General features: G+C 43.7%; 3 protein-coding genes across 11 annotated transcripts; all 3 read left to right on the forward strand.

Moving 5' to 3' along the window:
- The first annotated feature begins 3415 nt into the window (after positions 1-3415).
- On the forward strand, positions 3416-20289 carry FCGR2B (Fc gamma receptor IIb). 5 transcript variants are annotated; one of them, XR_450134.2, is made up of 8 exons: positions 3416-3612; positions 7879-7899; positions 9683-9940; positions 14247-14501; positions 15143-15265; positions 18828-18965; positions 19519-19556; positions 19679-19729. XR_450134.2 is itself a non-coding variant. In XM_007171694.2 (8 exons), the coding sequence occupies exons 1-8, from the start codon at positions 3501-3503 to the stop codon at positions 19766-19768; spliced, it is 954 nt and encodes a 317-aa protein (XP_007171756.1). In that variant the 5' UTR covers positions 3416-3500; the 3' UTR covers positions 19769-20289. The 5 variants fall into 5 exon arrangements, 3 of the variants coding, with proteins under 3 accessions (XP_007171756.1, XP_007171755.1, XP_007171754.1); XR_003622396.1 differs by having other exon boundaries at positions 18831-18965; XM_007171694.2 differs by lacking the exon at positions 18828-18965 and adding an exon at positions 17503-17559 and having other exon boundaries at positions 19679-20289.
- An 18380-nt stretch (positions 20290-38669) lies between these two features.
- Positions 38670-45451, forward strand: FCRLA (Fc receptor like A). Its single transcript, XM_057556690.1, has 6 exons — positions 38670-38748; positions 42536-42550; positions 42820-42972; positions 43293-43559; positions 44032-44316; positions 45150-45451. The coding sequence occupies exons 1-6, from the start codon at positions 38670-38672 to the stop codon at positions 45449-45451; spliced, it is 1101 nt and encodes a 366-aa protein (XP_057412673.1).
- Positions 45452-54044: 8593 nt separating this feature from the next.
- On the forward strand, positions 54045-60400 carry FCRLB (Fc receptor like B). 5 transcript variants are annotated; one of them, XM_007171689.2, is made up of 6 exons: positions 54045-54075; positions 54397-54417; positions 54753-55007; positions 56589-56855; positions 57513-57803; positions 58107-60400. In XM_007171689.2, the coding sequence occupies exons 1-6, from the start codon at positions 54045-54047 to the stop codon at positions 58520-58522; spliced, it is 1281 nt and encodes a 426-aa protein (XP_007171751.2). In that variant the 3' UTR covers positions 58523-60400. The 5 variants fall into 5 exon arrangements, with proteins under 5 accessions (XP_007171751.2, XP_028019691.2, XP_007171752.2 ...); XM_028163890.2 differs by having other exon boundaries at positions 57658-57803; positions 58107-58453; XM_007171690.3 differs by having other exon boundaries at positions 57617-57803; positions 58107-58268.
- The last annotated feature ends 10295 nt before the right edge of the window (positions 60401-70695 follow it).

The following is a 70695-nucleotide window of genomic DNA, read 5'->3' on the forward strand; positions in this document are numbered from 1 at the left end:
TGGACCGCATTTATCACACATAAAATAGGCAGGTGTGCCAGAAGGTGACAAGCTTAATTCTTTGATATTTGAGGGTCCCACTTCTGTAGCTAAGCCTTGGATCTCTTAGAGCCAAATTAATGCCTAATAGGGATCTGCCACCAGATTATGTGGTTGTTTTTTTTTTTTTTTTAACAAATTTATGTATTTATTTACTTTTGGCTGCGTTGGATCTTCGTTGCTGCGTGCGGGCTTTCTCTAGTTGCGGCAAGCAGGGGCTACTCTTCATTGCGGTGTGTGGGCTTCTCATTGTGGTGGCTTCTCTTGTTGTGGAGCAGGGGCTCTAAGTGCGTGGGTTCCAGTAGTTGTGGCACGTGGGCTCAGTCGTTATGGCTTGTGGGCTCTAGAGCACAGGATTAGTAGTTGTGGCACACAGGCTTAGTTGCTCCGCGGCATGTGAGATCTTCCCCGACCAGGGCTTGAACCTGTGTTCCCTGCATTGGCAGGTGGATTCTTAACCACTGTGCCACCAGGGAAGCCCCGATTATGTGGTATTTAACAGTGTACCTTGTTACATGGAAATTTTCGTGAGGTTGGCATGTGACCTACTTTTCATCTAACCCATGCCTTGACCAACTTATCCTAGCCCAGGAGTCTGAGAGTGAGGTGGTGAGCGCTCAGTACACTCCACATTTATTGTCTTAATTTAATTCCCCAAGTCCCTCAGCAGTTCATGCTGTGGACTTACCTCAAGCTTTGTGAGTTTCCTAATGGATGCCATCAAGCTTTCTTTTGCTTCAAGGGCTCCTATTATTTTCCCTCATTTAAATAATTCTCCCTAGTTCAACCAGACTTACTGTTTCTGACTGCTTGAGCACTGTTCCTGAGATCCATCAGTGCCTCCTGAAGGTGTTTACACTGTAGCTGAGATTGGGCATAAACTCAAATGTTGTGGCCTACTAGATCTCACCATGAAATATCTGAAGTCCCTCACACCCCAAATTTCCACCTAAAAAGATTAGAACAAACAAACTTGAGCTTCAAATGGGAACTTGGTGGAGCTTGGTCTAAGAGAAATTACCAGAGATACTGGAGAGCAGCTGGAGATGTAGCAAACTAAAGTGGCTCTGTAGGAAACTTCACCTTCATCTAGGAGCCAACCCGGGAATCTTCAGTAGCTGTTTTCACATCACACCTCGTTGACAGTAGAGGCTATACCTTGCAAAGATTGCGGGTTTGCTTCCAGACCACTGTAATAAAGACAATATTGCAATAAAATGAGTCACACAAATTTTTTGGCTTCCCAGTGCATGTAAAAGTTACGTTTACACCATAGTCTATGAAGTGTGCAATAGCTTCATGTCTATAAAACAACATACATAGCTTAATTTAAGATGACTTTATTGCTAAAAATACCAAAACAATTTCAATAATAACATCAAAGATCACAGATCATTATAACACATAATAATAATGAAAAAGTTCGAAATATTGTGAGAATTACTAAAATATGACACAGAGACACAAGGTGAGCCAAATGCAGTTGGGAAATAATGGTACTGATAGACTTACTCAACGAGGGTTGCCACAAACCTTCAATTTGTAAAAAATGCAATATCTGCAAAGTGCAGTTAAGTTAGCACAATAAAATGAGATATGCCTGACCTGTCCAATGATAAAACTAAAACAATTTAGTTACAAGATTATTCAAGGGAAAACAAGCCATGGATTGAGGTAGTACAGTTCCTCATAAGCAGTGGAGTACTCTTCCCAAGGGATTTGGGCAAGACCAAGTTTTATAGAGCTTTAGAAGAGGCAATGTGGAGACAGGGCATGACTGGCTAGGAGGTTGGGAATTTCCTTATAAGGCTAACAGGTCCTGATTTCTAGAGGAAGGTGAGCTAGCTAAAGCTGAGTTGGAGGATTGTGATTGGTGTATGTTACGTCTCTGGACAGGTTTTTCCTGTTAAGTGCAGGCTGACTTAGGTTTATATTTGTGATGTGGTCTGGTCCACTGAGTGGTTCCAATGTGTGGGTCCCATTATATAAATTAACCTTTAAAGTGTTGATGTCAGCTCACTGAAGTCTTTTCAGTGGTTAAAGAAATTTTTTCACCTAAAAATCAGATAAGGGCTGGAGGTAGATTGGGGGTGGGAGGTGGGGTAGAACGGGGCCAGTAGAAAAGCCTTGGCCAAAGGAGTGGGGCTATTGAGGTTTCTGAAGACCACAGAGTGTAAGAACAGGTTTTACAATGTCATTTCCTTGAGTATTACAGCTTGCTTCCTGAGAGAGCTTTTGGGAGAGAGGCCCCAGCAGAGGGCCCCAAGAGAGATCACAGAGCAACTCATGTTCTGGGGATGTTGAGGGTGAACAAATATTGATGAGGATGACAACAGAAATCAAAAAAGGGAAACTAGCATTGACTGGATACCCACAACACGCCAGGGACTTTGCTAGCACGCAAATTCTCTTTTAATTTTCAAAAACCTTGAGTGCAGTGGTTCTCAACCAGGGGCAATGTTGTCCCCAAGAGAACATTTGCCAATGTCTAGAGACATTTTTTTTTTTCACAACTAAGGGGTGCCCCTAGAGGTCAGGGATGCTGCTAAACATCCTACAGTGTATAGGACAGGTCCTCACAATGAGAATTATTTGGCCCCAAATGTCAATAGTACTGAGGCTGAGAAACCCTGCTTGAAGGACGGGCACGCTAATCTTCATTTATACAGATGTGGAATCTGTAGTTCTGAGAAGCTACCTGTCATTCAAAATTAGACTTACACAGCTCTAAAGCCCTGCTCTTTGACCATGCCATAGTGATAAGAACAGTGATGGGTAAGAAAGATAAAGAACCAGGGCACTAATTGCTGCTCAAAGATATTTGTTGGAGGAATGAGTACAAGCGTGAACGACAAAGGGGAATAAGAGGATGGGTGTGATCATCCTATTGCCACTCTGACACACGTCTTTGTCCTTGTTCCACAATCCAAAACAGAGTCAGGATTATGATAATAAAGAAAATCAAATGGTGGGGGATGGCCACAAGTCGCTATGCTCGATCTCAGGAGGGGTCTGATGCCAGTGTCTGCGCCTCTAAATAGATCTAGAAGTACGGGGAGTCTTCTGACTCACTCTCCTCCATCGCCTTTTCTAAGCAGAGAGACAGACAGGAGGTTCTGAGCTGAGTTTGGGTGACCATTTATTCCCCTCTTCTCCCAGAGGCTGAGCCCAGCTGTGGCCCCAGAGGAAGAGGAGAATCTGTTTCCCAGTTTCCACATTTTCTGTGAATTTGGAGTGGGACTGAGCCAGATTGATTCTGGGAAACCCTGAACTTCTGGGAGGGAAAAGTTGAGATGAAAGAGGGTGGAAGGGGAGGAGCCAATGACAAAAACAACACTTCTTTTCACTTCCTCTTTTGGACTCCAGAATTTGTTCTCTGGGGTGGAATCTGTCAAGCCTCGAGAGAAGTCTGTGTCTGCCGTGCTGGGCTGTCAGAGCCAACCTGCTCTCTCCAGGAGGTGATGGGGATCCCCTCATTCCTAGCCCTCCCTGCTGCCAGGAGTGACCGAGCTGACTGCACATCCTGCCATCCTTTGGGCCACATGCTACTGTGGACGGCTCTGCTATTCCTGGGTGAGGCAGGGTCCCAGGAGGGGCAGTGGAGCAGGGACAGAAGCAGGCATGCTTTTCTAACTCAGCTGCTGCCACCTCGGTTGGGGCTGAGCTTTGGGCAAGGATGAGGGCTGGCGCGGGAAGCACATCAGGAAAGTCAGAAGGGTGAAGGCAGGCTGATAAAAATCAGATTCTGACAACCTTGCTGGCCTTGGAAAATTATGAAATTGGCAGAGTTCTTTTTTTTTTAAATTAATTTATTTATTTTTAGCTGAGTTGGATCTTTCTTGCTGCATGCGAGCTTTCTCTAGTTGCAGTGAGTGGGGGCTACTCTTTGTTGTGGTGCATGGGCTTCTCATTGCAGTGGCTCCTCTTGTTGCGGAGCACAGGCTCTAGGCGCGCGGGCTCAGTAGTTGTGGCGCGTGGGCTCAGTAGTTGTAGCTCGCGGGCTCCAGAGCGCAGGCTTAGTAGTTGTGGCGCATGGGCTTAGTTGCTCCGCGGCATGTGGGATCTTCCTGGACCAGGGCTCAAACCCGTGTCCCCTGCATTGGCAGGCAGATCCTTAACCACTGCACCACCAGGGAAGCCCAGAAGAGTTCATTTTTTTTAAAGTCTTTTGCCCAATTTCACTCAGCACCAAAGTCCCTGGTGCTCTGCCACCCCCCAGAGCGGAGCCAGCTGTGAGGAAAGTCTAGTGACCTAGACTTGAAGGACTAATGAGTGGCCAAGGTGTTTACCTTCCTTAGAAATTTGTGTTTCACTGGGACCGTATCTTAGGTGGGAGGGCTAATGCTGTCTTAGGCAAATAGGAGGTGGGGGGAACACATTGTGGTTGGGGGCAGTGGCTGTTCTCTGTGCTCCTGAAACCACTTCAGGCAGCAGAAGCGTATTCTCTTTATGTGAAAGGAGATTCCCCTGGGAAAAAGCACAGGAGGGTGTGGGTTATCCAGGGAATGGGGATCAGAGAATACATAAGCCAGGCAATTCTAGAATCACTTGTGGGACCAGAGGAATCATGCATGTCTCTTTGCACTGCACAAACATGGGGATACGTCCTGTCACCATTCGAATAGAAAGACAGGATCTTAGGCTGCAATTGAGCGCTCCTTTCTGACCATATTCTCAGCTGTGAGCTAGGGACCAGGGACTGATAGTGCTGGTGGGTAGAAGAGTCTAGGGAAGGCCGAGTAGGGGAGCCTTATTGCCAGGAATGTCTCCCCAAGCTCAATTTCTAGAGTATCTACCCTCAAATCTGCTTCAGTGTGGTCCCAGAGTACATGCAGCCACTTTCCAAATTATGTACTATGATCGATAGTAAAATCTGTTCAGCTCTGGGAGCCTTGGCCCTCAATGCTGGATGATACTGGGGCAGGAGGTGGAGGTGAGGAAGCGAGAGTATCCTCCCATGAGCAGGATGAAATGGATTGAAGCAGAATAGCATGAAAAAGGAGCACTGAACTACCTCACTTTTCATATGGAGAAGCTCAGGCCTGGAGTAGTGGCATGCTTCCCTACCTCTGCTATAGTGATACCAATGTGATGCCTAGACAAGACTCCTGGGGGAGACTTTTGGAATTTTTATCCATTTGCCCTTTTGCTAAGTCACAAGGATTTACTCCGTCTTTTCCATTCTCATCTGGGCCGCCATATTTAGGTCTTCATTGCTCAGTAACTCCATTATTACACCACCTTCTGATCCAGTCTTGACTGTCCTGTCTCCTGTTCTCCAAATCCATGCTGCACACTGAGGCCATGACTTCTTCAACTACAGCTATGGCTGAGTCACTGTACTTCATAAATGACTTCAGTGCTGCTCCATTGCCTACTTTATAAAGCTCCAATTCTACTCTTAAAAGTAGATTCTCATCTAGAGCCAGGCAGTGTGTACACATATTCTCTGCTTTCCAAGATTCCACAAACTGCCTTGTTTAAACATTAAATAAATGCTATGTGCAGGCTCTGTTCTAGGACTTGGAGATTTATCACTGAACAAGAGAGACAGCCTTCCTGACCTAAAGCACAAGGTCTTTGCCTCCCTCACAGTGACAGTATTATACTGAGTATGAACATATTTAGTATTCACTAATATTTGTTGAATGAATAAATGGAAGGTGACTTCTCTCTACTTTTCTCATCTCTTACTTGTTTCTTCTCTTCCTCCTCCTCTTAGTCCTACTTCTTTACCCGTTCCCTGCACTGCCACATTGTCAGCCCTACACACTCTGCTTTTCAGCTATCACTTCTGTGTCAATGATTTCCAAACCTATCTTTCTTGTTTGTGTCAAGTACAATTTCATATTCCCACCTGCTGGTTGGAGACCTCCAAATTGATTTGTCAGCTCAGAAACAAAACACATTCAAAATCCAACTATCATCTTCCCCTCACAAATGTTCTTCTCCTCCTAACATTTATATTTGTGTGAGCACAACTAATGTTTTTCCTAGTCACCCATTTATAAGGCCCCCATATCTCTTCAAGTGCCACGTTCTCTCTCCCTCTTAAATTTCTCTCATGCCCGTGTCCTCATCTTTACGTTCTATTGTCAACACAATTTTTGGCTCTCTTATCTCCCACCTAGATGGACTCAATGAATGATTTCCAGAGCATTGGCAAATAAAATTAATATGGCCACTGCCCTCTTTGAGCTTACATTCTACTGAGGGATATAAACAGTAAATAAAGGAACACAAATGCATAAATATGAATTGGAAAATGGCTATGAAGCTGTAAACAGGATACTCTGATAAGAGCACTTGTTGCGGGGGACATGAGAGAACAGCCTACATTAACAGGATGATATGGCAAGAGTTTTCTGAGGAAATGACTTTTAAGCTAAGACCTGAAGCATGTTAAGGATTAAGCCATCTGAAGATACAAAGGAAGCAGGTTTAGAGTAGAGGGATCAGCATACAGAAAAGCCCCAAGTTTGAAGAATGTGAAGAGGTCTGGTGTTATTGGAGCTCAATGAGTAGGGGGAGTGTGGCTCGAGATGAGGCTGGAGAGGTGAGCAGGGCTTGTGTCAGGTGTGGCCTTGTAAATATTGACATTTTATTTTCAGAGCAAAGGAAGAGCACTGAAGGCTTGTAAGCAGGAGGGTGATATTATCTGATTTGTTATTTAAAAAATAACTCTAGCTTCTCTATGGGGAATGAATTGTCGGGGGAACAAAATAAGGGAAGAGATAAGTTAGGAGATGGGAGAAAGCTGCTGGTGACCTAAAATAGTGTGGACATGGACTGAAGCTGACACATTCAAGAACTAACTGGAAGCAAGATGATCACGACTTTACTGGTGCAAAGGCCGATGGGGTTTGGGAGAGAGAGAGGAATAAAAGAGGACTTGGAGTTTTCAGGCACGAGTACCTGGGCAGATGGTGAAGATATACACTTACATGGGGGAACCTGGGAGAGAAATAGAATGTGTCCACTTGATTTGACATTGAGATCATTGGTGATTTTGACAAGAAAAGTTTTAGTGGACTGGTGAGGGCAGAGTTCAAATTGCAGAGAATGAAACAGTGATTGGAAAGAGAAGAAATGACGACAGCCTTTGTAGAAAAAGAATTGAGAAATCAGGCTGGGAAAGGGAGCAGAAAACTAATTTTGGAATTATATGTGGTGTCAAGTGAGATTTTTTTCCTTTCAGTGAAAGATCCTGGAATATATTTATGTTGATAGGAAAGGTCCAGCTGAGAAGGAGAAATGGGTGAGGCAGAGGAGAAAGGGAATAACAGAGAGGGGAAAATCCTTGAGCGAGTGAAAGGGAATGTGACCCAGGATAGAGACTGACCACAGATAGGAGGAGAGATGTCCCCAGTGAAAACCAAGAAAGGAAGATGGATAGAGATGCAATAGGTTAGATGATTTAGTTAGGGGAAGATGTGAGACCTCCTGTCTAACTGCGTTTGTTTTCTCTGTGAAGGATAAAGGAAGGCATCATCTTTGAGTGAGATGGGACGGGAGGCAGTTTGAGGAGTGAGGGAAAAATGAGTGTCCCTACCAAGAGCCGCAGAGCAAACGTACTAGAGAAAAAGTGTCAGAACGGCAGTTTAGTGTCCTTTTGAATATGGAGACAGTAAATTTACAGAGATACCAACCTGCCTGCTTATGTGGTAATTTCATTAACACACAGCTGAAGAAGTAAAGGCATGGACAACTCAGGTGGAACGTAATGCAGACAGAGACCGGCAAGAGAGTTAAGGGGATTTGCAAGGAGGTGATTATTTATAATGATGAATCATCATATCTAATGAGAAAGTAGGCTGATCTTTGCTTTCTCTCTTACAGCTCCTGTTGCTGGGAAACCTGGTAAGTGCTCACCACATCCTCTCCCTCCCCCAGCTACTCTCTCTCTCTCTGCTCCCTGCACCCTGTCTGGAGGTACTCTCGATGCACCAGCTACCCAGGACTGAGGTAGAGCCAGGAAAGAGTAATTGTTCCCGCAAGATGCCCTGCCCCCTTCTCCTTCCTCCTTCCCTTCCTCCCAGGGAAGCCAGGGATGGGCAGCCACGGGGCACAGCCTTTCTGTTCCTGTTCCAGTGAGACCTCACAGATTCTGTCACAGAAAATAACTGTCTTCTGTCTCAGTTGCCTTCCTCTCTCCAAACTAAATCATGAACCCAGGCCATTTTAGTTTCAGCCACATGCAAAATCACATGATTTGCTTAGGTTAACCCCATGGGTTGATAAATCCTCTACTTTGCATGTATCTGAAGGCTTCAGGGCCTGTTTCCTTGGACACAAACAGGAGATACCACTGGTTGCAGCTTGGTGGGATGAACACTGCTGGGCACTGCTTTCTCTGCACCACTAACCTCTCCACCTCCCAGGACTGGTAGTGGGGTGGGACTCTACCTGGGCCACTGAACGCAGGGCTCCCTAGACTGGCCTGCCAGCCTTTCTCCTCTTTCTTTTTCTTCTGAGGCCACAGAGACTCCTCTGTGCTTGGGTGTCAGGACAGGTCTATTCTAAAAGATAAAGAATGGGGACTTCCTTCGTGGTCCAGTGGTAAAGAATCTGCCTTACAATGCAAGGGACACAGGTTCGATCCCTGGTCAGGGAACTAAGGTTCCCACAAGCCCTAGGGCAACTAAGCCCACACAACTAGAGCCCACAGGCCACAAACTACAGAGCCCACGCGCCCTGGAGCCTGTCTGCCACAATTAGAGAAGAGAGAACCCACACGCCACAACTAGAAAGAAGCCGGCGCACCACAACTAAAGATCCCACACTGCAACAAATATCCCTCATGCCGCAACTAAGACCCAACACGGCCAAAAAAATAAAATAATAATAAATATATCTTTTTTTGTTGTTCTGACTTCTTCCATTCTTTTTTTTAAAGATGTATTTATTTCTTTTTATTTAGAAATAAATACATCTTAAGGAAAAAAGAAACTAATAATAAGCTGCTGTATAAAAAAATAAATAAAATTCTAAAATTCAAAAAACAATAATAAGCTGTAAGGATATATTGTACAACAGAATATAGCCAATATTTTATAAAAACTATAAATGGAGTATAACCTTTAAAAATTGTGAATCACTTTATTGTATACCTGTAACTTATATAATATTGCACAGCAACTATACGAATAAAAATTTTTATTCCAAAAAAAAAAGAAAGAATAGAAGAACTCAGAACAGAAACGTGATGCCTGACTCTCAGCCTGGCACCTCCACCAGATGTCCCCATTTGTCTTCTTCCAGCTGTGGAGAGAGTTTATCCACTAGTGTCCAAATGCCTCAGCTTACAGGGGAGGAAAGTGATTCCCCAAACGATGTATGTGTAGTGTGTGTGTGTGTGTGTGTGTGTGTGTGTGTGTGTGTGTTTGCCCTCTCTCCCATTCCCCTATCTCTTGTCCTCTCCCCTGAGTAGGAGCCAAGCTCCCTGAGAGAACCTGGGTTCCTGGGGGCCCCGGTGTGGGCTGCATGAGTTGCAGGAATTGCCTTTAGTTGCAGAACAGTTCTGCGTTGGGTTCCTCTCTTGATGTCTCCAGCATGGCCACAGTTTTCCATCACCTGCGATTTGGGGTCTGCTTAGGCCCTTGGGGTCCCTTTCCTCATGCTGCCTTCTCTCTCTGCCCCTCAGCAGGTCTGCCGAAGGCTGTGGTGAACATTCAGCCTGCGTGGATCAATGTGCTCAAGGAGGATGACGTGACGCTGATGTGTCAGGGGACCAACTTGTATGACGGCAACCTCACCCTGTGGTTCCATGATGGGAGCTCCATCCAGAGCCAGAACCAGCCCAGCTATAGCTTTAAGGCCAGCAGCAATGACAGCGGAGACTACAGGTGTCAGAGAGAGCAGACCAGCCTCAGCGACCCTGTGCATCTGGATGTGATTTCCGGTCAGTGGAGGAAGGCCTGGGAGAGTCTGGGACCACAAGGATAGAAGGAATCTGCTTATATGGCAGAGGTTTTTCAGAAAGGGGAATTGCCTGCTTACTGGGAAGCATGGCTGTGAGTTGTTTGAAGGGGTTTTTGTCCACTCATTTCCCTTTTCACGCACCCCATTGCTTTGTATGTATGGTGAGGTGGAAGTTCCTAAGCGATTTCTCAGAATATGTTGGGCTCTTTTGTCTCGGGGCTGATTGAGCAAGAAGGTGACAAGGCCACTGACAGGCAGCTGGGTATGAGAGAAGCAGAAGGAAATCCCTAATTCACAGAAATCCTTCCATTTTTATGGCAGAGTCGAATGCACAGACAGACCACAACTGAATCCTAGCCCTGGAAATTGCTAGCCATGTAAACATGATAATTTCATTTACCTTTGAGCTTCAGTTTCCTCATCTGCTCAGTGGAGATACTACTGCCTCCCCCATCAGGTTCCGGTGAGAATCAGCATTTCCCTGGCCCCCTGCCCTCTGTGCAACTTGAGGTGAAAGTTGTGTCTTAACCACCTTTTATATCCAGCCCCAGGCACAGGACAGGGCTTAATAAATGTTTGCTGAACCGATCAATGATCCTCCAAAGCTCCTGGCAAGAAATACGTTCTCCATAGAGAAAAGCTGCAGTGTGATTATGATGAATATTGTCATTGCTATTCTTCACTTAGTCCCCTTCCCTCACCCAATTCTCAAATTCTCCTCAAAGGTATCTAGGCCCGGTGGGCCTGCAGCTCCAGGCCTGCAGTCTCTACCCTCTGTGCTCAGCAGGAAAAGACAGTCCTGGAGGGAAGCCCCAGAGGCCTGGCAGGGCCTCAACCTCAGTGCTCCTGCCTCTCTAGGAAGGGGTGGAGGTGAGGGATCCCTCCCCCGAGACTGAGCAGGGGCGTTGACAAGGAACCCTGGCCCATGAGGTGGACACCGCCCTGAAGGACCTAGGTGAAGAGCTAGCTGTGAAGGCCTGGAGCCAGAGCACCAGCCATGGGGACCCTGAGCCACTGTCATGGAGACTAGAGCCAACAGAACGCCGACTGCACCGATGGGAGTCCGTACTCAGGTGGTGGCGCTCGTTCCCAGACAGCTCAGGGCCACGGTCTGAACAGCAGGCAGAGCAGGCACTGCAGGGGCAGCTCCGTGGGCCTCAGGATCTCCACCAGTTCGTGTCCAGCAGCAGCTCAGCAGGCCCAGCTGCACAGCCTGGCTGCCATCTAGTGGCCGCAACTGCTGCTAGTCAGCAGGCCAGCTCCCCCAGACACCAGCACAACGCAGCAGCTGAGCGCCACCCCAGCCTCAGTCAATCTGGCCACTGCATCAGCCTCCCAGCTCACCAGCCAATCCCGGAGTGAGCTCTCCCAGTGTTACCACTGTGACCCAATCTGTGCTACTGGGGAACGCCACCTCCTCCCCCTCAACCTGTCCCAGGCCCAGATGCATCTAAGACCACAGCTGGGAAACCTATTCCAGGTAAACCAGACCTTGGCCCAGAATGTGCCTCTAGCTTCTCAACGCATCCTGATGCCTGTTAGGGCAGTGGCAGTCGTCCAGCAGGAGGGGCTGTCTGCTCAGGCTGCTGGAGTCCACGTAGATGCAGTTCAGGTAAAGAACTTGGCACTGAGGGACAACAGGCTCAGCCTGAAGCTCCACCCAGAACGCTGTTCCCCTGTTGAGCCTCCCCCAGGTCCCTGTTGTCTTCTGCATGCAGTCCGTGCACCTGCCGGGCAAACCCAGACGTTGGCTGCCAAATGCAAAGAGGAGGGCGATGGTGTGTCCACATTGGGTTCCGTGCTCCTGCCAGGGCTTCTCTAGTAGCAGAGAACCCCAAGGCCATGGAGGAGGAGAGCAGGCTTGGAGAAGAAGCTGAACTAGTGACCAGTGGGAATGCTAATTCACCAAGCAGTGAATTAGCAGCCGTGGCCCCTGCCCATCAGCACCTCCTCCTACACTAGCCATGGGGTCCAGATAAATGGTGACTCAAACAAACCTCCACAAGCCATTGTGAAGCCCCAGATGCTCACCCACGTGATTGAGGGCTTTGGTATCCAGGACGGAGCAGAACCTGTCCCAGTGTGGTGTCCTCCATTACTGAAAAGCCACTACAGACTGGCCTCCCGACAGGGCTGAATGAGAATCAGTCAGGTGGCCCCTGGGGAGGGGACAGCCCATCTGCTGAGTAGTCAAGAAGACAAATCTCCTGAAGTTCCAGCACTGTGGGAAGTACAGTCCTGGAGAACAGTTTTGTGACTCCAAGAGTTTCTGCTCCATGACTTGTGCTAAAAGGTACAGTGTGAACTGTAGCTGCCAGTTCTGGTTGAAGAGGAGAAACATGAAAGAGTTTCAGGAAGCCCACTATGCTTGTGTTCACCAGTGCGGACCCAGCTGCAGCTCCTCTGCCATCACCCATGCTAAGATCCAGGGCAAGTGCCACAGGGGTCAAGAGGACTCTAGCTGGGGTTCAGAGAATTCCAGTCATGGTAAAGGACTCTCTCCAATGTCCCTGGGCCTTTATCGGTGAGAGCTGGACATGGGGAATGTGACCCAGGGAACCTCCATACAGCTGTGCCTACACCAGGATTCATGGCATCAACCCTGTGTTCCTGTCCAGTAATCTTAGCCACTGGAGTGCAGAGGAGCCACTGGAGTGCAGAGGAGTGCAGAGGAGTTTATTGCTTCTCTACTAGGCTTCCAGGAGATTGCAGAGGAGTTTTGTTCCCAGAGATGGATGGAAAGGCCCTTTTTTAACTTAAAGAACACCTCGTGAGTGCCGTGAACATGAAGCTGGGCCCTGCCCTCAAGATCTGCACCAAGAAATTGTCCTCGAGGAGACCTAAGGTGGCCCTCTTGCACAAAGCAGCCTAAGGCTGGCACTTCCACTGTCCAGGTTACAACCTGGTACCAGTAGAGACTTTGCCGAGAAGAAAGTGCTGTTCATATGATGTGCACCTTCAGTAGAGGGGATTACCCAGACAGGGAGGAGAAGTGCAAGAATTGGTTGCTGGTGCTACATGGAAGCAGCTTTGACATTTTCTCTGGGTTCTACTTCATTTAAAAAAATCTTCACAATTCTCAGCATTCCCACCTACCCCAATCCAACCGTTGTAAAAGAGGCAGTCTAGGGAACCAGGACTGCTCACCTAATCCTGGAGTGGAATGTCTAGCCAGGGCCTGAGTTCCTCAAGAGGAGGAATACACAGGATGGTATGGGAGGAAATGGGTGGCACGCAGGGGTGCCTCCCCAGTGGGAGAGGTGGGGTTTTCTAGCTTGTGTGACCCAAGTCGCAAGATCTGGTGCTCCCCACCTTCCCTCTGGATTGTCCCACTGTAGCCGTGGCCCAGAGTTTTCTCTTCATTGTCACTCCCTCCCTCAGTATTGAACATTTTCACCTGCATTTGTGGCAGGCTCAGCAGCCAGTGTAGAGACTTTTTTGGCATCATTCCGATCTGCTGAAGGGGCTAAGCGTGGTTGACTAGCACACGTGTGGCTGTTGTCGTTTCTTTCTCACGTCCCGGCTCCCTTCCAACATATCTATTGTTTTCTACCCTTTCTTTCCAATTCCAACTCTACTGTGTCCTATGGCTTTAGGAAAAAGGAGTGCGTGGGCTGAGGTCAGATTATAAGTACCCACCTTAGCCTCTATTCCCTATACGACAAAGAAATTAAATATCTCTTTCCTCAGTAAAAGGATGAAAATCGGAGGAAAAGAGTACACAGCAGGCTAATGGCCCACCCATGTCACTGCTGCCTTTAGACAAAGTCCCCACTGAAGTGAAATTCCACTTTTACTAACATGCACCAAATAAGTTAATATTTGTTAGATGTCTGTGACTTTCCCCAAAGACACTTGACTCTGTTGTGTCCCCCTCACATGTTGTCTCCTATGTCAGACTAGATCCTTCCCTCCCTCCCTCCCTCAGGGAAGGGAGTGTACTATTGGGTCTCCTGTATCCTTCCTGCAGAGGCCTGTTGGGCAGGACAGGAACGGGAAGACAAGCATATCCTGAGCACCTCCTATGTGCCAGGAACTACCGTAGATAGCTAATGGGATTATTGTGACTATTTTCACATATGAGGAAACGGAGGCCCAGAAGACTTCAATTATTTGCCCAAGATCACAGAGCTCATACGTGATGGAGCCAGAATTACAGACCAGGGGTGTCTGATTCCAAACTTAAGCTCTTCCCTCCACACACAGTGGCCCACCAGTAAGGATGGTCTGGGTCTCAGATTTGAGTCAAGACCTCCTGGGTCCTGTGGTCCCTTTGTGTCTTTCAGACTGGCTGCTGCTCCAGACCCCTAGCCTCGTGTTCCAGGAAGGGGAGCCCATCGTGCTGAGGTGCCACAGCTGGAAAAACAGCCCTCTGAATAAGGTCGTATTCTTCCAGAATGGAAAATCCAAGACGTTTTCCTATCTGCGTTCCAACTTCTCTATCCCACAAGCAAACCTCAGTCACAGTGGCGAGTACCACTGCACGGGATTTATCGGGCGGGCACTGCACTCATCACAGCCTGTGACCATCACTGTCCAAGGTGGGAACTCTGTGAAGATGAAAGGAGGGGAGAAGAGGGATTAGAGAATTAGGGGTAAGGTCACATGGACCTACAGGGAGATCTGAGAAATGCCCTAGCAGCAAACTTGGGCTCTGGGGCAAAGGACAGGGGCATGGCACCTTGCTAAGTACTGGCCAGAGCTTGGAGCCCTCAGCTTCCAGGTGATAGGTGACAAGGCTCTTGTTCCACTTTGAAATATAGGCCCCATCGCACCAAGCCCAGCAGTGGAACAGAGCTATCTCATTGGTGCAGAAGCTGTCTAAGCTCCTGGACATTCCTAAGAGCTGAGGTTTTCCTAATTTCTTCTCATGTCTCATGATATGTCCATTCACTCTCAAAGGCATGGCGTGTCCTTGGCAGTTCAAGGCTGTGCTGGGTACAGTGGTGGAGGCGTCAGGTCCATCCTCCCTGCCATCCCCGAGGACTAAGAGGAACCCTTCCCTCTGCCTTACACACTCAACAGCGTGCCTTCCTTTGATTAGCAGAGAAATGTGGGTATAGGAGAGGCACAAGCCCAGTTCCAGAAATCCTGTGCAGGCGAGGTTGAGGGGGGAAGTGCGTGTTGCATTGGAGGAAGGACAGGGATGGGTACTGCCTGTTCCGACGCCTGTGTTCCCCAGGGTCCAGCTTGAGCAACTCCCTGTCGGTGACGATAGCGGTGGCTGTGGTCGCTTGGATTGCTGCAGTGGCTATTGCTGGTGCCGTAGTAGCCTGGTTCTGCCTCAGGCGAAAGCAGATTTCAGGTTTGTGCCTCCTCTTGGGCCCTCGTGTCATCAGTCCCTACTTAGCCAAGGCCCTAACCCCAAACATTGCTAGAACCCTTATCTTTGGGCTAGAGAATCCTTAGCATTCAAATACAGTCCCATATTTTATTCATTCATTCATTTGACAGGCCTGAACAAACTTGCTTATGTGTCAAGCACTGTGATAGACTCTGTGGATGATGCCAAGATAAAGAAGTTCCTTCTCTGCCCTCAGGGAATTCATAATATCGTGGGGAAGACTGAAATGCAAATAGATCAGTATAATTAGAGGGGATAAGACCAGTATTAGAGAATGCAAAGGCTATGACGGGGGACAGAAGAGCTGGCGCAACCCAGCATGGGCCGGGGCAGTTAGAGAAGGCTTCACGGGAATGCAGTGTTGTGTCGTGACCGAAGCACACCTGGTGGGGCCAGACTGCCTGAGTTTAAATCCCAGCTCCTCAGGTCACCAGCTGGATAACGTTGGGTGAGTTATGCAATATGTTGAGAAGATGGAGTTGGTGTATTAATTTAAGAATATGCCGATCATGACCTGCTGAAAGAGGAGGCACAAGCCACCCACATGGGCTTGCCAGCTCCCTCAGCATCTGATTTCACTTCCCAGATTGGTGAAAGTGAAAACCCCGGGGTCATTTTGATTGAAAGTACAGTTTCGGTACACTCACGCAAAGGAAGTAGAGTCACAAGACTTGCTACTTACAGATCCCAGAAATGGGAAGGGGGGGTGGCAGTCCTCTGTCCCAGGTCATGGGTGAGCAGGAGAGAGAGAACAGTGTAGCAAGCAGCTATTACTTATAAGGTGATTGGGGTGGAGGACACTATTTTGCGGGCTTAACTCTAAGTGGTTATTTTAAAAGGGGCCCCAGGAAAAGCAAAGCGAGAACTTATGGCGGGAATCCTAAATTCAAGTCCTTATCTTAAATGTTCCGACTCTGGGTGTAAGCAGGTTATCATACTGTAAAATGCCTAGGCAGCAACTCAGGAAAACAAAGTTGTTTTTTCAGGAAAATGAACGTTGTTTTTCTCATCACATTCAACTTCTGTGTGCCTCAGTTTCTTCATCTGAAAAATGAGGCCACGAATAGAACCTACTTCCTAGGGTTATGAGGGTGAATGAGTCGGCAGCTAACAGACAGCAAACATCACATAGTATCACACATAGTATGAGTTATCGTTATGGAGGAGAGTTCCGATGTTTGAGAGTAGCAGTTAACCAGGCAAAGAGGGCTAGAAGAGCATCCCAGGCATGGGGCCAAGACATGGAAATGAGAAACATTGTGGCTAGGATGGGGATCATGGGACGAGTAAGGAGGTTGCTGTGGGCAGTTTGATGCCATTGAAGCCATAAATCACGAGGCAGAAAAAAAGGAGAGATGAAGCAGGGCAGAAGGATGTATTCCAGCTCATGGAATCCACGTAGGCTACCTTTAAAGAACTAAGCTGTATTCCAAAGGGGTTGGCAAGAGCACGGGAGGGCAGTAACCACGTCTCCTTGTTCTGCGCTCCCCCCTCCTCCGCCCCCCCCCCCCCCCCGCCAGCACCTAGCACATGCTTGCCACGCAGCAAGATGGTCGATAAACATTTGTTCACCGACTGATCAGCTGAAGAATTTCAGCTCTTGGAAAGCAGCCTCCTTCCCCCATAGTACTAATGTAAAAGAGCCGAGAGAGAAGGGAAGGGGCCATACAAATCTAATAAGCAAATCGTCACAATTCATAACACTGAAAAGCTAGCTTGCTGGTGGGAGAAAACGCTTAAGGTAGCCAGATACAGAGAAAGTAAAGGGGAAAAAAGACTCAGAGCCATTGACAAAGAGAAAATAATACTACTAATACCTCACAAAGCACTTTGCAATTGGTTTATAGCCAAGACCTCAGTTACTGATGATAAGTAAATGTAGAGATTCAGGGAGAGATACCGAGAGAGAGAAAGAGGTGTTTTTTAAAAGGCAGAGCAAGCTTAAGAAAGATGCAATAGAATGGCCTTTCTGAGAGTCCCAGGAGTCCCTACTGTTAACCTAGGCAACTTACATCTCTCTAGACCAGCCCTTTTACAGGCTAGGGCAGTCCCTGGGGAGTGGGGAGGAGGGGGGGAGGCGTCTGTGTGGGAGAAGGGGGTGTGTTGGTTCTAACCCGATCTTGCCTCTGGTGGTCTTTGGTCCTGAAGACTCGGGTCCTACCCCATAATCCTACTAACCTCCTATGTGCCCCTCCTAGCTCTCCCAGGAACCCCTGAGCACAGGGAAATGGGAGAGACCCTCCCTGAGGAACCAGGTGAGTGCAGCTCCCGCTCTGGGGGCTCAGTGACACCCTGCCTTGTGCATCAAGAAGCTGCTTGTGTGAGTTCTGCTGGGAGCACAGGAGAGGGAGGGGGCAGTGGGAGGAGGGCAGGGGCTCAAATCTCTTGGTCAGTTCTGAGACTAACTCCTGGGCCTAAAGAGGACCTCACTGGAGATAAGGAGAAGATGAACACCTGTCCTAGATAGAGAAGCAAGGGCCTTGTCTGAGTTTCCAGGGTCAGAAATGCTGGGGATATTTCCAGAGCAGGACATCAGAGATACTTAGGTCTTTCTGTGGAGCTTTGGAAGAGCTGACAGAGGACTGGGGTTAGACGTCATAAGACTAAGGCAAATAGAATTAAGGGGATAAAATTCTAGAGGAAAGGAGAAAGAGCCCTAAGGAATAAAACTTAGATTTGCTGCAGAGTCTGTCTCTGTGGAATGATTGGGTAAGGGTAACAGGGCTCAGCTCTTAGTGGAACATTAAGAGGAGATTTTGGCCTGAGAAAGTTCTGGGGTACTAGGTGCATTAGTGGGCTTTACTCTGTGGGCAAAGCTTGGTTCTAATGCCCACTCGTGTAGGTTTATTAAAATGCAGGCCTGGCACTAGCTCTGTCACTATCATAAAATGGAATCTTGAGTGTCATTCCCCCTCTTGGGGTTTAGTCGCCTCATTGAGGAGACGAGTGGGTTAGCCTGGATGATCTCTAAGCCCTTCCAGGTCTGACATTCTGAGAGTCAGTGAGCATCCAACCCCTGGCCCAAGTGGGAACGTGTTAAAGGAGCAGTAATATGCCAGGCGACTTCCTGACTGGAGTTAAAGCCAGAGCACGAAGGAAACTGGAGCTTTCTCTGGGGACTCCCAGACAGCAGAAACGGACAGGAGAAAGAAGCCCTCGAGGACTCCACCTCAGATGGCTGGAGTATGACTCAGAGCAGAGCCAACAGGTTTGAGAGCTTGAGCAAAACGGCACAGCTTTCCGGCTGCGCTTTGAGCAAGGCCCCTGTGTCCTGTGGCCAGGCCAAATGGGGATATGGACCAGAGTCTTCACCAGGACCAAACTGCTGTAGAAAAAAGTCCAAACACAAGTGGATTAGCCATTTTGATGTTTGGTTCTACCTACACTGGCATAAATATATTTCACAAGGCATTTATTTCACAGGAAGGCATTGGGGCTGATGGTTTCCCAAAAGGCACAGCTAGGTTGCCGGGATGGTTGAGGGATGCATTAGAAGGAGAATTCAGGACGTGGTTTGTTCCAGAAGTTGGAGCATGGCACACAGGGACTCATTGTGTCCTGGAGATGAATGAAGACACTAGATGCATTGTCTCAGACTCCCTCCCCACTTCCTGAGGAATGCTGCTTTGCAGTTACTGAGGCTGCTTTTCGCACTGGCAAAGTGAGTTTATTGGCAAAAGCATGAGGACATTTGGATGTGTTTTAGATATTTACCAGGGAGAGTACTGGCTGGGTTGCTTGCTTCCTTCTTTCCTTCCCTCCAGCCTCCCTTGCTCACTCTCACTCTCATGCTTTCTTTCTTTATGAGATCAGGGAGTGTCAGATCCTTCAAAGTTCCAACAAAGATATACTACATCTGGCCAATGTGGAAAGGCCACCATCTGTGGCTGGCAAAAATCTGGATTACTTCACTCTAATACTCAACACCCCCATCTCCTCCCCAGTATATCTCCGATCCCCGGAGCTGCCTGGTTGCTTTGAGGAAAACCCAGTGATCCTCTGAAATGAGTGCAGCACAAATGATCGCCTCCCTCTGCTAGTGTGGCCCGTGCGGGAGCCCGTGTCTGGGATACCAAGGGCGGGTAGGGGATGAAGCTTTTGGCCTGCAGGCCTGAGTTGGGGTTCAGTGGTCCTCGCCTCAAGCCTGGTTTGGGCCTCAAGCAGCAGCGCAGGTAGGCAGTGCCCCCGCTGATCTCTGTTCTTTTTGCCCACAGCCAATCTCACTGATGCTGAAGAGGCTGCCAAACTTGAGGTGAGCCATCCCAGCCACCTGCTCTTCCTTCTCCCTTCTCCTTCTCCCCTGCCGCTGCTTCTGTTGCCTTCATTCTTGTGACCTCTCTGTGGATCCCCATTGCTCCTTTCTGCTTTCTCTAGGCTGAGAATACAGTCACCTATTCACTTCTCTCGTATCCGGAAGTTGCAGAGGAAGAAACAGAGTCGTCGGATTACCAGAACCACATTTAGTTTTCATTGTCTTGCCTGGGACTTGGGGAAGAGAATCAGAGAGGCCAAGATCTGGTGTCTTCTGTCCTGAATTCGTCTTAAGGAGGAGAAGAGGCTGCTGCAGTTCTAAAGGAGAATGACTCTTCCAGAGTTATCTATGTGAATCCTGAAGCTCCCTGTTTTGAAAGCCACAGACGATATGGTCTCAGCTAACTGACTGCTGATTTCTTCTGTGCTTCAGCACTTCTCGCCATCAGGACTCTTCTGTTATACATCCACAAAGCCAGTGAAAATTACCTTTATTAAGAGATTGTAGAAACATGGGAAATGCTTATGTTACAGGTTACACGAGAAAAATTAGATAAGTATGTATGATTTCAAAAATGTTGAGATAGACTAACATATGCCAATATATTAAAAGTGATTGTTTCAGGGTGGTGGAATTATTGGTGCTTTGCATTTCCTCTGTTAATTTTTCTGTACAGATCATGTATTACTTTTATAATAAAATACTACACTAACAACATTACCTTTTAAACGCTGTACCGGTTGGAGTGTAGACTGATTTGGGGTCTGTTTCTTTTCAATGGTAAGAATCTTGGGAGGGTAGTAATGGGTAGGAAGTGAGGGAGAGAAAAGATTTGGAGTGTAGGACAAGTATCCCTCTTCTAAAAACTGAATATCTGTCTTCCAGTGAATTTGTGTTCTTGTTTTCATGTCTTCTTCCCCTTCCTCCCATGACAAATAAACACCAGTTCTCAGGAAGCCAAACTTCAGATGAGTCCTCAGTGGAGACTGCTGACTCTGCCCTGCTCTTCTCCTATTATAGTCACCAGAAGGATGTGAACTTCTCAGAGAAGTTCCCGGTAGGTTTGAAACGTGACTGACAGCTTCCTTGGGAGTTTGTTTGGTGCCCTTGGAGAGGGCTCGTTTTCCTGGGACTCTAAGAGCTTCACTGTGCAACATTCTTGCAATCAGGATTTAGCTGCTTCCTTTGTTGGGTAGTTTCCATAGCTTTCTATAATACTCACATATTGTATTTCATACTCACATATTGTTATAATAATAAGGAATAGTAATTGTAATTACTGGGTTATCGAGGGGCTTACTTTATGCCAAACTACATGCTTTAGAATTAGAGCATTTAAGAGTCTTGGCCATTCATAGTTCTTCTTTTGCGATTTTCTTGTTCACATACTCATGCCCATTTTTATAGTAACAACGTATGTCCCTTTATTTATACATTACAAGGTAGCAACTTATTTTATTTATATGTAAATTATTTTACTCTGCTAATTTTTAAAATAAAATTAAAATACAGATAAGCAAAAAAGATAATTAAGATTACCTATAAATTCACAAATCAGAAACAATCAATGCTAAGTTTTTTTTTTCGGTTTTAATATTTTTTATTGAAGTATAGTTGATTTACAATATTGTGTTAATTTCTGCTGTACAGCAAAGTGATTCCGTTATACATATATATACATTCTTTTTTAAATATTTTCTTCCATTATGGTTTATCATAGGATATTGAATATAGGTCTCTGTGCTATACAGTAGGACCTTGTTGTTTATCCATTCTGTATATAAAAGCTTGCATCTAATGCTAAGGTTTAAAAGATGTCAATCCACATTCCTGTCTATAGCGATATGTATAAACATATGGATCACATTAGGTTTTTACACATAGGCAAAAACTCATGCTCATTGTGAGCATGAAAACTCAAACAGAAATATAAAGAGGAAAATTGAGAGTTCCATTTTTTTTTTATAGTATTTCACACATTTGTTTAATTAATTTATTTTATTTTATTTATTTTTGGCTGTGTTGGGTCTTCGTTTCTGTGCGAGGGCTTTCTCTAGTTGTGGCAAGCGGGGGCCACTCTTCATCACGGTGCGTGGGCCTCTCACCATCACGGCCTCTCTTGTTGTGGAGCACAGGCTCCAGACGCGCAGGCTCAGTAGTTGTGGCTCACGGGCCTAGTTGCTCCGCGGCACGTGGGATCTTCCCAGACCAGGACTCGAACCCGTGTCTCCTGCATTGGCAGGCAGATTCTCAACCACTGCGCCACCAGGGAAGCCCCCGAGAGTTCCATTTTGTCCTTGCCCCCCATCCCCATTCTGTTCTCCCTTCTGTGGGTAACCACTGTCGAACATTTGGAGTATATTTGTTTTTTTTTTTTGATACGCATCCAATACATATTTATAGTTTTTTTAAGGCCATAAATGGGATCACACTTTACATATGCTTATGCATTTGGTTTATTTTGATTAATAGTTTATTATGGAGCTCTTCCATGGAAGTATTTTTTTAAGGTTTATATAGTATTCTATAGAACAAATGCTATGCCATATTTTATTTAACCAACATTTTAAATATTAGCACTTTTTCATTGTTATACACAATACTTCAATGACCAACATTCCTGGATGATTATTTTGACTACACGTGTATTTCTGCAGTATAAATTCCTAGCAGTAGAATCATTGGCTCAAAGGATACTCTCATATAATCTTTAAAAAAGCAGTTTACATGTCCTCCCAAAGGAGGACATATTAGGGTACCCATTTCCTGACCCCCTTGTCAATGTTGAGTGTTTTAAATTTTTGCCTATCCAATTATAATGGACAGTGTTCTTATCCAGCATGAATTTTCCCTGATTCCAATAACAGAGCCTGATTTCCCTTTGACTAAATAGCTCTACCTCCCCTCAGTCCATGTGGGTAGGTGGGCTGACTTCATGCCTGATTTTAGAGGAGAACATGCACCCCAAACTGGGTCAATCAGGAGCTGTTTCCCTGGAATTTAAATCTTGAGCAGAGTGACACTATGACTGAAAACAAGTGAAGTTTATTCATCCCAATGGCACTGCCCAGATGAGACTAACTTCCTGCAGCCCTGAATTGGCCCTGTTTCTTATAGTTTCTAAGATCCTTCAACTTCCTTTTATATCAGTTAATTTAGATTTGATAGAATTCTCCTATAATATCCTATGGGCTTAATACCTTTTTTAGGATAGACCTTTGACAAACTTTTTTTCCTGTAATTATTGGTCTGATCAGGCTTTTCTATCTCTTTTGGAGTCAATTTTGAAAAATGTTACTTTCCTAGAAAATCATCCATTTTATTGATATGCAGCTGTACACTGTATTTTCTTCTATTTTTTGGTAATAATTTGTGTCTGTACTTACATCCCCCCTCTCATACCTAGCTTTTGGGCTTGCTTGCTTTTGTCAGATGACTTCCGCTGGAAATAACAGGAAATCTGATTCAAGTTGGCTTAAACAATAAGGAAATGTATTATCTCACACAACAAAAAGTTCAGAGACAGGGTGTCTCCAGTGCACCAGGACTCTGGATCCGCTTTTCTACAATCCTTTGGGCATTGTCCTTGGCCTAGCAGCATGATGATTATAGCAGTTCCAGGCGTCACTCCCAAAGATCTATAGGAAGAAGGGACTAACTCTCTCTTCTATGTGTCTCTTTCTTAAGAGTGAGCAAACTTTTCTGCAGCAATCTTCCCATCACATCATATTGGTCAGGAATATGTCCATTTCTAAATCAATCACTAGAAGGGGAATAGCCTACTTTAGCTTAATCATTTTGAGGTGGAATGATTTTTTGAAGAGTCAACGACCTTGACCATTATATCTGTTTACCTTAATCAGGCTTGCCAAATGTTTGTCTTTTTTGGTCTTGTCACAACTTTGGACTTAATGATCAAGTCTTTGCCTTTTGTTTGTTTTCTTTTCTTTTTCTTTTTTTCTTTTTTTTTGGCCACGCTGTGTGGCATGCGGGATCTTACTTTCCCAACCAGGGATCAAACCCGCGCCCCCTGCCGTGGAAGGTGGAGTCTTAACCACTGGACCACCAGGGAAGTCCCCTTTTTGTTTGTTTTCTAATGTAGTATTTCTTTCTTCTACTTTATTTCTTTATTTTTAAAATATTTTTTAATTTTCTTTATCTATTTTCTTTTAATTTTTTTGGCTGCATCCGGCCTTAGTTATGCATGACGTGCAAGATCTTTCCTTGTGGCGCGTGGGCTGTTCGTTGCAGCATGTGGGCTTCTCTCTAGTTGTGGTATGCAGGTTTTCTCTCTCTAGTTGTGGTGTGCAGGCTCCAGGGCGTGTGGGCTCTGTACTTTGTGGCATGCGGGCTCTCTTGCTGAGGTGTGCAAGCTCAGTAGTTGTGGTGCACAGGCTTAGTTGCCCCACGGTATGTGGGATCTTAGTTCCCCGACCAGGGATTGAACTGGCGTCCCCTGAATTGGAAGGAGGATTCTTTACCACTGGGCCACCAGAGAAGTCCCTCTTCTACTTTATTTAGATTTACTATATTATTCATTTATTTCTAAACTTCTGTTTTTAAACAAATTCACAAAAGGCTATAACTTTTCCTCTTATTGCTATTTTGGCCACATCTGTTAGATTTTTGATATGTATTTCTGTCATTGCTATTTGTTTTATTGCTTTTGTTTTATTTTCTTCTTAACTTAAGGTTTATTAAATGAGTGTTTCATTCTGTCTGTTTGTTTTCTTTCCAAGGGGAATGAACACTATCTTTTTTGTTGTTATTTTCCACTTTTATTGCACAGTGATGTGGTCTGTATGATTTTTCTGCATGTGATTGTTTTAAATGTGTATGTGAAGACAATGCTTTCTTTCATTTTAAAATAAATTTTAAATTTTCTGTTAAAGTAATACACACATAATTTAAATTATATAGCAGAATACAAGGCATATAACAAGAAATAACTGATTCTTGTCCCTTCCCTCGCATCTCCTCAGTCCTGTTCCCCAGAGGCAATCATTTTCAACAATTTCAGATATGTAGTCTGTTAATTTATCTCCGTATTTCCAAATAATACAATATACTACGATTTCTTGATTTTAAATGTTAGATATTATTCATTTGCTTTCCTACTATAGAATATGAAGACTGTTCTTATTATACCGTGGTTACTCAGTTCCCACTTTCCTTACCCAGTGCTCCAATGTAGTTTTATCACCATTTTATGGCTACTGTTCATTCTTGAGACAAATAGTATTTTCTGATTATGTTTCTTCTCCTGAATAATCTTCTTTTTCCATCTAGAGATAATTACTGCTTCATTTTTGTCACGTGCTTAGTTTTCTATGTGCCTATTATTAGCTTTTTCCAAATTTTTCAAAAAGTTTCTGAAGCAGATTAATGCTATTTCCCATGTGGGCAAATGTACCAAATACTTTTTCATTTTCTTTTTCTTTCTTCTTTTTCTTCTTTTTCCCATCAGCAAGAAGTTTCTCCTGGAAATCTCTTTCTTTGACACTAATTTGGATTGTTTGATCTCTAGGCCCCCTGCACAGCTGTTGTCCTGGGACTTCCCTTCATCTGTTTTTTGTATTAAACCCCTTTTTCCTGAATTTTATGTATTCCCATTTCTTGATTTACTTGGTTGGAGCAAGTTTGCCATGTGTCCTGAGAAAGGGTGTATGGGTGATACAACAGATGCCGTTGATGCCCAACCTCATATTCACTCAACTCACCTGAGTTCACCTGCACTTGCTGGCTGGTTCAATTTCTCCTGAGAATTAAACTAAGGTAAAGGAAAATTAGTCACCTGGAAACACCTGCTCCCCCTGGATATGAGAGAGGCCCTAAGAGTCTAACTTCTCCTTTTATAGATTTTCCAGCTATCTCCTATTTTCAAAATCATTCCTGATCCACATCTTGTGCTGTACCTAATTCCTCCAATTCCTGAACTTTTCTGGGAACTTCCAGGAAAATTGTTTTGCTTCTCAATACCATTCCCCTCATTAGGGAAATAAAATCAATTCCCTATGACTCAATTTTCTATAACAACATGACTAAGATTTGTGGTCATCCCAACATTGCTTCATAGATATTAAATAAAATATTATTGTTAAATGGTTGAATACTAAAGAAACATCTTTATTCCCCTGTTTATCTTAATCAGACCTGTCAAAGGTTTATTTCATTGCTCTTTTCACAGAATTAACTTTTGATTGTTTGATCAAGTCTTTTGTTTGCTTTTTATTTTGTACATTGAAATCTCTTCCATATTTGTAATAATTTTTACTCTTGAATAATATCTCCTTTCTTATTTCTAATTTTACATTTTTTTAATACCAAAGAATATGTATAAAGTCATCTATGATATTTGCTCCACTAGTCTCTTGTTTATTGTATTCCTGTGTCCACTGGAATTAAATATTCCTTAATTTCATTTTTATTTTTGTTGAAAAGCACAATTTCATCAGAGTATTTAAATTATACAAGTATTTATATCAACAAGATTACTTAAGACTTAACTATTAGTCAGATAAATTAAACTCTTCAATTTATTATTTCCACATATCCAATGAAAATCTCTGTCTTTTAATAGAGCATGCTTTTGGTATCAAGTCTAAGAACTCTTTGCTTAGTATTAGATCCCAAAGACATTTCTCCTGTATTTTTGTAAAAGTTTTATTGTTTTACATTTTATATTTAAGTCCATCATCCATTTTGAGTTCTTTTTTTTATGAGGTGTGAGACTTAAATCGAGGTTCTTTTTTTTTTTTTTTTTTGCTATGAATTACCAACTACTCAAGCAACCATCTATTTAAAAAGTCTTTCCCCATTGAATTACTTTTGCACCTTTGTCAAAAGTCTGTTGGGCATATTTGTGTGGGTCTATGTTCTGTTCCATTAGTTTATATGTCTGTTCCTCTGCCAATCAAGTCTTGATTACCGTAGATTTATTTCTCTCACTTTATTCTTTTTCAACATTATTTTGAACTATTCTTGTCCCTTTGTCTTTCCATGTACATTTTAGAATAATATTGTCTATAACTACAAAATTATCTTGTTAAGATTTTGACAGGAATTGTGTTAAACCAATATATTAGTCTGGGGAGGAATGGCTTCTTTACTATGTTAAATTTTCTAATCCATAAAACATGGTATGTCTCTCCATTTATTTATATTAAAATTTTTTTCATCAGTAGTATGTAGTTTTCATCATACAAATCCTGTACATGTTTTGTTAGATTTACACCTGTTATTTCTTTTCAGTGATTATAAATGGTATTGCATTTTAAATTCCAGAGTCCACATGTTCATTGCTAAATATATAGAAATACAATTAACTTTTTACTCTTTACCTGTGTTTTGCAAACTTGCTGTATATTCACTTATTAGTTCTAGGAGTTTTTTATGAATTCTTCAGATTTTCTGCATAGACAATCATCATGTACAAGTAGGGATATTTTTATTTCTCTCTTCCCAATCTGAAAGCCTTTTTATTTTATTTTCTTACTTTATTAAACTGGCTAGAACTTTTAGCATTATGTTGAGTAAGAGTGGTGAGAGCAGACATCTTTGCCTTGTTTCCTATCTTAGCGGGAAATCAAGCAGTGTTTCACTGTTAAGTATGATGTTAGCTGTAGGCCTTTTATAGATGCTCTTTGTCAAGTTGAGGAAGTTCTTTTCTATTCCTCTTTTTTTTTTCCCTGACACCTTTTATCTCAATGGGTGTTGATTTTGTCAAGTGCTTTTTTTTGCATTAACTGATGATCATCTGGGACTTCCCTGGTGGTCCAGTGGTAAAGAATCACCTTCCAATGCAGGGGACATGGGTTCAATCCCTGGTTGGGGAACTAAGAGCCCACATGCCACAGGGCAACTAAGCCCATGCACCACAACTACTGAGCTTGCACGCTTCAGTGAGAGAGCCTGTGTGCTGCAAACTACAGAGCCCATGTGCCCTGGAGCCTGCATGCCACAATTAGAGAGAAGCCTGCACCACAACAAAAGATCCGGCACATCTCAACGAAGACCCCACATGCGGCAACTAAGACCCGATGCAGCCAAAAGAATAAAGAAAATAAATAAATAAAAATTTAAAAAATTGATAATCATCTGATTTTTCTTCTTTGGCCTGTTAATGTAGTGAATTACACTGGAAAAAAATTTTAAATATTAAGCATCCTTACACCCCAGGAATAAATCCCACTTTGTCATGGCATGTAATTCTTTTTTATATGTTGCTAAATCTATTTGCTAATATTTTGTTAAGAGTTTTTGTATTTATATTAATGAGAGTTATTGTTCTGTAATTTTCTTTTTATATGTGTGTTAAACCTGTATTTGTTTTGGGTCAAGGATATGGTCTATCTTGGTACATATTCCATGGGCACTTAGAAATAATGTGTATTCTTTGTCTGGCTTTGGTATCAGGTAACTTCTTAAAATGAATTGGGATGTGTTCCCTCATCTTCTATATTCTGGAAGGGACTGTAAAAAATTGGTGTTAATTCTTCTTTAAATGTTTGGCAGAATTCTCCAGTGAAACCATCTGGGCCTGGAGATTTCTTTTTGGGGAATTTTAAAGTTACGAATTCAATTTCCTTTATAAATATAGAGCTATTCAATTATCTATTTCATTTTGGATGAAATGTGGTAGCTTGTACATTTCAAGGAATTGTTTCATTTTATCTAAGTTGTCACATTTATGTGTATAAAATTATTTGTAGTATTTAAAAATTTTCCTTCTGATATATGCAAGTTCTGTAGTGATAGCCCCTGTTTCACCGAGATATTGGTAATTTGTGTCTTCTTTCCTTTTTTCTTGGTCAGTCTTGCTAGAGGTTTGTCTATTTCTATTTAATCTTTTCAATAAACATCAACTTTCTGTATTTTTTTGTTTCACTGATTTTCTCTATCTTTTCTCTATGTTCATTGTTTTCTGCTCTTCTCATTTTTTCATTTCTTCTTTTTACTTTGGACTTATTTTGCTCTTCTTTCTCTAGGTTTTGAGGTGGGAGTTTAGATGATTGATTTGAGATTTTTCTATTTTTTAATGTAGTGGTTCATGCTCTAAATTTCCCTCTCAGCAGTACTTTAACTGTGTCTTACAAATTTTGATATGTTGTATTTTCATTTTCATTCAGTTCAATGTATTTTTTCATTTCCTGTGAGACTTCCTCTTTGACCCATGTATTATTTGGAAGTATGTTGTTTACTTTCCAAGTGTTTAGAGATTTTTCTGTTCTTTTTCTGTTTGACTTCATTGTGTCTGGAAACCATGCTCCTTATGATTTCAATTCTTTCAAATTTGTTGAGTTTTTTGTTTGTTTGTTTTTGTTTTGTTTTTGCCCAGGATGTGATCCAGCTTGGTATATATTCCATGGACACTTGAAAAGAAATGCGTGTTCCACTGTTACCGGGTGAAGTGTTCTACAAATACTACATCCTATGGGTTGATGGTGTTGTTGAGTTCTTCCATATCCTTGTTGATTTTCTGTCTAGTCGGTTTATCGATTGTTGAAAGGGAGATGTTGAAGCCTCCAACTGTAATTGTAGATTTGTCAAGTCCTCCTTCCATTCTATCACTTTTGCTTCACATATTTTACAGCTCTACTGTTTGCTACATATTAATGTGTGGTCTTTTTGGTGGATTGATCCTTTTATCATTATATAATGTCCCTCTCTGTCTCTGGTAATATCCTCCTCTCTGAAGTTTACTTTATCTGATGCTTTTGTGGGTAGTGTGGGGCCACATTTTCCCCTGCGATATTGCTGGAGTGGAGCATTTATTGTCTGAATGTTTTTAGTCATGCTAAGCTGGTCCTTTTCTAGTCATTTGGCTAGAGAGAACACACTTCTGCTGGGGCTTCTTTTTTTGGCTGTGCCATTGGTATTTCTGTGTCTCTGGTTTTCACCTCCATATTTGAGATATAAAGCAAAGAGAAAACCCAGGGAACACACCACTGTGTCATTCTTCAGGTCCTAAAGTCTCTAGCTGGTCTACTTTCTTCTCCCCAATTTTTAAGAATCTTATTACCTTATATGTAATGTCCAGGACTTTTATTTGTGCTTAGTAGGAGGAATAGGGAAAAGAGCCTTTTACCCACATTCCCAGAAGATGTCTGAAGCGTTATATTTTTAATATGCATACTTAAACTTATATTTTCTATCAATATATGGAGTTAATCATAGGCTATAGTTTCCTCCTGAACTTGTTGTGGGGAAAAACTCCCAACCAAACTCTCCATAGGAAAAGTCTCTAGGTGGAGGAATTATGTGTGACTTCCTCTTTATTTCCTTTTTCTGTGTTTTCTACACTTTCTACAATTAGCATGTATCATTATAAATTATATTTGGAAGCTCAATGTTCTATGTGCCTTATGTTACTATTGTGAAGTAAAACCGTATCCATTTCTACATCACTTCTACTGCAAAATAGAATTTTCTAGGCCTTCTTTTTGCTTATAGTGCTAAACAATTAAAACTGCAGGTTCTATCTGAAAAATGCATCTTCATAACTAATAAAAGAAGTCTCAGAAAGAGATGTTCCATCTCTCCTGGATCAACAGAGGGAGCATTATCCTTCTGCCTAATAAAGCTGGCTCAAAGAATCCAATTTGATACATTGTTAAACTGAAGACTTTGATAAGAATATCAAAAGATCTGAAATGCATAATTCTATTTGGTTATCTTATTTCATAATTTGTTACTTGGGCGATAATGTAATTGACATCTCTGTATTCCTGCACAGAATAAATAACTTATAAAATTGCTCTGTCATAGTAAGAGGCAGTTATTGACACTTTCACTTTCTCAGTCATGTATCGGGGAAAGAAGCCTATGGTTCTGCTAGATAGTCTCCTTCAACAAAGACATTGAGAGACTTATTTCAATTAATTAACAAATTACATTAATAAGTCCATGTGGGGCTGAAAGCTGAAGGCTGTGCTCTGTGCTGACAGGCCCCAATAAAGCAGCAAAGAGAAGGCAGATAGACCATCATTTTGGGCACCAGCAAGAGCCTGCTTGCTTCTGTGATGTACCTCTTGCCAGCTCAGAATAACTCTGTTTTGCTGAATCAATCTGCAGAGCCATCACAAAGAGACTAAGGGACTTCCCTGGTGGTGCAGTGGTTAAGAATCTGCCTGCCAATTCAGAGGACATGGGTTCAAGCCCTGGTCCGGGAAGACCCCACATGCTGTGGAGCAACTAAGCCTGTGCGCCACAACTACTGAGCCTGTGCTCTAGAGCCGGTGAGCCACAACTACTGAAGCCCGCGTGCCTAGAACCCATGTTCTGCAACAAGAGAAGCCACTGCAATGAGAAGCTTGTGCACCGCAACAAAGAGTAGCCCCCGCTCACCACAACTAGAGAAAGCCCACGCACAGCAACAAGGACACAACGCAGCCAAAAATAAATAAATAACAAAGAGAGTAAGAAAAAATGCACACAAATATATTGTTTAATCCTCTGTGGTCCAAGAACCTCAAGCAGTTTCATTTTCTCAAGGAGAAAGAGCCTAGGGCACTATCCTCTGAAATACTCTTAATTCTTTTATTTGCTGCCAGCAATCAGGTTAAAGGAATAGTTCCGAGCACTATCTTCCAGGAATATGTGAGTTTTCTTTATGAAAATGAGGTCCACCTGGCAGCAGGGTGAATTTCCTCATACTTCCAGTCTCCTGGAGGTAAGGAATTGGCTTTATTTGGGAACAGGGAACTGCTTCCTGGAAGAGAAACAATAGCGTGAGAGGTCTCGTGCATCGGGGAGCTCAGAGTATCTTTGTACATGCTTTCTGAATGTGTGTTCTAAAACTCTAATTGTGGACTTCCCTGGTGGTGCAGTGGTTAAGAATCCGCCTCCCAATGCAGGGGACACGGGTTCGATTCCTGGTCCGGGAAGATCCCACGTGCCGTGGAGCAACTAAGCCCATGCGCCACAACTACTGAGCCTGCGCTCTAGAGCCCGCGAGCCACAACTACTGAGCCCACGTGCCACAACTACTGAAGCTCCCACACCTAGAGCCCGTGCTCCACAACAAGAGAAGCCACCGCAATAAGAAGCCTGCCTACTGCAACGAAGAGTAGCCCCTGCTCGCCGCAACTACAGAAAGCCCGTGTGCAGCAACGAAGACCCAACGCAACCAAAAATACATAGATAAATGATTTAAAAAAAAATCCCCCCTCTAATTGTAGGTGAAACAGGCATCCAAAGAGGGTTATGTCAATTCATATCTGGCATGTCTGGAGATGTCCAGCTTCTACCTGAGCAACCTGAAACTGGACCTGAGTGTATTCTTTCTTTTTTCCTCCCCCTTCCTCCCTTTTTCCCTCCCTCCCTCTCTCTCTCATTTCTCCCCTCCCTTCCTTTGTTCCTTCTTTCTCTTGGAAGAAATATAAAAACAAGCTAAGTCAAGACGTGAGGAGTAACTTAGTGTACTGCAATACCTACTCAAATCTTAGGAATAAGACAGGTGGCACCACTATAGATCCTATAGCTTTGCAAATAGTCATCCAAGCACTCTATAGCTACAGTGTTGCTATAGATAGTAAAAGGACAATAAAACTTTATGCCAATAAATTTGATAACTTAGACAAATGGACAAATTCCTGGATGTACAAAAACTATCCAAGTTTATTCAAGGAGAAATAGATAACCTCAATAGCCCTATATCTATCAAAGAAATTGAAATTATTATCAAAACTTTCCCACATAAAAACCTCGAGTTTCAGATGGCTTCACTGGTGAATTCTAACAAACATTTAAGGAATAAATAATACTAATTTTACACAAAGTCTTCCAGAAAATAAGAGGAAAGAACACTTCTCAACTCAGACATCCAGGCAAAGACATTATAAGAAAAGAAACCTAGAGACCAATATTTCTCATGATCATAGATGCAAAAAATGTTAAACCAAATTTTAGCAAGCCCAACAGTATAAAAAAGGACAGGATATCTTGACCAATGCAAGGTTGGTTTTATATTTGAAAAGCAATTAATGTAATTCACTGTATTAATAGAGCAAAAAAAATCATCATTTCAATAGATGCAGAAAAAGCATTTGATAGAATTCAACACCCATTAATTGTTTTTTAAAAATAATAAGTGGGAACAGAAGGAAACTTCCTTAACCTGATAAAGGGCATATATAAAAAACTTACATCTAACGTCATTAATAGTGAAAGACTGCATCTTTTCTCCCCAAGATCAGAAACAAGGTGAAGATGTCTGCTCTTACTACTCTGATTCAGCATAGTCCTGGAAGTTCTAGCTAGTGAAATAAGGCAATAAAAGAAACAATTTAAATGCACAGATGGAAAGGAAGAAATAAAATTTTCCATATTTGAAAATGACGCAATGGTCTATGTAGAAAATCCCAAAGAATCTATATTTTAAAACTCCTATAACTAATGAGTGAGTTCAGCAAGGTTACAAAGTCAACATACAAAACCGTTTAGTATTTCTATACAACAACAATGAACAATCAGAAATTTATTTTTTGAAGTACCATTTACAATAGCATGAAGAATATGCCATATTTAGGGATACATTTGACAAAAGATGTGCAAGATATATATATACTAAAAACTGCTAAGAGGAATTCAGGAAGACTTAAATGGAGAGCATGCTGTGTTCGTGGATCAGAAGACTTGGAATTGTTAAGATGTCAGTTCTCTCCAAATTGATCTATGGAATCAAAGTCCCAGCAGGCTTTTTTTAAGAAATAAATTTATTTATTTTTGGCCATGTTGGGTCTTCGTTGCTGCGCGCGGGCTTTCTGTAGTTGCCGCGAGCAGGGGCTACTCTTCGTTGCGGTGCATGGGCCTCTCATTGCGGTGGCTTCTCTTGTTGCAGAGCACGGGCTCTGGGCGTGTGGGCTTCAGTAGTTGTGGCTCGTGGGCTTAGTTGCTCTGTGGCATGTGGGATTCCTGGACCAGGGTTCAAACCTGCATTCCCTGAGTTGGCAGGCGGATTCTTAACCACTGCGCCACCAGGGAAGTACCCCCTTTTTTTTTTAAGTTGACATGCTGTTTTAAAATTTTATATGGAAGTGCAACAATGTTTGTATGGAAATGCAAAATTTATATGCAATAGCTTTTGAAAGTTTGAAAAAAAGAACAAAGTTAAAGAGAGTGCAGACATACAATCACAAACATATGGCCAATTTATTTTTGATAAAGATGCCAAGGCAATTCAATGAGGAAAGTATAATCTTTTCAACAAATGGTGCTGGAACAATTGATAGCCATATGTAAAAATTAAACCTCAACCCTCATTTCACAGTATAAATTAAAAAATTACTTAAAATGGATCCTATATCTAAATGTAAGCACTAAGCCTATAAAACTAGAAGAAAACAGCAAAAACTCTTAATGACCTTAAGTTTGGCAGAGATTTATTAAATATGATTTAAAAACAATATATAAAAGAAAAAATTATTCTATAAAAGAGAAACTGATAAATTGGACTTTATAAAAATTTTAAATGTCTGCTTTTCAAAAGACAGTGAGTGGTGATCATTGTAGCACATAGAAATATCAACTCACTATGTTGTGCACCTGGAACTAACATAGTGTTGTAGGTCAATTATACTTCAATAATAAATTTTAAAAAAAGAAAAAGAAAAAAGAAAAGAAATACTGGACCTCACACACACAAACCCCACAAACACACATACACAAATTATTTGGATGATACCCCTCCAAAAATAAAGACAATGATAAGAAAATAAAATGACAAGTCAGATTGGGAGAAAATATTTCTAAAACATATTGCCTGATGAAGGACATATATCTAGAATAAAAAAAGCCCAAACTCTTACAACTCAATAATAAGAAAACAAACAACCCAACTTTAAAACATGGGCAAAAGATTTGAATTAGTGCTTCATTAAAGAATATATATAGTTAGACAGGAAAAAAAAAAGAGAATATATACAGTTAATAAATAAATACATGAAAAGATGCTCTGCATCATTAGTACATGGATGTTTATAGCAGCTTTATTAATAATTGCCAATCCTTGGAAGCAACCAAGATGTCCTTCAGTAGGTGAATAGAAAAATAAACTGTGGTATATCTAGACAGTGGAATCTTTTTTTTAAAAGTTTTATTTATTAAAATTAATTATTTTATTTATTTTTGGCTGTGTCCAGTCTTAGTTGCGGCACATGGGATCTTTGTGGAGGGAGGCATGTGGGATCTTTCATTGAGGAGCGCAGGCTTTTCGTTGTGGCGCGTGGGTTTTTCTCTAGTTGTGTCGTGCGGGTTTTCTCTTCTCTAGTTGTGGCATGCAGGATCCAGAGCGGGTGGGCTCTGTAGTTTGCTGCACACAGGCTCCAGTTGAGGCGAGTGAGCTCAGTGGTTGTGGTACGCGGGCTTAATTTCCCTGCAGCATGCGGGATCTCAGTTCCCTGACCGGGGATCGGACCTGTGTCCCCTGCATTGTAAGGCGGATTCTTTACCACTGGGCCACCAGGGAAGTCCCTGGAATCTTATTTCGGGCTAAAAAGAAATCAGCTATCAAGCCATGAAAAGAAATGGAGGAAACAAGTGCATATTGCTAAGTGAAAGAAGCCAATCTGAAAGGGCTACACAGTGTTTGATTTCAACTATATGGCATTCTGGAAGAGGCAAAACTATGGAGACAGTAAAAAGATTAGTGGTTTCCAGGGGTTGGAGAAGTAGATGGATGAATAGGCAGAGCACAGAGGATTTGTAGGGCAGTGAAAATACTCTGTATGATACTATAATTATGGATACATTTGTCTAAACCCATAGAATGTACAAACCCAAGAATGCACCCTAATGTAAACTGTGGACTTGGGGTGATTATGATGTACTAGGTTTATCAGTTTTAACAAAGATACCAGTTCTGGTGGGAGCTGGCAATAAAGAGGGAAGCTGTGCATGTGTGCCGGCAGGAGGGATGTGGGAACTCTCTGTACCTTCCCCTCAGTTTTGCGGTGAATCTAAAACTACTCTTAAAAAATAGTTTTCAAACATGAAACACACACACACACACACACACACACACACACATGCACACACACATCTGACCTGAAGTGTGCCAGAAAAGGAATTAAGAACTTTTTGTCCCCACCAAAAGGCTAATAAAGAAATTCACAGAAAAAAGAGAAGAAAGTAAGTTTCAGAACAATAAATAAAATATTATTCAATTTACTAAAGTTTATAGTGCAAAATTATATTTATTACAACTGTAAAATAAAGGGAGTGATACTTTACTGTACACCAGAAAATGAACATAACATTGTAAATCAACTATACTTCAATTTTTAAAGTAAATAAATAAAACTTAAAAAGCAAAAATAAATAAGATAAAAATAAAATAAAGGGAGTGATAAATGCAAGATCAGGATTGTGGTTGATTGTCACAGGGAAGGAAGAGGATGAAATCAGAAGAGACCCACACAGTACTTCAAGGATAATGGTAATACTCTATTTCCTCAACTGGGCAAGGGTGCAAAAGTCTGCATTGCATCATTATTCTTTATACCTTCACATCTTTTATAAATATCTTTTATCTACCCAATTAAAAATAAAGAAAAAATAAACATCAGCCCACTTGTGACAAGCCAGGAGCAGTTGGGGATGATATCAAAGGTTTAATTGGTATTGGGATGGGATGAGGACGGGGACTTGCCCCATTGCCCTATGAAAATTCTGGGGTGATCTTGATGGCAGAACTAACTCAAGAAACTGAGGTTGGACTCCATAAGCATGTAACAGACCCAATGTTGCTCTTTTCCAAGTGAATCACATCTGTTCTAAATAGCTCATGGATCAGGCTTCAAGTGAGTAAAATTTTCTAGAGGCTTAGTAGAAATTTCAGTGTAAAGAACATGATAGTTTCATCCCGTATGTTCAGAGACCTTCTTGCTTTCCATTTTGAGAGTAGGATCCTGTGAGAGTTGATGCAGACGGTACGTATAGATGAGAGCCTCTATTCAGGTACGACTCAATGGTAAGGATAGTTAAGGAGAAGGGGTGGCATGAGAAGGAAAAGATTTCTGGGGTTAGTTTGCAAGCCCCTTGAAGACCTAATGCTGAGAGTCTATATTGTAGGGAGTGCTAGGGGTGGAGGTCCATCTGAACACATTTCATTTTCTTAATTTTCATTAGGTCTGGCCTAGACTTCTCTTCCTCTTCTGAGGCTGCTGGTTCTTTCACATCACATCACATCACCTGCAAGGCTTACTGCCTCACTGCCTCCCCCAACACCCATATTCACACCCTACTCCCACCAGATTCCCCGGGGCCACCTGCACAAAAACATTTGTCTCTCAGATAATGGAAAATTTATTCTAAATTCTTATTTTAGATTGAGAAGTATCCGCTCTCTCATGCCTCCGTTGCTAATATGTCTGTTCTGACGTGTGGTTTTTGCACAGTTGAAGGGTCATGCTGGCCCTCCTTCTGCCTTCAGGCAGGACTGCCTTCCCCCATTTATGATGGCTCATTTCATCTCCAAGTAACCAGCTGAGGGCCTGGTGGGTATTATGATGGGGAGGGGAGAGGAGTGTGGTCCCTGTGAAAAAAGGCATGGGCCCTGCCATTGAGGAGACCTCAGTCAAACAGCAAACGTTCAGAGGCAGGGACAATGGTTCCCATAAGGCACCCTGGAACTGAAGATAGATGCTGTGGCCTCCATATTGCCCCTATTCCTGACCCTCCTCAGGTTTCTCAAGCTATCGGATGCCTTCTGTCTCTAATTTCTTCAGGATCAGTGGTTTGTACTTTCGCCATGCGCCTGAGGCCTGGCCTTACTGCTAGGTCCTCTGGAAATTGACTTTCTTTTTCCCCCTCTGCTCTTTCCCAGGGGACTCTCTCTGCCTTGTACTCAGATTTCCACTGAGACTGAAAAGCCTTAGTCATACTCTAGAAACAGAGAGTTGAGGCATGAGTCTAGAAAACTTTATGTACAAATTTGTGTGGACTTTGGGGGGGCTTCCCTGGTGGCACAGTGGTTGAGAATCTGCCTGCCAATGCAGGGGACACGGGTTCGAGCCCTGGTCTGGGAAGATCCCACATGCCGCGGAGCAACTAGGCCCGTGAGCCACAACTACTGAGCCTGCGCGTCTGGAGCCTGTGCTCCACAACAAGAGAGGCCGTGATGGTGAGAGGCCCACGCACCGTGATGAAGAGTGGCCCCCGCTTGCCACAACTAGAGAAAGCCCTCGCACAGAAACGAAGACCCAACACAGCCATAAATAAATAAATAAACAAATACTTAAAAAAAAAAAAAAAGAGCCCAGGGCTTAGGTGGGAACACCTGAATTAAAAAAAGAAAAAAAATTTGTGTGGGCTTTGGATGGTAGGATTATACCAGGGGACTAATCTGATATCTAATTTGGTGCCATTACCAATCTTCTTCCCCGTTCTGTCCTGCTCCAGTCTGGTTACTAGAAACATGTAAGGCTTGGAGCAGGACAGGGCAGGACACTTGAATTCTCACCATTGCTCTCCCTGTGACTTTCTGGGTAGGCTTCAAGCAATTTCCTGCCTCCTGTCCCCAGTTATTTCATCAGTGAAATGGATGATTGTTGCACTGACCTTTCCCAGAGTTTGTGAAGGCTGGTGGGATATCAGACAATTGTGTGCTTTGGAAGGTCTCTGAACTCTATGGGGGAATTTTTGAACAATTGAGAGGGCTATCATTTCATCCACAACCCTAAGGGTGCTGTTGATGCTGGAACCAACCTGGTCAATCTGAAGGATGAAAGCTGATTGCAAAGCTGAAAATAGGCCCCAGGGACTTGCCTGGTGGTCCAGTGGTTAAGAATCCACCTTCCAATGCAGGGGATGCAGGGTCTGTCCCCTGGTGAGGGAACTAAGATCCCCCATGCCTCGGGGCAACTAAGCCCGTGCATCGCAACTACTGAGCCCACGCACTCTGGATACTGTGCACTAACTAGAGAGAAGCCCGCGCACCACAACTAAGACCCGACACAGCCAAAAATAAATAAATAAATAAATAAATTTTAAAAATAGGTCCCATATGAAAGGAGATCAGACAGTTAGATTTACTTCCCCTTTTCTAATTTGAGAGGTATCGTGTTGAAGAAAATCAGTGTGTTAGAAGCTTCAGGAGGCCTAAACACAGTCACCATGAAGCTGGGCTGTGTCCTCAAGGCTGGGGCCTTCTACTTTTCTCCTGCTATGCTCTGGGCAGCCCAGATGCTACTGGGTAAGTAAAATCTTTGAATGTGTGGAAATGGAGATATTCCTGACTTTGGGGAAAAGACCCAAAGGAAAGAAGCTTGGACTAACTTCAGCCCTCCAAAGAAGCCGTGTTCAGGTGGGATAAGAAGGATAGTATAAGAAAGTTTGGTGCGCAGGACTGAACGGCTCTTTCCGAATATAAAAATCTTCAAACTTTTTCCATTCTAAAAGTTCCCTTGACTATGATGTCTTCTTTAGCTACAATCTCAGTTCTTTTCTTCCTTTTCTCAGATAAATTTCTTGAAAGAGTAGTCTGAACTTGCTTTCTCCACTTCCCCACTTTTCACTCACTCCTCAATGCTTGCAGTCTGGCTTCCACTGGAGTCAGTTTTGGTCAGGGTGCTATGACCTTTATATTGACACTGCACATTTTTAAAATCTTATCCTGCTGGACTTCTCTGTATTGGGCACTGTTGATCACTATTCTTCCTCGGCAATCTCTACTCCCCTGGCTTCTCCCTGTACTCCATGTATCTCTCTTGGTCCCTTTGGTAGCTTCTCTTCTCTTTCTCTTTTTTAAAAAAAAATTTTATTTTATTTATTTATTTATTTATTTATTTTTAAAATTAATTAATTAATTTATTTTTGGCTGTGTTGGGTCTTCGTTTCTGTGCAAGGGTTTTCTCTAGTTACGGCAAGCGGGGGCCACTCTTCATCGCGGTGCACGGGCCTCTCACTATCACGGCCTCTCTTGTTGTGGAGCACAGGCTCCAGACGTGCAGGCTCAGTAGTTGTGGCGCACGGGCTTAGCTGCTCCGCGGCATGTGGGATCTTCCCAGACCAGGTCTCGAACCCGTGTCCCCTGCATTGGCAGGCAGATTCTCAACCACTGCGCCACCAGGGAAGCCCCTATTTATTTATTTTAAATTAATTAATTTATTTAAAATTTTTTTTTGGCTGCATTGGGTCTTCATTGCTGCGCATGGGCTTTCTCTAGCTGTGGCGAGTGGGGGCTACTCTTCATTCTGGCGCACGGGTTTCTCATTGCGGTGGTTTCTCTTGTTGTGAAGTGTGGGCTCTAGGTGCACGGGCTTCAGTAGTTGTGGCATGCAGGCTCAGTAGTTGTGGCTCGCGGGTCTAGAGTGCAGGCTCAGTAGTTGTGGCGCACAGGCTTCGTTGCTCCGCGGCATGGAGGATCTTCCCAGGCCAGGGCTTGAACACATGTCCCCTGCATTGGCAAGCAGATTCTTAACCAATGCGCCACCAGGGAAGTCCCTCTTTCTCTTAAAGATTGGTGTTTTCTACAGTTGCATCCTTGCCTCCCTACTTTTTAATTTACAGTCTCCTTAGTGAGCTATTTGTCTGTATAATTTTTACCACTACGACTCTACAATTAAGAGTTCTAAATCATATCTCCAACGCTAATCATGCTTTTGAGTTTCACATTCAAACATCAAGCTTTGCACAAGACATAGCTACCTGTATGTTTCAAGGTATCTCAGCACAATATGACCAGAGCTCTGTCCTCTTGGTCCCTCCCTCTCCTAATTTCATCTTTTTTTGTTTTTTTTTGGCCGTGCCGCACTGCTTGCGGGCTTGTGGGATCTCAGTTCCCTGACCAGGGATTGAACTCTGGGCCATGGCAGTGAAGGCCCAGAATCCTAACCACTAGGCCACAAGGGAATTCTCCTAATTTCATCTTTCACTATTTCTGATCTCAGTTAATGGTATCCACCCAGATATCCTGGTCAAAAACTTGGGAGACAACCTAGATTCCTCCTTCTCCTTCATCCTCTACACATGATCAATTATCAAGTTTGGCAATGTCTACCTTCTAAGTTGGTCTTAGAGCCAGTCTCTTCCCTGAAACATAACTAACGGTATCCTAGGACAAGCCCTCATCATTACTGTCTTGGGCTAGTCCAACAACCTCCTAACTAATCTTCATATCTCAGCCTTGTGTCCTTGAAATAAATTCTGCACTCTGCAGCCAGAGTGATTTCTAAAATTCAAGTCTGCTAGCCTAAGCTCCTTATCATGGCATTAAGGGTCCCCATAACTTGGTCTCTTTTAAAACTTTTCAGCCTCTTCTCTCACCCTTTGAGCCTTGCAATTTATTCTCTAATAAATCCCAACTTGCTTATATTCACCCACCAGACTCTTACCTATCTCCAAAGTTTTGCTCATACTGCTACCTCTGCCTGAAATGAGCTCTCCCCATTGCTCCCTATTCCTCTCTCACTTACAAACTTCTGGGCATCCTTAAAGACTCAGCTTAGATGGCGTCTTTACCAGGAAATCTTCCTTGAACCCTCCTCTCTGCTTTGATGGCTGCCTGTGATAATTCTTTCATATTACTTTCTTCCTCATGCTGAAACAATCTCTTCACATGCCTGTGCATCCACTGAACTGAGAGTTATTTGTAGTCAGGGACAATGCCTTTTTGTTTGTTTTTTAACTTTCTCTTATTTATCTTTGAATTCTCAGCACCTGCTTTATCCCTGCACAATAGTTGTTTTATTGAATTGTTTTATTGAACTCATAGAGACAGGACTGGGTGACTGTATTAAGATACAGCAGTAGTATTGTTGTGAGAACTCTAGACATGGAATCAGATGCTCTGTTTTCAAGCCCCTCTTCTTTTATTTACCAGCTCTATGCCACTTTGAAAAAGTCACTTTTCATATTTCTGAATTTGGTTTTCCTATCCATAAAATGAGAATAATAATAACTACCACATAGTTTACTGAGTGAAAGTGCCTGATAGCCCAACAGTATTTTATTTTAGAAAAAGACAGGAGGCTGAGTCTAGTTGAGTGACAGTGGAGGAACTGAAAATGGGTAGCAGAGTGGCGAAGGGAGCTGAGAGAGGATCTAAAGAAAGCACTTGGTACTGATGTAATGAGAATTAGGAAGTAGAGAGGGGCCTTGTTAAGGGAAGTTACAAGGTCAAAGAAGAGTCCTGGGCCTTTGGAAGTGGAAGGGAACAAAAGCAAGTAGGATAGGAAAGGACAGAGTGAAGAACTGAGCACCTGTTAATGACCATGGAGCCAGAAGAGGAGGAGAGGCATTAGAGGGACACGAAGTAGTCATGGAGATGGGAGAAATTTACCTTGCCTTGGTCAACCATGGAACTAAGAGAGAGGTTGAGGAGACATGTGGTGAGAAATCTGTAACTCTATTCAACCCCAAGCAAAGAAAGAATTGTTCCATAGTTACCAGTACAGACTGGGGGTAGAGGTTCAGGTGTAGAGAGAAAGACACAGGATGGACTCTACCATTGCCAGGGAAAGTTCAAGGGACAGAGGACATTAAGGTAGAGATGGCTGAAAAAAGAAGACCTGAAAGGGGGAGCAAGGAAGAAGATACTAAAAGCTAGTTTGTAGATAACATATTCAAGGATGAAGAACCAAGTGAATTTGGGGAAATGAATATTTGGAAGAAAGCCCCCAAGGATGGTCTGAAGACTAAAGTAGATCACGTCTGAACAATGAAGTAAAAAGAACACTGATTTTGGACTCAGACATACCTGAGTTTCTTGCTCCGCTCCCTACTCTCTTTTTAAATTTGGGGTAAATGAATTGACTTTTCTAAACCTGTTTCATTTAAGATTTATAAAATGGAAGTGAAATCAGATACCTAGAAATCTTGCAAGATTTGTGTGATAAGGTGTGAATGTGCCTGGCAGTGTCTGGTATGTGGTAAACACCCAACAAATGTTAGAATCTTATCATCTCCCTTTCCCTCCTGTCCTGTGTCTGCCTGCTCTGGCATCCTCGTTGTCTTTGGCCTCTGGTTTCCTGCACCTGCAGCTGGATGTCATGCTGGTGAGTTCACCATTCTCTCCCCCGTACCCCTTCTTCAAACCACAGTCCATTCACTGACAGCACCTGGAAGCCAGTGAATCAAGTCAGCTGTACCCCTCTGAGAGATCCATATGGGTCTCTTGGAAAAAATGTTTTGATGTCTTCCTATTCTACTCTAAAAAATATAATTCCCTGAGGAGAGGGAGGAACACTTGTGGAAAGCAATTTCCTGTCCTCTTTCCCAATCACAGCATCAGTTTCTGGTTCTTCTCGGACCACGCCCTCCTCAGCTGCCAGTTTTGAGGCGCTCCAGTGCGAAGGACCTGTCAGCACCCAGGAGAGCAGTTGCCACCCTGAGGATGACTTGACGGACCCAAGAGAAGTTGACTTCCAGGTCAAGGGCTACACTTTCAGCGCACCCTTCCATCTGGTTGTGTCCTACGGTGAGGTCCCAGGAAGGACTGACCAGTGCAGGCCAGGTCTTTCTCCCATTTCCCAAAGCTCTCCTTTCAGCCCCACAGCCCACTCAGGAAGGTGCCCCCTGAAACTGGCCATGGGATGAGATATCATCTGCCCCATCTTCAGCCCAAGAAGCCAGGGTGCCCTCTGTGCTAGGCCCTAGAGAAGTTGTTCCATACTCCCAACCAGTGGTGAAAGTTACCCGGCCCCTCAGAGAAAGATTAGAGGGGTCTGTTGTGGGCAGCACTGAGGGAGCTCCCAAGGAAGGCAGTGGGTCACACTCAGCCCTTGCTTTGGACCGCAGACTGGCTGATCCTCCAAAGTCCAACCTGGCCTATATTTGAAGGAGACCCTCTGGTTCTGCGCTGTCAGGCCTGGCAAGACTGGCCACTGACCCAGGTCACCTTTTACCAAGATGGCTCAGCCCTGGGTCCCCCTGGACCTAACAAGGAATTCTCCATCGCCGTGGCGCAAAAGGAAGACAGCGGGCATTACCACTGCAGTGCTATCTTCAGGAGCCCTGGTCCTGGGAGCCCAGAAACAGCATCTCCTGTGGCTATCACAGTTCAAGGTAAGAGCTAGAGGCAGTGTCATTGTGGCAGAGGCAGGTGGGGAGAGACAGAGGGACCAAAAATGTCTTTCATTAGAGATGGTAAGGTCACTGAAGGGTTAAGGAGTAGGTTGCTGGCAAATGTCCAAGTTGGGCTTCAAAAGGGGCAGCATCTTAGCATTGCCTTTTCAAGTCATTTAGCCCAACTCCAAGTTCAGCATGTTTCCTGCTGCTTTGTCCTACAGTTCTATGCTTCCCAATGTTCACTGACTGGGCATCTGGATTACAGTCAGATTTGCCCATCTCTAGATCTTTTCTAGTCCTGTCTATTGAAGAGAGATAGGACTTGAAAGGTTCAAATGGAACTTTTCTAAGAGAGCTCCTTCCCGATAGAAATAGGGGAAGGAAAGTGTGACTGGGGTTCTTTGCCTGTCATGGGTCCACCTGAATGTTGGATGGCTGAGCTCTTCTTTCTCACCTATCTCTCCCCCAGAACTGTTTCGAGCCCCGGTTCTCAGAGCCACACCCTCAGCTGAGCCCCAAGAGGGAAGCCCGGTAACCCTGAGCTGTCAGACAAAGCTGCCCCTGCAGAGGTCGGCTGTCCGCCTCCTCTTCTCCTTCTACAAGGACAGCAGGACAGTGCGCAGCAGGGGCCCTTCCTCAGAATTCCAGATCCCCACTGCTTCAGAGGCACACTCTGGGTCCTACTGGTGTGAAGCAGCCACTGAGGACAACCAAGTTTGGAAACAGAGCCCTAAGCTGGAGATCAGGGTGCAGGGTGAGTTAGTGTGTATATGTCTGGTGTGTGTGAAAAGGCAGGGGAAGGGGGGCAATAGGACAATTGGGTTTTTGAGCTAAGATTCAGTGTAATCAGGTTAAGAAATGACACATGGGAGGCAGGAACAATAAGCCAGAGTCCCTAGTGATGGAAGAAAGCACAAATAGGAAACTTCTCCCTCAGTCTGTGGTGTATACCTCATCAAACGAAGACCTGAGCCAACTCCACAGCTGCTTCCCCATAGACTTTATACTCCCTACATGACCTCTGGGCATTTGTAGGAATATAGTATCTAGTGTGAGGACGAAGTAGTCTGGAGTTTCTATTCATTTCTGGGAGTCCCCATTAACAAGGCTGCATTTGACCTGAAATATACCCGGAGGAGGTGTCCAGGGTAGTGAGGGTGCTTGAGTCATGTCATAAGGTGAATAATGGGAGGAATGCTCATTCTGAAGAGGAGGTGACTCGAGGGGCCAGCAGAGGTGTCCTCAAAACACTGAAGGCTGGCACAAGGATAAGGAATTACACTAATGTCATATACAATAAGAGGTTGACTTAGGGCCAGTTACCACATGCATGTTGCAAGGAATTAGATTGAAAGAGGAAGAATTGGCTAATATCCATAGCCCTCTAATGATGAGGCCTCATTGTGGAAGATTTTCAAGCAGAAGTAACTATACTTCACATTCAAATTTGGACCAGAGTCCTCAAGATTTTGATGCCATTGGGCCCCACAGCTATTTTCAGAGAATAAGAAAGACTGACCAGGAATATGAGGGTAGCGCTAGAGTCAGACTTCACTCTGTGTCTGTGTCTCCTATCCCATAATCCAGGTCCCTCCAGCTCTGCTGCACCCCCCACCTTGAATCCAGCTCCTCAGAAATCAGCTGCTCCAGAAACTACTTCTACGGAGCCCCCTGGGCCTCTGCCTCCACGGCCCACCCCTTCTTCTAAGGATCTGGGCTCCTCTTCTCCTCTGCAGTTCCCAGATCCCCATCTGCATCACCAGATGGGTGTTCTCCTCAAACAAATGCAGGATATGAGGGTCATCCTTGGTCACCTGGTCATGGAGCTGAGGGACTTGTCTAGCCACCTGAAGCTCAAGACCACAAAGGGTCCTGCCAAATATGAGTAAACAATTCACCTGCCATGTTGCTCAACTACCCCCAATAAATCCAGCTCTTTCTATTTTTCCTCTTTCTGTTCCATACCTAAGCATAAGTAGTTTTACAAGTTGCCCAGTGTTTTGTTAGAGTAACAGGGATAGGTGAGTATAAATAAATGTGTACAAAGTGATAATTGGAGTTTAGCTATAATTGTATATTCTCCCTTAACATGACAACATATTCCTGCTCTATCTAGACCAGGAGTTGCCTTCTGTTGCCCAGACAAGAATCTGGTGATTGAAAGAGAAGCAATGAGATGATAGATTTAATGCAGCAATCTCAACCAAGGGCAATCCCTCCCCACCCTAGGGGACATTTGGCAATGTCTGGAGAAAGTTTTGATTGTTACATTGCGGGGGGTGGTGTGCTACTGGCGTCTAGTGAGTAGAAGCCAGGGATGCTGCTAAACATCCTATAACACACAGAACAGCCTTCCACAGCAAAGGATTATCTGGTCCAAAATGTCAATAGCGCTGAGGTTGGGAAACCCCAGCCTAACGGAGGTGTTGGACTCTGGAATGGACCTTTGCTTCTTCTACTTATTCTCTCCTCCTAGCCTTATTCAGCAAATATTAACTACGTGCTGGTATTTTGTTGGCCTCTGCTACATACCCAAGTTGATGCTATGTTAAGTATACCCATAAGACAGTGTCTCTGTCTATAGAAAGTTTACAATTTGGGATGGAGGGGCAGTAATACTCCTACCCATTAAACAATTAAAGCAGGGTATATAAAAATTCCCCATAGGATCCTACTGGACTCAGAAACATGGGATCGAGTAGAACAATGCCAGAGCAGCAATTATTTGTTTTAATCCATCTCTGAAATATTTTTCTTTAAAAATATACATAAATCTATTTTGGTACCATAGTAATACTTTTTTTTTTATGCTTGGACTCTTATTGTACATTCTCAGCCAATGAGAGCTAGCCTGCCAGATTCTACAGTAACCTTTGGTCAGTGAGTAAGCACACCATTTTATGACCTCAGCCAAAGAGCATTCTACCATGTTTCTCCTAAATCATGTGGTATGAGGTTATCCAGTGTACTTTTTCTTTGTGCCATTTATTCTGTGTGTAGTTTGGACCCACAGTGATCTACAAAATATGTACATGTGATTGTTCCAGACATGCCACAAACAAATAAAGGAATAGAATCATGCTGGATGTTAAAATTCGAGTCTTATGGTGGTTCCTAGCTCCCTCTAAAATGCCAGTTTTACGGTGGCTCCTAACACCTTCAAGTGGAAAGATCAGAAAGCAACTGGAAATTGGTAAAAGTCCACAAATATCACTGCAGCATGAGAGGATCGATTAACGACTGTATGAATAGGAGTTGCAAGAAATGATGACCAGATATGTCATTTGGTGGATGACCAAAGTGGAAGCTCAACTGCCAGTGGACTATGCTGGACCTCCAAAGATACTATGTTATAACCATTCTACATGGAATTGATTTCAGCTAATGGTACCATGTTCATGAACGCATCCTGCAAGCTCATGCTAAATAAGGAGGTCATGTACAGACAATAAAAGCGAACCGAGATGAAGGAAGGAAGAAATGGGTGCAGCCGGCTAAGTGTCTCACTTCTGTACTCCTCATCCATGTGTCTGTGTGGACCTCTATCGTCACACTGCATTTTAATTTTTTACTACCTTATTTCTGCTCACTAGAGGGTGAGCTCTTTGAGAGCTCCTTGAGCTCTCTGTTCCACATTGACTCATTGGTGTCTAGTTTAATGAGGCATATTTAAACTCTCAGTAAATTTTGTTTCATTGAATTGAATTGGGTCAGCATAATAAGGGAAGGCATCGTGAAAAAGATGAGAATTAAGCTGAACCTTAAAGGATGAGTGGTATGTCTGGCATCAGCAAAATCTCCAGATTCTCCCCAGGGGACCCAGATTAGGTCAGGAACTTGGAAGCCTCAGGGAGAGAATCTGCTATCATCAGGGATGAGGAAGGCAAGAGCATAACTGAAAGAATGAGAGAGAGAGAGAGTGAGAGCGCTTTTATCTGTCTCTACCTGTCCTGGGGAAGTTGGAGAGGGGGTGGGAAAGAGGAATTGTTATACTAGATTGGGTTTATGGCCTGTGCAGTTTAGGATTCTGTAACCCACAGAGGTCCTAATGCAGCTACACTGGATGTTATCTCTGAAATAAACATTAGATACAAAGCACATCTATTATCTTGTAAAGGCGAATACTTGCATACCCTATAACCCAGAATTCCATGCCTGGGTATATATGCCGAGTACATGTATACCAGAAGACAAGTACAATAATGTTCATAATAGCACTATTTGTAAAATCAAAACTTTGGAGTCAATTCAGTTGTCCAACGGAAAAATGGGTAAGTTGTGCTATCTTCACAGAACAGAATACTATACAACAGTAGAATAAATGAACCATAGCTACAATGCAGCAACATAAAAGAATATCAGGAATATTAACATTCAGTGAAAAAAGCAAGTCCCAGAAGACACCATATGGTTTGATGCCCTTTATACAAGGGAATATATTGTTTAACCATTCACTCATACATATGATAAACCTTTTTAAAAAGGCACAAAAATGGAAACACCAAGGTCAGGATAGTAGTTACCTCTGTGGGGCTAATGGGAGAAACCATCGGGGAGGAGCACATAGGTAGATATAAATTATTAACTTTTTTAATTAAAAAAAATTATTTTATTTATTTATTTTTGACTGCATTGGGTTTTCGTTGCTGCACGCAGGCTTTTTTAGTTGCAGCGAGCAGGGGCTACTCTTTGTTGCGGTGCGCTGGCCTCTCATTGAGTGGCTTCTCTTGTTGTGGAGCACAGGCTCTAGGCGTGTGGGCTTCAGTAGTTGTGGCTCTTGGGCTCTCGAGTGCAGGCTCAGTAGTTGTGGCACACAGGCTTAGTTGTTCTGCGGCATGTGGGATCTTCTCGGACCAGGGCTCGAACCCGTGTTCCCTGCATTGGCAGGCGGATTCTTAACCACTGCGCAACCAGGGAAGCCCTAAATTATTAATTTTTAAAATCTTCTCAGAGTAGGAATTTAGGCCTCCTTAAATATATATATATTTCTCTAAATCATCTTCAAATTCCTTTATATTTTCTGCCATTGTCTTTTCTTAGAGGTAATAAGAAGCCAAGTTTATTACCTACAGTATGAAGTAGTTCTTTCCTTTACTGATCCCCAAGTAACCCCAACTTACTAAAGATTGCCCCCAGTATACCCTTAGTATTGCTGGATTTGGTGAACATTTTTTTGTTGACCTTAAAGGCATGACTGTAGATGTTTCACACATTTTCCCAGCCAGACAAGACAGCTAATTTTTGTCAGTACAGAAGCACCTTCATTTAATTTGACATTTATGTGCAAAGTACTGTGCAAGGTTCTAAAAGAAAAAAAGAAGACAAATTTAACATGATCTCTGCTCTCAAAGGAGAGTTCAATGGAAGCTTATGAAGAAAATCCCATCTCATAGATTTGTAGTTGCATTTTAAGATCCTTTTCATATAATTGTGGATATTCTTCTTTGATGCTTCCTGAAAACTCGACAAGGGGTAGTTTCTTAAACAGGAGTTGCATTATGGAATCTGAAACCATAGCAGCAAGCATTTCTTACTCTGTTACATTAAAATTCATTGGTCCTTCTTGTACTTTAAACAGATCTTTCACCCATGCATGGGTCGGTTGAAAATATTTGTTCACAAAGTTATACAGATCTTTCAAATGTTGATACCATCTCACTATATACAATATTTTAAAAATCGAATTTAATATCACCACCAACATCATCAGAAAAGTCTTTAATTACTGGGAAGCTGTCAAGCTCATGATCATGAATACAAATTTTTCCAAAATTCTAATTTTCATTTGAAAGCTTGAATTTCATCATTGGCAATAATTACTGTCAGATGTTTTCCTTGAAGTGACAGACTCACTTTGTTCACTTTTGAGAAAATGTCTGAGAAATACCCAAGTCTGAATGACCATAGTTTTTTAGTCATTCTTTCAATTAAAAATGATATTCCAAGAAAAAGAGTAGCTTGTCCTGGTTCAGCTCCGAACTCAATTGTGTAACAGCTTTCAATGAAGACAGCCTTTGTATTTCAGTACAGAAGTGCATACTTCCTATTTCATCACACAGAATATTAAAAATATGTATATTTTGAGCTCAATATTTAATAAAATTAATTTTAAAAATTATTTCATCAAGGTTTTGTTTTGGTTTTGGTTTCTTACTGTGAGTACATAACATAATGGTGAAAAATACAGTTTGGTGCCACTGCCTTAAATTGTGCTTTGGAGTTAGCAGTTTTATCCCCTGTTGCTTTATGCCATCAATGCAAGTGTCAACCTAGTGAAAAAGGCAAATAACCTCTTAGTATTATTATAAACATAGTTTTGACTTTGCAGGCCCCTTAAAGGGTCATTAGAACCCCCAGGTATCTACAGACCAAAGTGAGAATTATTGAACTAGATCATTCTTAAAGCCCAGCCTGACACTACTCTTAAAAATCCCAATATTTATGCATTTCTGAAGAGAAGAACCCATTTATTTTTCTATTCCTAAATCAGTTCTCTAGGTATAATAAAATAATTTTGACCTCAACTTCAGGTCAATCATTTTAAAGCTTTTAACTGGATGCTTTTTAAAAGTCTAAGTTGTTTATATTACATGTTTCTTTATTCCTTTGTACATCTATGAGAAGAAGCAGCAGCTTCTGCACAGCAATGGAAATAATCAACAGAGTGAAATGGGAGAAAATATTTGCAAACCCTGTATCTGATAAGGGGTTAACATCCAAAATATACAAGAAACTCAAACAACTTAATAGCAAACAAACCAATAACCAGATTAAAAAATGGGCAAAGAATCTGAATAGACATTTCTCAATAAATGACATACAGATGGCCAATGGGTATATATTATAAAAAGGTGCTCTATGTCACTAATCATCAGGGAAATGCAAATTAAAACCACAGTAAGATATCACCCCACACCTGTCAGAATGGCTGTTATCAAAAAGACAAAAGATAACAAGTGTTGGCAAGGCTGTGGAAAAAACGGAACACTTGTGCACTGTTGGTGGGAATGCAAATTGGTGCAGCCACTATGGAAAACAGTATGGAGATTACTCAAAAAATTAAAAATAGAACTGCCTTATGAACAGTAATCCCACTTCTGGATATATATCTAAAGGAAGTGAAATCAGTATCTCAAAGAGACATCTGCATTCCCATGTTCATTGCAGCATTATTTACAATAGCCAAGATGTGAACACAACCTAAATGTCAACAAATGAATGGATAAAGAAAATGTGATATATGTGTATATATATTATATTATATACACTATATATTGTATGTATTATATATATCTATTATACACACAATGGAATATTTTTCAGCCATAAAAAAAAGAAAATCCTGCCATTCACAACAATATGGATGAACTTGGAAGACATTATGCCCAGTGAAATAAGCCAGACACAGAAAGACAAATATTGCATGATCTCATTATGTGTGGAATCTGAAATAGCCAAACTTGTAGAAGCAAAGAGTAGCATGGTGGTTGTCAGGGGCTGGGGGAGAGAGAGAGAGAGAAAGTTGAGTATGAGGAATTGACTCACGAGATTATGGAGGCTGAGAAGTCCCATGATCTGCCATCTGCAAACTGGAGACCTAGGAGAGGATAATTCAGTCTGAATCCGAAGGCCTGAGAACCAGGGGAGTCAATGATGTAAATTCCAGTTCAAGGGCCAGAGAAGATGAGGTGAGATGTCTCAGCTCAATCGTCGAGGAAGGAAAAAAAAAAAAGGTAAATTCCTCTAAACCCTGGCTTTTGTTCTAAAAGAGAAAATAATATCTAAAACACAATACATTTATGTAAATTAATAATACAAAATATCTCTCAAGCGTAAGTATGTGCATGTATAAAGGATTGTAAACATTATATAGTGGGTGCTCATGTGGGGGAGAGAATGGTAATGTGAATGAAGGTAAAAAATCATAATAAAATGAGAGGAGACTTGAAAAGACTAGTGATGACAGTCTGCCGTGAGCATGAGACACAGAGCAGATTTTAGAGTGAGACAGATTTCTATTCAAATTCCAGTTCTATCACCACAGTTTCCACACATGTAAAATGGAGATAATAATAATCCTACCTTAGAGGGCCCTCGTGGGGATTAAATAAAGTAACATCTGTGAAGCACTTGGCGTGGTGCAGGCGACATGCTCACGGCTGCAGCACTCACTGAAAGTAAGCTGGTGTCATCATCAATAGCAACAGCAGCAATATCCCATTATCATCACTGAAAACGTCTTGTTCCTCAGAATTCTTATCAGATGACGGCATATCTTGTCCAGAAATTATGTCATGATAGGCTTCAAACAATTGCTCAGCTAACAAATGATAACTGTTAAATTTCTCTGCATAGTAAAGACGTGAAGAATTAGAAATTCTGCAGGGAAAAGTCCTGGATGGAGTAAAAGATCCAATTTGGGAAAAATTTAGAAGAAAGCCTGGAATACAGAAATGTGGGTGGGACATTCTTCAAGCCAAAATTTGAGCATTGTATGATATGAACCCTATGGGTGATTCTAGAAATTTTCAGGGAAGATCGGACACCTCACAAATTTTGAGTGTAATCAAATCTCTTATGGAGGGACTTCCCGGATGGTCCAGTGGTTAAGACTCCGTGCTCCCAATGCTGAGGGCCCGGGTTGATCCCTGGTCAGGGAACTAGATCCCACGTGCTGCAACTAAAAAGATCCTGCAAACCACAACTCAAAAAAAAAAAAAAAAAAAAAAAAGATCCTGCGTGCTGCAACTAAGACCCGGCGCAGCCAAATAAATAAATAAATATTTTTTTAAAAACCCAGCTCAACTGCCTAAATACATGAATCACCTTCAATGACTTAAAAAAAAAAAAGTTTCTTATGGAATCAGGTGAAGAGGCTGAGATCTGTCTTCTGAGTGATAAGAAGCCAAAACAGAGTCGGCTTGTGTAGACTAAGGGACAGCTGATGGGTGCATTACATTCTTATCATAGAGGTGGTGACCTGGTGCAGAGGTCAGACCTTGGGGGCGGGTTGTAGATGATGTGGGAAGGCCCACACAGGCCCCGGATGAGGCATCAGGCAGGAGGTGGGGAAGCTGGGAGCACTGCCTAGTCTGGACCCTCCCAAAGCAGGCAGTTATAATCTCTGTTCCCGGTATCTAGTTCTCTCCCTCCCCCACTCCTGAGCACCTTATCAATTACCTCCCTACTGTTCAGACCCATATGACTCTATCTCTCTTTTATCAAAACATGCTCTCAAAACAGGATCCGAAGTGACCAGCTTAATTTAAAGGACCAATCACATTTCCCTAAGGGGCACCTGCATTTCAACAAGGACTAGCACATTAAGAGAAACTATGAGGGAATTCTCCGAGGGAAGCTTTGGGCATCAGCAAGGAAGAGGGGAAGGGACTGTCTTTAAGAGAGTTGACAGGGTCTGAAAATCGATCTCCTTCCTGCCAGAGCTCCAAGGGAAGGAGATGCCCCAGTATTAAACAGCCACGGGTGAGGACAGAAGACGGTCCAAGGAGACATACTATCAGGTTGGAAAATTCATTAAGTATTTACAGGAGAATTCAGGTTCCCCATTGCTCAGGGTATGATCACATGGCTTGGAAAGCACAAGCAGTAGAGTTGGGAGGACGGTTCTGAGAAGCTTCTAAGGGGCTGATGCAGTGACTTCTCTAACACAGGTAAGAACTATTAGAACTGGGGCATGGTTGGGGACAGAGAGAAGGAAGGAAGGCACAAGTGAGTGGAGATGCTATAGGGTGAGATCATTGAGATGGGTAGGAAAGAAGAGTTATCTAATTTCTGAAGGTTTAAGGTTCCAGGAAGGGAGAAAGGGGAAACATAACATTTCTATTCTTGACTGTGACACTGTAAGACAGTGACAGAGAAGGTGGTTGGTGAGTCATGCTTTTCTGTCTATTCACCCATGGGAGGATGTGAACTCTGGGTGCACGCAATCCAGTGTCAACCTCACTAGGCCTCATGCCAATGTCTGTCACCAGGAAGTGAGCAGAATAAACGTCCTGGGTGGACCTCAAGGACATGAAGATGTCTTTCTCAATTGAGGCTTATGGAGCCTGCTGGAGGATGGGGAGGAGGTGGGATGGGAGTGGGATGTTTAGGGGAGCCTGAAGGTGGCAGGGTCACCTGCCAGAGTCTGGGGTTCTGTGTGGCTTTCGTGGGCTGCAAAGGGCACAGACTCTGCTCAGCAGGCCTTCTCTACAGGAGTTGGGGCTGGCCTGAGATGTGAGGCGGCTTCAGGGGTTGTACGTGGGACGATGTTTGGTGCCTGGGACACCTGAGAGTTGACACGTATCCAGCCTGTCTCCTGCTCTCTCCAGCCCACCGTCTTCAGGAATTAGAAATGGGTGGGAGAAGCAGCAGTGTCTCCGAGTACTCAGTGGTCAGCACTGGCCGTCTTCTCTCTCTCTCTTCCCCCATCCCATGCCGGTGCATCTCCATTGGTCTGCAGCTGCTGCTGGCAGATCCATCATGTGGGAACTGACAGCCCTCCTGCTCCTGGGTGAGTCCTCAGTGAGGTAACAGCGGCACAAAGACTTTGGGTGTGGGGAAGAGTGGGGGCCAGGGTATTTCTGTGTGTGTGTGTGTGTGTGTGTGTGTGTGTGTGTGTGTGTGTGTGTGTTGGGGGAATATTCAACCCTCGATTCGTTACCTATTTTTGGAGAGGAAAAGAGGAAGGGGCTTTCTGAGAGCTGAGAGAAATAAAGGCAGAAGAAAAATAGGTCTTGAGACTTGTTGAATCTTTCCTGTGGTCAAGAGAGTCCCTTTCTTTCCTCTCATCTCAAACATTCTCCTTCTTGCTTCTTTATTTCTTGTTTTGCAGTTCCAAGCAGTGGGCAAGCTGGTGAGTCTTATACATCCCTCATCCAAGTTTTCTACAACTTCCACTCCAACCATCCTAAGTGACCTGCTTGGGTACTCCCCACGTCTTAGCTGTTCTGGGGTAGTGACTCTTCTCATGGCTCCTCAATCCCAGTGACTCAGTTTGCCTGTAGGCACTGGCACTTAGAAATGGTGCTAACCAAGACTAGTTTGTAGCCCAATGAGGTCTCTCCTCTCGCAGGGATGGGTCCTGGAAGCTAGCGTTTTCTGAGATTTCCCAACCTCAGACCTCATCTTTGGGCACCTCACTGTGATTCTCTTTTTCACATTGCCCCCTCCCATACCCCACCCTCCCAGCTACTCTGGAGAAGCCCATATTGTCTCTACACCCACCCTGGACCACAATCTTCAAGGGGGAAAGGGTAACCCTGCGGTGTGATGGGTACCACCCTCTGCTCCTGGAGCTCCGACCCATCAGCACTCTCTGGTATTTGGGCCACCTACTCCTGCCCTCTCACAAGAAGAGCATCGAGGTGCAGACACCAGGGGTGTATCGATGCCAGACACGGGGAGCACCTGTCAGTGACCCCATCCACCTCTCTGTGTCCAATGGTGAGTGTTTGAGCGTGGGGGAGGGGCAACACACATGTCCTCTGGTAGTGGTGGCCCTCCTGTGGGGGAGGACACTGGGCCACTCCCATTGGGGCAGGAAGGAGGGGGTTATATTGAGTCTCTGGGGGCAGGCAGGCACCTGCTTGGCACTATGTGAGAGATGCAGTAAGTCTTGCGTGGCCCCAAAGGTCCCTTACCATCCTGCCACAACGGACACTAAATAAACATTTCTGTTCATTTAGTAGCTCAGAAGAGAAGAGGCTCCAAGGACCTGGTATACTGAATAGAGAACTTCTGAGGAGGGGGGTTGGGTAGGGAGAGAAAGGGCAAAGCAAAGCAGGAAGAGTGAGGGTCCCTGGGCAGGCTGCGTGCAGCTGGGGGAATTACTCCTGCTTGAACAGTGTGATGCTTCTCCATGCCTCCCATCACTAAAATACGGCCAATGATAGTATCTATTTCTTTGGTTGTTGTGAAGATTAAAAATGAATTATGATAGGTTTTCAAATAAAAAAGCAGATGAAGAAAGCACTTCAGCAAAATTTTATTATAGACATGTACACATGTGTACATAAGAGTCAATTAAGAAACTAATTCCCTGAGGGATAAAGGATTTCCAAACAGGATAAGAAAAATAACAGTAATTTGTTCATTAGGGCACAGGATTGGCTACTTTGCAGGGAATATTATGTCATTTTAGCCTGGTAGGTTATATTTTGTATTCAGAATTTAAAGATCATCACTCAGTGTTCAGATTAGCACTTATACTTCACATCCATACTCTGTGGTTTCTTGTTTGGAAATTGATAGCGAGTACAGATAAGATATTGAATATGATAGACGGTAGTCACTGCTTGCAGAACTGTGAGTAGCACAGAGATTGTGGCTATCACTTGTGGAATTCTTTCTCGATGTAAAACACCTGAAGTGGCATCTAGCGGACACTAGGGCTATGTAAGTGTTGGCTATGATGATGATGGTGATCAGGTAAATAAGGGTGCTGGGCGAGGTGCCTAAGTCTGGGGGTGGGGTCAGGTAAGTTTTCTCAAGGAGACAGGATCTAAGCCCAGATCTGCAGGATAAGTAGGCCTCAACTACAGCAGGTGAAGGAGTCTTCTTGGCAGGTACAAAGCCTCTGGGCTCAGAGCAGGGCCAGTTCTCCCAGCAGTCCAGTATGTATGGACTTAGTCTGCATTAGGAATGGAAGGTGGAGAGAGAAAAGGAGACATGGGGCAGGGGAGAATCCTGAGATGGTGCTGAAAAGGTAGGCAGGGGCCAGGTCAGGAAGGCCCTGATACCATCCTAAGGAGTTTAAACTGAATTCTGACGGGCATTACGCTTTGAGGCTGGAACCAAGTCTCAGGCATCTTTGTCTTCTTAGTACCTAATAAAAGGCTGGCCTTCCCCTTTCCTTCCCACTCACCTTCTGATGCTTCTTGTTCTGAGGCTCCTGGGGTGCGCAGTAAGGGGGGAGGGAGTTGGTGAGGAGAAAGGGGGAGGAGGGGGGACCAGGGAGGCGGAGATGTATGGGAGGCCCCAAGGGCTGGACTTTCTCTTAGAGTCTGTCTGTGCTGACTGTCGTAGACTGGCTGATCCTGCAAGTACCCTATGCTGCGGTGTTCGAGGGCGAGCCGCTGGTCATGCGCTGCCGCGGCTGGTACGACAAGGTCGTCTACAAACTTCACTACTACCACGATGGCCAACCCGTGCGCTACTTCCACTCCAGCGCCAACTACACGGTGCCCCAGGCGCGCGCCAGCGACAGCGGGCGCTACCAGTGCTCCGGCACCATGCGCATCCCGGTGGAGAGCGCGCCCATGTTCTCCGCCAAGGTGGCCGTGACCGTGCAAGGTGGGGGAGACTTGGGGCCGGGGAGGGAGGCAAACGAGCTCTGGGAAATTCTGGGACAGAAACCAGGCGGGGAAAGGAGGGGCGGAGGTTACAGTAGCTGGCACATGGCGGATTTCTCTGCGGGACCAAGTACACATTCTCCTCTCCTCCTCCTCAGTGAAGTCGCACTTGATCTGTAGCCTGCGTGGGGGCAGGTGTCCCTTCTCCCCGATACACATCCGGTTTCTTACTCCGGGTAGAGGCCCCCATATTGGGGGCAGCTCTCTCCGCAGCCCCAGCCAGAAAGACAGCGGCAGTAGATGGGATCACTGTGGGACTGGGGCGAGGGAACTGCTCCTGAGCGTCTTGCGAAGCAGGCGCAGCGACCCCCTTCTAGGCTGGAGAACCCGAGCTGGGTGTCAGTCGGGAGGTGACACGAAGCGTCATACCTGGTCCCGCCCCCTTTCAAGCTCTCCCCTCCCTCGTGGACTCGTTCCCCACATTTCACAAGACTTTCCTCCCTCCACGTGTACACATAGCCTCCTCCCTGGTCGGCTACGGGCCCTTGTGGGAAACCGGGAGAGGGGTCGTGGCACCGTGGACCAGCCGGACCTGGTTCCCTGGGACCCTTGCACCGGCCTAAAGTGCATCCTTAGCCACTGGGCCTCCTCTCCGCAGAGCTGTTCCAGGCGCCGGTGCTCAGGGTGATGGGCCGGGTGGAGGCTCGCGGCGCGGCCCTCGGCGGAGTGGTCTTGCGGTGCGAGACTCTCCTGCACCCTCAGAAGCGCGACACGCCGCTGCAGTTCGCCTTCTACAAGTACAGTCGCGCCGTGCGCCGCTTCGACTGGGGCGCCGAGTACACAGTCCCCGAGCCCGACGTCGAGGAGCTGGAATCGCACTGGTGCGAGGCTGCTACCACCACTCGCAGCGTCCGGAAACGCAGCCCTTGGCTGCAGCTTCCGGGGCGAGGTGAGTGACTGCCCTTTCGGAAGCCCACCCGGGCGGGTAGCCCCGCCTCCGCCCCTCCGGAACGCCTGTCTCCCCAGCCCCGCCCCTTCTCCCCGCGCCTTCCATCTCCATCCCCCATCTCCGCCCGCCTACCCCTTCCCTCCCCTCCACCTCTGTTCCCACCCTCCTCACTCCCCTTACTCCCCTCCCCGGCCCGGCGCTTCTCTCCCACCCCCACCACCCCCATCCCTTGCCCTCTCCTCACCCCGCAGGCCTTGGGAGAAGGATTTCAGCCGTGCGGTTCTCTTTGTGTTGCGTTCACAGGTTCTCCCCTGGACGTGGCGTCCACCACCGTCCCGGTCCCACAGGCCGCGGCTTTGGCGCCCGGTAACAAGCCGCTTTCCTTCAGAAAGCCCCCGCTGTCCAGATCGGTCCCGTCGGTCACCTCTGTCCCTAACACCCCCTCAGCCGGGCTGCTGTTCGCCGCGGGCGGAGGCCCCACTGCTGGGCCACCGGCCTGCGCTCCGCTGACCCCCTTGGAACAAACCACTGGAGCCCTAAAACCCGACGTGGACCTTCTGCTCCGAGAAATGCAGCTGCTCAAAGACCTTCTCAGCCGGGTGGTCCTGGAATTAAAGGAGCCACAGGCCTTCCCAGAGCCCAGGGACACACTCGAGACCCCCGCTTCCCACTTTGCTGTGAGTCAGGGAACCCCTGAGACCGCTGCTGTGGAGAGCTGAGGGAGGGGGTGGCTACTGCCCCCTCTCCAGGCGTATCCATCCCTGGTCTCTCCTGCTTCCCATCACGTGGAGACCCTACAAAGCCGTCTCTGTTTGCATCCCTGTGTCTTACTGTGGCTTATAAAGTGTGGTGGCTGCCATGTCCATCTAACACAGCACATCCTTGTAACCACAAGGCCTTCCCTCTGATGGCTTCCTTCCCCTCACAGATTTCAGTAAGGAAGGAGAAACCTGTTATTTACTACTCTGAGGTATATGTTTGGAAGTTGAATTTAGTCATCCTTAGCTTTTCATATAAATCCACCCAACATGTATTTCAGCACAGGCAATTTTTTGGTACTTAAGGTTATTTGGTACTAAGCTCTTTGGAACGTTTAAGGGTCAAGTTGTAATTATTCATCATGAATTGAATGTTAAATTTTAAAAGACTTTCAGTTCTGTTTCTGATGAGTGTATACCCTCAAAGTCCTGGGCTAGTTTTAGAGAGGGAAAGGGACTTGTGTGGGCCTCCATTCCAGGTTACAAGGGTCAGCATACTGTTAGACTCACCCAGATGCACCTCCTGCACCAACATAGCTAGACAGGCTGATGGGCTCTGGTGGCAGCAGGCAGGCCATGCTCACTTTAGCCTAACTAAACAAGAGGTACTATTAGCATCAAGAAATCTCTTTGAAGAGAGTTTAAGACAGATTCTCAAAATTGCTGGATTCTAGTTTTTAGCAGGTTCTTACCTCCCTAAGAGCCATTCCAACACTAACATACAATTCAATTTTTATAAGTCCTTCATCTGCCTACTAAAACTATTGGTTTTCTGCAAGTCTGGTGTGAATTATTCCCAGGAGGTTTATTTTTCATTGGGTCCTTACCCTTCATCAGTTAACCTTTACTGTTAAGGCTTAGAACTGATAACAACTCAACCCTCCCATCCTTCTACTTGATACATATTCAGTCACAATGCAATTTCCCATTTCTTTTTGAACAATTAACCAGAATAACATCAACATCCTTCATCCTTTTCTTCTTAGTATTATCTTCACCATGTTATTACTGCAAAGTCACTGAAATTATAAAAAAGAGAGAGGCAGGTGGGTACACACATAAATTACAGTGCAATGTGATAAGTGCTCTGTGAAACACTGGGAATTCAGAGGAGGAAACTGAATGTTGAAGGAAGAGCAAGATTTCACCAAGTAGAGATGTGAAAAGATTGAGGGGCAGGGCATGCAGGCTGAGGGTGCAAAGGCAAAGAGACATAAAAGACCATGGTGTGTTTGTAGACCTGCAAATAATTGAAAGTGGTTGGAGAATTATGTGTATTTATGCATGTGTGTGTGTGGGGGTGTATTTTAGGGAGAAGGTGGCAGGAGATGAACATGGGGAAGTAGAAAGGGATCAGAACATGAAAGTCTTGTTAAGAGGTTCTTTAACCTGTTGGATATTTGGGACGGAAATTTGGAAGCATTCCTTATTGAGGGCATCAATAAGCCTTACTGGAGGAGAAGCTAATTTAAAATTACAAAAGAGCAATCAAATAAACTGATCTCAGTGGACACTTGCTTAACCCTGAGGAGGTATGTCCAGGCCCTATAATCCAGTACTGGGGTTCTGGTTTACAAGGGTCTTTGTGGTTCTGATTTCCAGCTTTCTAATGCAGGCTTAGCTCACTTCTCAGAACTCTCCCCCAGCAAACCTTCCCTGGCTAACCCCACTCTACTCCCGTGGCCCCTGAAGTTTCTGCCATCCCTGATCTAGATAGGAAGTGACTAACATTAGTATCAAGAGTCTAGGTAATCAAAGAATCGAGTCATTAAAAAAAATCAGTTGATATGTAAAACTGATTCACTTTGCTGCATGGCAGAAATTAACACAACATTGTAAAGCAACTATACTCCAATAAAAATTAATTTTAAAAACTCAGTTGATCATTTTTTAAGAGAGCAAAAGAGTGAAATAGCCATTCAAAAGAGAGTTTTATCTCTTCAGTATCTCTTCATTCACACCTTTTTAGCAGCCACAATATCTTCCTTCCTGTCCTGCCACATACCTCCATTTAGGGCTAGGGATATGGGGAGTGGGGAAGAACAAGAACTTATGGGTTAGAATGATGTGTGTGTGGTGGGGGAAAGAGTGAATTTTATGCCCTCTAGCCTCCACTGTCTTTAAGCTCCCCAGCTCTCGTTGATCTTCCCCTACAATACCTGTTAATGATCTCCCGGGAAGACCTGCACTAAGGAAATATCAAGAGATATCAGACAGGCAGCTTACTGGCCATGCTCCTCTGGGGAAAAAAAAAAGTCCTCATCCAGCTTCTGTTTCAGGTTCCAGCATGCATTTAGGTAAACACTGGGCTAGCCCAGGCTGCCTAAGGAGAATCTCAGGCTCATTCCCAAGCAGCAAGGGCAGCAACAAAATGCTGGAGAAAGCTGGGGAGGAAGATGCTTCTCTCTGGTTCTCTGATCACTTCTGTGTCTCAGACTCAGACCTCGACCCTAAACCTGTGGGTGTCCATACCAGATACCAGGCAAGGAACCCAAATGTCCTCCACCAGAGAGCAGAAAGGGTTCTGGCAAGTTTCATTTGGATCTCAGCTTTACTCTCTCATTCTGTCCTCCCTGAGTCTAAGTTTCTTATCTGGACTTAACTCTATGGAAAGAAGGAACTCAACTCTTTGTGTTCTACACTTATGACTTTTTCCCTAAAAGAGTGAATCAAATCCTCTAGGTTAAAGTCCAAACTCCCTATCATGACATATAGAGCAGTCACACTGACCACTTGCTCTTTCCCCAGCACACCACCCTCTTTCATGCCTCTGTGCCTTTACATATACTTTGGCCTCAACCTCTATTGGTGGGGAGTGGGCTGCACATGCCTTCTGAGCTCAAGATCTCTCATTTATCAAAAGAGGGAAATAAGAGTACCCTTACAGAGAGAGACAGACAAATGAACAGACTTTTTCATTACTAGAGGTTTCAAGACATGGGATGCTAAGATGCTTAAAAGCACAGAGGAGGGGCACTAAGCTCAGCATGGAGGTTCACAAATCACTTACCAGAGAGATGACATTTGCCAGTTCCTACTGATGAGCTCTTAGATGATTTTTAAACTTTTGCTGTTTTAAATTATGCTGCAATTAATATTCTTACACCTATATCTTTATGCACATATTTGAGCATATCTGTGGGATAAACTCCTAGACTTAAGTAGAATTGCTGAATCAAGGAATGTGAGTCTTTTTTAATTTTAATAGATATTTTCAAATTATCCATGAGAGAGCTTGTTTCTCTTACCCTAGTCAGGATAGCACATCATCATACTTATATATTTCTTAATTAGACCCAGAGAACCTCTTGACTCTTTATCTGCTATTGAATTCCCCCAGTTGGATCTTGGTAACATTACTAACCTTGTGTTGTGCAACAGCCCAGCAGTACAGTCCTTCCAGAGTCAATATCTCTGTTTGTAATCCTAACCCACCCGTCTTCTGAATTCTCGTTAGCTGGTCTGCAGTTAACTAAGAGAAATGTACTCCTGTCTATATTTCCTTATTAAATGAGAACTTTCTGCCAAGTAGAGCTCTTATTCCAAACCACGTCATCCTGTTTCTTTACCAAATTCCCAACATGTACTACAGTTTGCCCATATTGGTTTAGTTTATTCCCCAGTCATTACACCTGCAAAGATAATTGGTTTCAATGCTTGACATTCTAATTATAACGAGGCCTCATATAACTGTACCTCCCTGATTCAGCTAACATCTGAGGCTGAAGAATTGGTATAGTACACGTTAGCCTTTTTCAGTTCAAAGGAGCCAATCTCATTACAGTGATGTGGGAAATGACCACTCTCCCCTTTCTTTACAGTTAATATGCTCTTAATGTAGCGTGCTAAGTTGTAATAGCCAAGCTAATTAGCTTTGGACCTAGAGGTGACAGAGTATAGAAATTAAGAACCCTGGCTAAGCAGTTAATAGACTTGGGTTCAAACATCACTTTTACTGCTTACCAGCTGTATAGCCTTGGGCAAGATACTCTGTCTCTGAAGTTGTGTTTCCTCATCTGCAAGGCATAATTATAATAGTATCTTCCTTACGGAACTGCTAGAAGGATTAAAAGAGATTATGCAAGTAACGTACTTGGTAGAAGCAGTAAATTGTTATTATGACTGTAATTCACTGAATCTAAAATGACATTGACTGTAGGTTGCACCATTAAAGAGAGCACTAAGAAAGGAAATTGTGGCCAAGTAGCCACACGATGTCTTTTAGGCTTAATTAGAAACAGAAAATTAAAAAATCAGAATCACTCTAAATATTCATAAAAAAGGACACTGTAAGGGAAATAAATTGGGTAAGGTATTCCTAAAACTATTTCACTTTCAGAGTCTGACTTTTCTGAAACACTTTTCCACTCAGATTTAGCCAAGTCTGTATTTTCCCATTCTTGTAACATACTCTTTCCTGGGAGGAGCATTAGTAACGCAGCGTTTCTTAAAAGAAGCCATAACAAGAGTAACAGTTACTGTTGCCAGACTTTTAGGCTGGTTTTGCAATTATCTGGAGTTAGCTTACTTTTGACTTCCACTTCAGGAATGTTGCTAAACATGTCTGCATCACCACTCACTCCACTTCTCCTCACAACCTATGAATATTTCACCTTCATCTCTAGAAATTTCTCCCAATATGCTCACACCCATTCTTAAATTTTGATGCCAGTACTTTAATGTTCATGCTTGCTTTAAGCAATGAAAACTATGACAAGACAACAATTATAAGATGCATCGTGGTTTCAAAGATGTTAAATGTAATTTGAAAAAGATTATTTCTTAGAATTAATAAAATACAAAATGCACCCTAAAAGCAAATCTAGGAAAGCAAATTTTAAAATGTCTAGAAAAAAAGTTACATATGACACTACATGTAGCCTGAGACTAAAGGTGGACTTCTTTTGAGTTGAAGTGGAGGTTCTCAAAAATCTGAAAGGAATTTAAAGCCTGTTTAGTTCAACCAAGAAACCACTTATTGAGACCTTCTAAACTTCTCCTGACATATGGCCACACTTGACTTTTTGTGAGGATGTGGTCCTTATTACCTCCCAAGGACAGCCCACTCTATCTCAGGATAGCTCTGGTAATTAGAAAATTCTTCCTATGGATAATGAGCAAAATGATTTTGTTATAGCTTGTACTCACTGTGCCTCCTAGGGTTACACAGAGCAGATCTAATTCCTAGTCCTCTTGTCAGGACTTTAGATGTTTAAAGACACTGCTTAGGTTATGCTTAGTTTTCTTAAAGATAGACTTTGTTTCAGTGTTTTCAACTGTTCCTAATTTTGAGTTCCTTCTGCATCCTGGCTTTTCTTTCTTTCTTTCTTTCTTTCTTTTATAATATTCAGAGTTCTTTTTTTTTCTTTTTTAATTTATTTATTTATTTTATTTATTTTTGGCTGCGTTGGGTCTTCGTTGCTGCGCGGGCTTTCTCTAGTTGTGGAGAGCGGGGGCTACTCTTCGTTGTGGTGCGCGGGCTTCTCATTGCGGTGGCTTCTCTTGTTGCAGAGCACGGGCTCTAGGCACTCGGGCTTCAGTAGTTGTGGCTTGCGGGCTCTAGAGCGCAGGCTCAGTAGTTGTGGCACCCGGGCTTAGTTGCTCCGCGGCATGTGGGATCTTCCCGGACCAGGGCTCGAACCCGTGTCCCATGCATTGGCGGGCGGATTCCCAACCACTGTGCAACCAGGAAGTCCCCATCCTGGCTTTTCTGAGCACATCTCCAATTGCTCTATATTTGGTTTAAAATGTGGGACCCACAACAGAATGCCGTTTCTCAGGTGGGTGTGTCCAGGGAGAATGAGGCAGGAAGGCAGAATTTTATTTTTATTTTTTACAATTAAGCAATTGCACTTGTGACAGGATGTCAAAAGTGATATTTCATGATACAAGAGACATGGAATTCTGAAGCCGGATCATCATACCCAGAATTTACAAAGGAAATGGTTAAGGATCTGTTCCCTGACTTTTGGACTCTGAAATCACATCAAGGAGATAAAAAGGGGTCAGAGTATGGAGAAGAGAGAAGGTCTGTGAAGGTTTCTTTGCCATGTGAATAGTCTCCATCACAATTCTTACTCACAGTGGGGAGTTTTGGAAAGCTTACCCTCTCCTCATCAAGCCTAATAAGGGAGATGCCCATGGACTCACCCAGAGAGGTCTGAAATGTGTTTCCCACAGTAGGGAGACCCAGGGAACTAAGCCTGACTCACCCCTGAGAAAGCTCAGGTGAATTGTGGCTGTAGGATGGAAGAGCCTGTTTTGGGATTCTGCACTACAGAAGTTGCTGGGGCAAAGCCATGTGTGTATGTATTTCCATAGTCCGTGAAAGACAGAGAGCTGGCGTGGGTTCCCGTACAATAAGGAGGGGTTGAAAAAAGCACCAAAAAGCTGGAGGTGAATCTAGATTCTTAGGGGTTGAGGAAAGAGGTGCAAGTGCACTCCTGGAAGAAAGATGCATCTGCCTTGAATAGAGGAGAGCAGTCCCCCCAAACAAACACCTCTAAAAAGTCCGCAGAAGTGCCCATGAGAGAAAGAATTGGCCAGTCACCTCCAAACTGAGAGAGCAGGAAGTTATTTGCCCAGCCAAAGAACTTTCTACTTCCTTATCTATCCTCCCTCCCTTCCCTATTCTCTCCTACTTTGGCCTAGGTGAGGTGAAAAGGAAACAGATGCTAAGGAGAGAGGGAGGAGGTATGGAGAGAGAAAGAGAGAGAGAGAGAAACCAGTCAAGCTCCTTTCCCAAGTCAGGAGCTAAACTGAGTAAGTAGGAGGACAATGAGTTAACTCTGAATTAAGACTGAAGGTCTGATTAACATCTAGGACTGGGCACTCTAATTCATAAATTGAAACTGTGCTTGTGACCTAAAGTTGTTAAAAGACTATCCATTATCAAGAGAAGCACAAAAAGCAGGGATTGGCTCAAAATTTAATGTGCACATGAATCACCCCGGGCTCTTCTGCAAATGCAGATTGTGATTCAGTGGGTCTGGGGTGGGGCCTGAGAATCTGCATTTCTAACAAGTTCCCAATTGATGCCAGTGCTGGCATCTTGGGTCACACTTTGAGAAGCAAGGGGAGCAGGGGATTACCCCACTGAATGAATTTTAAATGGATTATAGAAGATTAAAAAAGCTGCATTTGGGGGAATTCTCTGGTGGTCCAGTGGTTAGGACTTCCACTGCAGGGGGCCCAGGTTCAATCCCTGGTCAGGGAAATGAGATGTCATGTGGCAAGGCCAAAAAATTTTTTTTTAAAAAGGTGCATTTTAAATGTTCATTTCAGCACTATTTACAATAGCCAGGACATGGAAACAACATAAGTGTCCATCGACAGATGAATGGATAAAGAAGATGTGGCACATATATACAATGGAATATTACTCAGCCATAAAAAGAAATGAAATTGAGTTATTTGTAGTGAGGTGGATGGAGTTAGAGTCTGTCATATGGAGTGAAGTAAGTCAGAAAGAGAAAAACAAATACCATATGCTAACACATATATATATGGAATTTTTAAACAAATGGTTCTGAAGAACCTAGGGACAGGAAAGGAATAAAGATGCAGATGTAGAGAATGGTCTTGAGGACACGGGGAGGTGGGGAGGGGAAGCTGGGATGAAGTGAGAGAGTGGCATTGACATATATACACTACCAAATGTAAAATAGATAGCTAGTGGGAAGCAGCCACATAGCACAGGGAGATCAGCTCTCTTTGTGACCACCTAGATGGGTGGGATAGGGAGGGTGGGAGGGAGACGCAAGAGGGAGGGGATATGGGGATATATGTATATGTATAGCTGATTCACTTTGTTATAAAGCAGAAACTAACACAACACTGTAAAGCAATTATACTCCAATAGAGATGTTAAAAAAAAATGGTGCATTTTGATCATGCCATGAATTGTGCTTTCAACATATCCTGTCTGCTATAGTCCAAGAAATGGATGCTCAGGGTCCTGCCTCTCATCTCAGCCCCACAGAGCTAGTGCCTGGACACTGGTATCGCTGCTATTGCTACTGCAGAAAAAACCAACAGCTTCCTCAAACTGGTTCCGGAAGCTGCACAAGTATAGCCTCTGCCTCACTTTCACCTTCCATATGTTGTCCAAGGGCTTCTGAGTGGCCAGATCTAAGTTACACCCTGTACCTAGCTGCAAGGGAGTCTCAGTCCCTTTTAGCTTTCCAGGCTCTGCAGTTCAGAAAGGCACTTGAGAAGGTAATGAAGTGGATGTTCACCGCACCTCCACAGACAATAAAGGGGTGAGTCCTACCTAGGCTTTTACTGCTGTAAAGGACCTAGAGATTTAGTCCAACTTGTTAATTTTAGAGATCAGGAGATGGAGACGCAGAGACTAAATGACTTGTTAGTGGTGGGGGTAGAAATAGAGCTCAGGTCTTTTGACAAGGAGTTCAGTGTAACCTAAAGAATAACCACTCTCCCAGGAGGCAAGTGATATTGTCCAGCCTCATTAAGCTTATTGCTTGCAAACCCACCCAAGGCACTGTTTTCATCTAAGGCATACCTCTTCGACCCCCAATTTATATTTATGTAGTTCATTTGGGGGACCAAAGTACAGAATCTTATATTTATCTTTTTTGAATTTTGTCTTTGTTAGCTTAATAAGACAATTTTGGATCCCAGTGTAGTCCCTCTCAGCTGTAACACATGCAGATTAGTAAGCATGTCTTCTGCACCGTAATCCAAATCACTATATAAAAAAAAAAGTAGAATCAAACAGATTAAAGAAATTTATATGATGGCTCTATCTCACTAGAAATTTCTCTCATGATTGCCATGGATCCATTTTTCTCTCTTTGGGTACAATTGTTTAACCAATTATCAACCTATTCAATTGCTCTAATATTCAGTCTATACATCTCACCCTTATCTACAAGGAGATCTGTCTAAAAGACTGGAGAAGTATGGATTCAGTGGGTGAGCATTTCCCCTAATCTGCCTGTCTAGTCATTGTCAGAAAAAGAACAGGCTATCAGGGCAAGAATATCCTTGGTAAGCTCATGCTGGCCCCTAGTGGATGCTTCTCTTCTCCTCCACCTCCTCACACCTCCCCCTTCACAACCCCCCCCCCCACTTCCTCTTCTTCTTCCCTTTCCCCTCTCCCTCCTTTCCTTCTTCAGTTGAGGTAAGATAATTGACATATAACATTACACTAGTTTCAGGTCTGTAAGTAATGATTCAATATTTGTATATGTTGCAAAATGATCATCACAATAAGTCTAGTTAAAATCCTTCACCATACATAGTTACACAATTTATTTTTGGTGATGAGAACTTTTAAGATCTACTCTATTAGCAACTTTCAAACAGTATTTTTAACTAGAGTCACCATGCTTTCTATAGTTGATAATATTAGAGCTAATATAGCTGCTTCTTTTTATAAGTACTTACAAGACATTCCTGCATTAACCTGCATCATTTTGGATTAGAGGCAACCAGTAATGGTTTGACAGCCTAAAGGTATAGAAGCAGATGGGGCTCATCCACTTAATACCGCACTATCCATTTTCCGTTTAGTGACCCCACTAAGGGATTCTGAGACCCTCCGTGAAAGGGGCTGTGGAAGGGTGAGGCCTGTGCAGGACATGTAGTAGGCCCTTCCCTCCACAAGGGCTGCAACTCTGCGTGGCTGCTATTAGGACTGGACGTGGCTGGTGGGACTGAACACATGTCCCAGGATCGCTTGTGAAGTCTCAAAACAAATCGTTCATTTTCAGACATATTGGGCATATACTTAATGAAACATTCTTGAGTGTCTTAGCCCTCATATCCCTGTGCCCTCCCCCTCACTGATCCCTGTCTTTCCACCACCTTTCCAGCCCTTTCTCCCTCATCTCTCTCTCCTTCACCTGTGGGAAAGACCCAACTCAAATGCCACCTTCCCAGAGAATTTTTCCCAGTTTCCTCCAGCCAAAATAAGTTACTATTTTTTTTTCCTGTCTGAGTCTCCAAGCATTTTGTTTGTACTGTCAGTTTAACACATGATTTGTGTATTCGCACCCCTGTCTGCAGAGTGGAAACTTGAGTCTAAGGGTTTCATCTCATTCCATGCTGCATCCCCACTTTGGGACCATATAAAAATGCTTCTATAGAACATCCAAATCTAGTTTTTTTCTCTTTATTTGGGCAGTTTTGTCCTGCCAGCTTGAACGTTTATAAATGGCCTATCTCTGTTTTCAGTTCTCATGGCTGGTGTTGAGCAATTATTGGTAGCCGTGGGCAAAGAAATACATCTTGAAAAATATGAGACAGTGGATATGAAACACACTTAGAAGCAGCAGCAGAGTATATTTGGTAGTAAGGAGGGGCAAGGAACAACATTTTAAAGGATTTAGAAATATTCTGTGGACTGACCAAAAGTTTATAGGATTTCTGATATTTATAGTTTAAAATCATTTAGGGAATGTTAGAGCAGGCATTATTAGCTTTGCCTTTTTGGGGTGGAGCCACTGAAATTCAGAGGGCTTAACTGGCTTGGCCACGTTATATAATTAATACATGATGGAACCAAAACTTAAGTCTAGGACTTGTGCATACAAGTCCAGAGCTCCTTCCATTACAACACACATGACTACATTTAGACTGCAAGAGATCTCCAAAGGTTGTGGCATTGGGAAGGGACAACTGTGGCCATTCTCTGTATTTTGTTTGTCTGGGGAAGAATGGAGGGAGAGGAGTTCTGCAAAATGTAACCCAGCAAACCTCTGACATGCAACAGGGAACATCTGTGGTCTCCTTTGCTCTACTCATCTGACTCTTTGTTTACCACTTTCTCCTTGAGTCAAAAAAGGAACTGAGAGCATGACCCAGATATCACCAGCCAGTTCCTGCCCCAGTATTTCTCATATGGATAATCCTACAATGTGATGAGTTTGTAAATACTGGGGGTGGGTGGGGGACGCAGTTGGGAATAAGGCAGGAGGAGTTGTTGGATCAGTCGACCAAGTTGTCCTTACATAACGAGGGGGCTTCTACTCTATTCAGTCATCTCTGGTCCCAGGGTTTGTGGAGCTGAAATTACTCCCTCAGAATCTTGACAATAGATGCCCTTCTAGGGAAGGAGGACACATCTTTACCAAGACACAGACTCTACATTAATAAGTGGACTTCAGGGTGTGGTTGTAGCTGGATGGGTAGTTAGGATCCACTTTCTGCTAAATCTCATGACCATTGAATTCCTGGACTGATCACGCTCAGCAATTTATCTCTGCTCAACAGCTTCCTCAAGACAAGCCATCTGCAGCCATTTCTCCCTCACCACAGCTCAGCCTCTCCTGCCTGGAATCCTCTCCGAGCTGCTTCTGATGCAATGGTTCAGCTTGGGATTTCTTTCTCCCACTAATAACACATGTTGATAAGTTAATTATTGTTAGAGCTCTGTAATATGGCTATAATTACTCCTATTTTGCAGGTGAAGAAACTGAGGCTTAAAGAAATCATATAACTTTCTACAGGCATACAATCACATATTGGTAGGTAATAGGGTCAGAAGCAGTTTGGGATTCAGACTTGGGTTTTCTCTGGCTTCAGACTGTGCCCCTCAAAGACAGTACCAAATCCGAACTCATCACTTTGTAAGTATACACCTTCTACTCATGAACACAGAAAACGTAATAGAATTATGTTGTTATCACCCATTTATATTTTTCTTCAACATTTTGATTTGGGGATCTTAAAGTACATTTCATGTGTATCTTCATAACTGTCCTAGATCTTAAGTCCCATTAAGAACATAATTGGCAAACATTTACTGATAATTCATTGGGTGTAGGAGGGCCCAGGCAACATGCTGGAGATAGAAAGAGGAACTTGTCTTTGGACCATGATGGGGAGGCAATGGGGCAGAAGAGGGGAAGTTTCCCTGCTCATTGCTCAGCACAGATACGCACTAACAGCAAATATTTTTAAAGATGAAACTGATGAATCATACTTGTGACTGTGCTCTAGAAGAAAACCAAAGAACGGGAAGGCTGGGTGATGTGTATTCTTGTTTGATTAGGCCACGTTACATAGAATGGGTGGGTGTCTTCTTAAAATGCAAGCCACACCATACTAGACCGTCTTTTAGAATTTTTGCCTAATTCATGCTTATCAATAACGTAGGCTTGCTCGTA

The sequence above is a fragment of the Balaenoptera acutorostrata genome, chromosome 1, assembly GCF_949987535.1.
Source record: "Balaenoptera acutorostrata chromosome 1, mBalAcu1.1, whole genome shotgun sequence".
NCBI classification, from domain to species: domain Eukaryota; kingdom Metazoa; phylum Chordata; class Mammalia; order Artiodactyla; family Balaenopteridae; genus Balaenoptera; species Balaenoptera acutorostrata.

Excerpts from the sequence above, each read along its gene's own strand:
- FCGR2B (XM_007171694.2), top strand. The coding sequence starts at position 3,501 with ATGGGGATCCCCTCATTCCTAGCCCTCCCTGCTGCCAGGAGTGACCGA. Across the intron at positions 9,941-14,246 it reads GCATCTGGATGTGATTTCCG|ACTGGCTGCTGCTCCAGACC; the intron begins GTCAGTGGAGGA and ends TGTGTCTTTCAG. Across the intron at positions 17,560-19,518 it reads GACCCTCCCTGAGGAACCAG|CCAATCTCACTGATGCTGAA; the intron begins GTGAGTGCAGCT and ends TTTTGCCCACAG.
- FCRLA (XM_057556690.1), top strand. The coding sequence starts at position 38,670 with ATGAAGCTGGGCTGTGTCCTCAAGGCTGGGGCCTTCTACTTTTCTCCT. Across the intron at positions 43,560-44,031 it reads TGTGGCTATCACAGTTCAAG|AACTGTTTCGAGCCCCGGTT; the intron begins GTAAGAGCTAGA and ends TCTCTCCCCCAG. Across the intron at positions 44,317-45,149 it reads GCTGGAGATCAGGGTGCAGG|GTCCCTCCAGCTCTGCTGCA; the intron begins GTGAGTTAGTGT and ends CCCATAATCCAG.
- FCRLB (XM_007171689.2), top strand. The coding sequence starts at position 54,045 with ATGTGGGAACTGACAGCCCTCCTGCTCCTGG. Across the intron at positions 55,008-56,588 it reads CCACCTCTCTGTGTCCAATG|ACTGGCTGATCCTGCAAGTA; the intron begins GTGAGTGTTTGA and ends TGACTGTCGTAG. Across the intron at positions 56,856-57,512 it reads GGTGGCCGTGACCGTGCAAG|AGCTGTTCCAGGCGCCGGTG; the intron begins GTGGGGGAGACT and ends TCCTCTCCGCAG.